Raw genomic sequence first — 72,089 nt, 5'->3', positions numbered from 1 at the left:
AGAAGTCTTGGTCTTGTTACATTTACATAGAAACACAAGAAATATGTTTTTCGGGTTAACTTTGTCGCACACACCAGTTAGTCTTCATAAGCATCCGAAAGTATGTTTGATTTAAAAGTGTTTTGTGACAAATCACATTGGTGTATTTTTAGAGATAAGCCAAGTTCGGTGCAATTGCGCTAGAAACACCCACGAACTTGTGCTATATTGCCATTATTAGCTACCATTGTTCGTGTCCGCATAAGATACCAATTGGAGAGGTCATGTAAATTGCATTGGATTGCACTCGATGCAACGCCCCTTTCCAGGGACGTACCGAAGGAAGGAGGGGGTCCGGGTCCCCCGCAATTTCTAACAAGGAACCCTAGGTATCTATCAGAGTCCGATTTTTATGAAACTTTGTATATAAATAGAATACCTCGGGAAACACGAACAGCCAAAATTGTAGCTGCAGAATCCAAGACGTAGGGACATTAGGGCTCGAGAAAGATCAAATGCGGAACGTCAGTACATTAAGGACATGGTGAGAAAATGCAAGTTTTTCCTTAAAACTCGTCATTGTAACCACACGAAATGAGCATACATGAATACGAGATGGTAGATATGATCTGTTAAAAGTGATGAAAAGAATATCTGCCATCTTGAAAGAGGCTATGTTGAAACTGGCGCGATTGCTGTAAATGAGAAGAGGGTCATGCGATGCATCAATTTGAACGTAAATAGACGCAAAAACCCGTTGGTGAAGTCTGTTCTGGGATTACATTATTTCTGTGCTTCTGGTAGAGTGGTTTATGTACAAAATGAGTAAAGGTATCTCATGACACTCGAACAGATGGAGGTTATGGAGCGCTATGAGTGAACTGATAGGCGTTCTGATTTCTGTTCGAATTAATGGAAGTATAGTAAACAGTTAATAATTAATGCTAACCATGGCATTATTATGAAGAACCCGTTGTATCAGCAAATCTACACCAATTATATGTTGACTCTGACACAAATCATGTAGTGCTAAAATTATATTTCGCTCTGTTTTTCTAGTTGCACTGATCCCACTCATAGCGCACCATAACCTGCATCTGCTCGAGTGTCATGAGATACAATTTGCTCATCTTGTACCTAAACCACTCTGCCAGAAGCACAGAAATAATGTAATCCCACAACAAACTTCACCAACTGTTTTTTTGTGTATATTTATGTTCAAATTGATGCATCGCATGACCCTATTCTCATTTATACCAATCGCACCAGTTTCAAAATAGCCTCTTTCAAGATGGCGGATATTCTTTCCATCACTTTTAACAGATCATATCTACCATCTCGTATTCATGTATGCTCATTTCGTGTGGTTACAATGACGAGTTTTAAAGAAAAACTTGCATTTTCCCACCATGTCCTTAATGTACTGACGTTCCACATTTGATCTTTCTCGAGCCCTAGTGTTCCAACGTCTTGGACTCTGCAGCTACAATTTTGGCTGTGTGTTTCCCGAGTACTCTATTTATATACAAAGTTTCTTAAAAATCGGGCTCTGATAGATACCTAGGGTTCCTTGTAAGATTAGTGCAAAGTTCATATACGTCTCCCTCCCTCCATATATATATACACTACCGGCCAAAAGTATTGCATCACCACCGATATCAGTAGAAAACGAAATGAATGCACATAATTATGAACACAAATAGAACAATTTTATATTTGCGAAACAAAACAACAAAGGGTAACACAAAACCAAAACAGAAGAGTCAGAATGTGAAACGAAATCATTCAAATTTGGGATTTATCAAAATATCCACCAATAGCTCTCAATACAGCAGCACACAACCTAGGCATCCTCGCGAGTAATTTCCGTAATGTTTGGGCTTTAAGTCCATTCCAACACGTTTGTAAATGTACCCACAACTGTGTTTTATTAACTGGTCGACGTTTTCGAACGTTTCTGTCTAACTCATCCCACAATAACTCTATCAGATTTAAGTCTGGGCTTTCCGGTGGCCATCGCATGTTTATCAATTCTTTTCGTCTGTCTTTCTTTCTTTCCTAAGTACTACTTACACAAATGAAATGTGTGTTTGGGATCATTGTTTTGTTGAAAAATTAATCCCTGACCGACAAGACTTTTGCCACTGGGTAGAGCATGTCTTTCCATGATGCGATGATAATCTTTTTTCATTGTTCTCTTAATTTTCACTAAATCACTAACATTTTCACCCGCGATACAACCCATACTATAACAGACCCACCACCATGCTTGACACTTGGATTAATGCATTGTTCGAGCATGCGTTCTCCAGGAAGTCGACGAACAAACTTTCTGCGTTTAGTTCCAAAAATTTCGAATTACTTTCGTCACTAAAGAGCACTTTATACCACTGGTGTACTGACCAATTCTTATGTTCTTGAGCCCATTGCAATCGTTTACGTTTGTTTTGTTTACTCAAAAGTTTTTTGTTATTGTTGGTGCAATGCATATCCTTGATGAACCATGTTTTAACAGATACAGATAAAGTCGGCGTTTCAGTGTTTTAACAGATACGACTGTTTCTCGGGTAGCATTAAGTTTTTCTCGAATTTCTGGGGCAGTTAGTGTTCGTTGACGTTTGCTTGTGACCACAATAAACTGATCTTCATTCTTTGACGTTATTCGCGGTCTTTCAGGTCATCGACGATTAACATTTGACAGAGTTTCGTTGAAACGTTGAATAGTGCGAACAACTGTAGATTGATGTATGTTCACTTTTCTAGCGATCTGTCACGTAGAAAACTTTAACGTGTACAATTCCACAATAACAGCACCTTGTTCTTTACTAAGTTCACGAACTTGAGCCATACTGTTCATATGTGTCGAACAAACAATCACTTATTTAGTATATTTTAGCTGACAACTCTTGATGACCACTGGTCCCTGAAAGGTGAACAGAAAAGAAAACTAGGCACAATTGCAGCTGGTTTCGTACTTACAATGACATTTTATGTTGTATGTAAACAAATATTCATGTTAATAATTATACCAGCTAAAAGCATATTATCTTGCTACTTGTCAAGAACTTTTCTTTTTGCTGTGAGGGTGAGGTCTCGTCACATTTTGAACTAATTTTTGATTGCGAGAAGTTATTTTACTGGTGAAAAATTTAGAAACGTTTCAGAATGACTTAACGATAAAATATGTATAACATTCCAACATATTTTCATGAAAATCGGTACACCTTGTACGTATTTACAGCATTTCCATGGGTGATGCAATACTTTTGGCCGGTAGTGTATATATATATATATATATATATATATATATATATATATATATATATATATATATATATATATATATGTGTGTGTGTGTGTGTGTGTGTGTGTATAGAGAGAGAGAGAGAGAGAGAGAGAGAATATACACCAATGTCAGAAATGTAAAACAATAAGGTACCAAAGGGAATTCTGGTGTTCCGCCCCCCGACTTGAAATCTTACTCAGATATTTTTTTATACTTAAACATTTATCCCTTCACACTTCCACTCACAAGTAAACATTCATTTTTTTTTCTCTCTCTCTCTCTCTTTCTCTTTTCTTTTCAGGCTTTCCGAAACAGTGGGCCAAGGTACGCTAGTGCATCCTGGTTGGCATACAGAAGCGTCGCAAAATATTTTGAAATTTCATTAAAATGACACAGACCATGATGCTTTCCAAGATTTTCCCATATTCCTATTTTTTCCGTGCAACACCGGTCATTTCAGGTAGTTACACATAAAGCTTTAGTTATTGTATTGATATGTTAATGGTTGGTTTTGCTGTCATTTTAGGGACTCTTTTGCTATCCAGTATTCAAGGGTTCAAGCTAAGCTGGCTATCTGCAAAATATTGTGTACTGTAGAATGCGATCTGTTTTAGTTGTTTTAATATTTAAATGACTTTTATTTTCTTAACATTACTTGCATTTAAACAATAGGGGAAGTGGGACGAAACAAGTTTGCCCTACTAGTCAGAAAATTGTTATCTCAAATACACAAAATGAATAACAAGATAGTTTAAATCTTCACTAATAAGTAATATACATTTTAAGCAGTGGTTGCTTTTCCCTTTCCACCGGGGAGTTCCAGTGCGTTGCAGTTCTTGCATCGCCGATTGTTGCGGCTCTAGTAATGCACCGGAAGCTTTTCATCTACATCTCAGCGGGAGAGTGAAACGCTTGCTGTTTTGGTTGATTGACCTCTACTCACGGACATACAACCACCTTTCTAGAACCGTGTGACATAGGGTCAGCTATTTTTGAACTGCTTTTCCAGAAAACCTGGCTACTTCTGTTTCGCACCTGTTTATTCTCTTTCAGTATTGAGAAAATTTCGTGTCCTCGCGCTCGCGGTCACGTATCTTATAGGGTGTTTCAAGAGAAGTGTCAGTGCGGTAATTTTTAGTGGTTGTGTTTTGTGATATGAGTTTTAGCACAGTTTTTTAGTGCAGTGTACAACTATTTCTTTTCACGATATTTATAGCGTTCAGCAAGATGGAAAGAAATAGAAACATAAGTGATTTTTTTAAACCAGTGTGTAAAGTATCCAAGCAAAATGCCTGGATACTGTAGATTTTTTTTTTTTTTTTTTTTGTCTTTGGAGGAGGACAGAATTGTCTAGATGTTTTAAGTTCGCTGCTTAATTTTCACGAATCATTTCTCAATATAGGAATAATAATAAGATTTTATGAACCTACACAAAATGCTAATACGTCGAATGTACCACAAAAGTAAAAAAGGAAGTTTTTGAAAAAAAGGTAGTAGCAAGAATTTGGCAACATCTACGAAATACTTTATTGTCTTAGAAAAGAGTAGAAATCAGTTCGAGGTTGCAAGGATGAAATTCTAAAGAACTGCTTCTATAGTTCAGTATCGCTTTCAGTATATACTATAGTTCCATACTTGAATACATTCAAAATATACAAAATAATATTGAACTCAATTTTCCTGATATTTTCAGGTTTTTTACTAGATATGATCGATTTCCCTGAATTATCCAGGAATTTTTCTTCCAAAATCAATTTCCCTGAGATCTGCAGGTTTTCCAGGTAGTCCATGAACCCTGAATACTCGACTGATCTCAGTCCTGCTATTTCGTTACTGTTTGGGTTAGACGTGTTTGATACATCCCTCGTCGATTGAGCGTAGGCGAATCGTTCCGTCTACAGATAGGATGAAGATAATGAGATAACTTGGTAATTAGATCAGTGGGCCAAGTGGGAATGAACGAAAAAGCGGAATGAAGAAAGTGGGAGAAAGCGGAAGAACCTCGAGAAAATCCACGCATACGGTGTTTGTCCACCACCACCGTTAGGCGTTATTCTTCTATCAACAGTGGTGTTTCGTTCTTAATGCTCACTTAGCGGGAACTGGGATCGACCCAGGGACTCCATGCACCAGATATGAACGCTTCAGGACTTTCTCACACACCCATTATTAGTGGTTAGTCTCCTACCATCCTGTGTGAAGCATCAAGCAAATAGTTTATTTACAGTGTGCAAATAATTAGACTAAGCGTCGTTTTCGTAGCATTTTTGATGGATTTCTTTTGTTTTGCGTATTTGTATAGTTTACAATTGATCTTCTTCAAACTTTTTCTTTCCTTTTTTGTACTTCGACAGTAAAAAAGTACTGAATTTTATTATTCTGCTGTCAACAGTGGTAAGGAACTACTTTATTTTGGCATCGTTGCTTATTAATTACTTCTCTGTACATGCATCGTCCTTAATCTCTTTTGCCGGTTACTGTGTAGTTTGGTGTTGCGAATAACATTTTCATTTTGTAAGAGCACAATACATAGATTTTGCCGTTTTAAGCGTTGTTTTTACCTTAAAATTTGTGCAGAAGTATTAAAGTTGCGTTCGTTTTACTCATAGTTTTATGTAAGTGATAATTATGGACAAAACCAAAGACTTATCACCATATCAAATTGCTTTAACTTTCTTGTGACAGAAAATTGTTACACACAGAAAGAAACAAGTAGAAAACTATCTATCTCTCAAAAAGCAGTCAGTCTAATAAGTCGCACTTGAAACTACAGTTCATATATGCAAAACCACTCAGGTAAATGTGGTCTAAACCAAAAATCAGCCCTCATGATAAAAGAAAACTAATATAGGTAGCTAAAACCAGTAACGTCATTATAGATTTTACCAAGGGGGGTGGAGAGATGGTTCATGGTGATTCACGCAAAATATTTGGTGCGAACAGTATTTGAACATATGTTGACTCGTATACTAATCATAAGTCCATCACATTATACCTACACTATCTTGCCACCTAAAACCATAAGCCAAATATTACTAAGTTCAGCCTTGATCTTTGGAACGAACCGGTTTCTTCCTGTAAGGATTTTTACACCAAAGTGCACACCGAAATTAATTTATTCGACGACCTGAAGACAAATTAGTGCCCACTAATAAGTGAAATAACATACAATCCAGGAAAATTACAGAAATAACATATTATGCGGTAATGTCGTCGTACAAGTTCAAAAGTACGCCTATAATAATAATAATAATAATAATAATAATAATAGTAATAAATCACTTTCACTGTATAGTTGTCACTTCAACGAAAAACAATATTAATATGCTCCTATACTTGCGACGTCACGCACAGATACTTTACGCGGCGTCAGTTTCGCGAATGATTCTTTCGGAATTAAGTTCTTGACTCGTTTTCTCTTCCATTTCCAGAAAAGCCATGCACATGGTGTTTATCCAGCATAAAGTCCATATGGCATGAGGAAAGATTGATCTTACATATACATAAATGTCAGCAGCAGTACTACTTGTTAGTCCAATAAGCTTGTGTACAGCGTCACACAATATTTACTTACGTCTTGGTGCGCGTGGACATGGATTCGAGTTCGTTGGGGATTATTGAACACTGTGGTTCTTAACATATTTTAGTCAAAATTGTAGGTCCCGTCGTTAGGAACTCAGCTGTATGTTTTCTGTGTTTCGTATCAGTGATTATTAATATGCTTAGTACCCGTAATAGTTTTTGTCTTTGTATATTGCTTTTATTCTTTCCTTCATTTAAAAAATACATATCCAAATAAATGCCACCATTTTCCTCTTATTTTGAATGTAAGCGCACAAAATCGATTATGGTGGTGCCACATTGTTTCAAACTGTTTTTGGCATTGATTTATTTTTCATTGCAAAAGCACCATCCATAAATCTTAACACAAAATATTGCACTATACATAGTCTCTCGTTGTAAATTGTGAATAGAATGAATAACTGAGACGGCAATATTTAATTATCTCGATTATATTTGGGGTGCATTAGACGACAGACAAAAAATGTACTGACATTTTTCTAGACGTAACTAAGGCATTCGACCTTGTTTCGCATCAAATACTCCTCGGAAAACTAAACAATATTGGTGTAAGCGGAGTTGTAAATAAATTGTTCCAAAGCTATTTAGAAGACAGAAATCAAGCCGTAGAAATTCATTACACGGATCAGCGGGGTACAAGTTCCAAATATATCTCTGACATCAAACCAATAAAATGCGGGGTGCCACAAGGCTCGATTTTAGGCCCTACTCTCTTTGTAATTTTCATCAATGATCTTCTAGCTTACATAAAAACAGCCAAACCAACCATGTTTGCTGACGATACAAGTCTAGCCATTACTGAATACACTGACAGTAAAATGAAAGTTAGTATCGAACAAACAATAGAAGAATTAAACTCATGGCTTGAAAATAATAAATTAAAATTAAATACTGATAAAACTACAGTAATAAACTTTCATCACTCTCGAAATACAAATGTAAATAATCCAATCATATCTATTAAAAATAAATTTATAGATAACGTTAAATCAAAGATATTTCTAGGACTCTGGGTAAGTGATACACTAACGTGGGATAGGCACGTATCTGAACTCCAAAGGAAACTTTGTAAAGTGCACTATGTCTTAAAAAGTGTGAAAACATCATTCAACCTATCAGCATTAAAAGTAATTTATCATAGTCAGTTTGAGAATCTACTTACGTATGGAAGAGTACACTGGGGAAACGCAGCAGAAAGTAAGACAATTTTTAAGATTCAGAAAAGGGTACTGAGAACAATGAAAGGTACAAAATCAAGAGTATCGCGCAAAAGAATATTCCGTGAGCTTAAAATTCTCGGTAAGCAGACTCTTAGCATATGTAGGAAGCTTCTGAGTAAGTGGAACCAGTTCTGGCCTATTTCCGAATTTCTTCATCCCAGACATTATATTTAACTTAGCATTGAGAGTTCTCAAAGCAACGAAATATTAAATTCATCACCTGCTTTTAAGAAAAACATACAAAAAGCGTAACACAAGACGAACATGATGAACCACACAAACACAACGTTGAGCGGAGCGTTAACTATTTCGAGAGAAAACTAAAAGACTATTATAGAAGAAAGAATAGACACAGAAGGGTTCTCAACCCCACCTTGAGAGCTTAAGCACCCACCAACCATCCACTGTGCTTTAGAAAGAATAACGGCTGAAGTGAGAATAAAGCTGACTGTTTCACACGTGGCAGCAAGTACTCAAACTTTCAGAAGAGTAATGAGTAACAGGTTTCTGCCTTTTTCCATTTATTTTTATATTTTCGTAGAAAACTGCCAATGCAAAACATAAATCACACAAAAAAGTCACTTTTAGTGACAAATTTAAAAGAAAAAGAAAGTAACTTTAAGTGACCAACTTGAAAAAAGTAACTTTTAGTCAAAAAAGTGACTCGCTATGAGCCCTGGAATTGGTAAGCTTGCTTGAGTCCATTAATTTTCATTCAAAGAATAATTGATGATTGATTGTAGTGCATATTTCAAACAATTATCAAGCTGAAGTACCTTGGAAGGCATGGACCATGTGGGAATGGTGCGTAAAAAGTAGATCATTTTCGGTATTCTCAGGAAATTCTTAAGTAGGAAGAAGGTAATATGCGCTGGTAGTCTTCACACGCTGAGTTACTATTTTTAATAAATATTTAAATGCTCATTAAAAGTTTCCTCATTCCCATCCCCAAGGGAGGGTGATCCCAAGTGAGATAATTCATTTTTAAGTACCGTCCGTATCCCAGGTAGCAATTCTTGAAACTGAGATTCAACTTCTTTGCTTGGGTTCCCCGACATGAAAAAAAAAAGCGCATTTAAACGGGTTAACTTCAAGACCAAGTTTTTTTTTATTATTATTATTTTTTCTATTAGTCTTCATGTCTTCGTAAACTGACTCTGGAAAACCACCTAAGCTACCGTCATCTAAGTAGAAGATATTTAGTTCAGACGATAAAGTGCGAACTACTGGATGGATGGCCAAACTAAAAAGCATTGGACCAGCCGGATCACCTTGTTGACAGCCAACTTGTGATGGAATCGTTCGTTCACCAAAAAATAAGATTGACGGTTGAGCATATCTTTGTCAAAAGAACGAATATAATTGAGGCAGTATTTGTTTCACTTACTGTAGCATAACATCCACAGAATTGAAAGCATTTTTGAAATCGATCTTGAGAATTACGTTATTAGAATTCTTATGTGCTTGTATGTGACTATCGGTAGCTTCGTTCCCTTTTTTCGTCGCAAAGCAGAGTTGGTGAGGTTGCAAATAAGAGGCGCATTTGGCATACACAAAGGAAACTGGTAACTTAGATGTTAAACGTCTAAATGTACACCCACCAGCTATGGGTCTAAGTCTTCCATCCTTCTTTCGAAGTGCATATAAATTTGCACACACACACAAAAATATATATATATATATATATATATATATATATATATATAAATAAATAAATAAATAAAATAAAATAAAAAAATTCAAGATTGATATTTCTACTCAGTATGAAATTTATTAAGTTTGTGATTTGTTCCAGCAGATATGATGTCGTATCACCTGCCAATTTAGAAATAAGATCTTTTAAATGTTGAGGTGACAAACCGTCAATCCCTGATGCAGGACCACTAGGGAAACTACAAATAGCTTTTGACACTATTCCATGATCCACTATGATTTTAGGGTCAAGGGTCGTTTGGAGGATCGGGTAAATTAAAATCCTTTTTTTTTTCTTTCTTTTTTTTCTTCTAAGATCAAGTAATGTTTCCTTGTTTATTGGAGCCAAAATATCATCAGGGTTTAACCACCTTCGGACCCCTCTGGTATCAGTCTGCAATTTTGCTTCTATTCTTTTCGCTAAATTTAGTTTTTCTTTTTTTCCGTAGACGAGATGAACATTCTGTTGACACAGTTTCGTTTAAATTGTGTTTAATAATCTATGTAATGGATTTCGTGCTGCGTTCCATAGGGATTTTTAGACAAATTTTTCCACGAGAGGAAATCATTTTTATTTACACATGCTTCTATTACAAATGCTAATTTCTTTGCGACTGCATTTCGAGCCTCTTGAAATTCTCTTCATTAGCCATATGATTGACTTTAAGTTCTTTAGCAAAATCTTGCGTAGTAACTTGAGATTCTGAAATCACATGTTTGCTCGCCTTGTTTATATTCAAACCCTTCCTGGTTGGAAACTTTTAGACACTGAGGGCAAGAAATTTCATCATTATCAATTGAGATGGAGATATCTGTTAATGAATTTAATTGACCAATATTGTATTCCACTTATAAGAATTTTTGAAATATTTCCATTGCACTAGATTTCATCGTTAGAAGATTTCGGAGTTGTAATATTCAATAGGCTTATTTCTTTCATTTCTTTATAATAGGATAACCACAAAAACAATTTTGAAACGGATTTCACTACTTTCATCTGGGAGACATCATGTACATTCACATACAACTCAAAAACGTCAATCAAAGGCACTTCCTCACTTTCAGACAAAAAACAAACAGAGAATGTTTCTGGATCTCACATCATCACAGCAATGCAATAGAGTTCAGGATTCGAACGCCGCTGTCATTACTTTTCTTATGCAGATTTTCATTTCCTATAATCGGTTTAAAAATATACTCTCGTTCTACCTTCGCATTGAAATCCCCTAATAGAATTTTCATATGGATGTACATGTACATGTCTTATATCGTCATCCTTATTTTCTGTATATTCCCACTACCAACCCATAAGAGTAATAAAAGAAAGCTTATCATTAACAAACTCAATTGGTTTAATTGCTGATATTATTCATTTGTGAACGAAAAACCTTGTTCCTAATTGGTGACTTTTATTTCCTTCCCCGTAAAAGAACGTGAAATTTTCTGGACTTCACTGTTCCCTTTTCTTCTCATCTAGCTTCTCTGTAACTTCTACTAGGTCCATCCTATATTCTCTAACTCGCTCGTTACGGATCTTAACGCGCCTGACGTTTAAAGAAAGTCTCATGTCCATTTTACTTTGCTGAGGTTGTACGAAGTTATCAGTTCTGGTTCGGGTCTTCTATGAATGTTCCTGAAGTACTGTTTTCTTACAAGATGAGGTTGTAAGCCTCACGCCAAACTCCCAGGCTAGAGGACTACCCTTTGTCGTCTGGCCGTGACTGCTTATTCAATATATTCGCAGGTAACCTCTGTATCTAGAAGTCTTCTCCACGATCCGCAACCTGAGGACCCGCCATGCCGTGTTGACAAGGACTCACGTTACACGGAAATAACTTTCATAACATATCAAGCATGACTTCCTTCGACCATCACATTACCCAGGGAACGAAAGAAGCGGCCTTGGACTTTTATGTTCCTCTAGGTACCATCTCGGCATTTCTCTGGTATGAATCAGGAAATAACGGAAAAGCTCACTGAGGATGGCTGGCCTGAAAAGACTTTTACACTTTTCCGACCGAGTGTCCCCACTGAGAACTGAACCAAAGACCGCTCTTTTACTGAAGACTTCTTAATATTTCTACTTCAAAATAAATAGGCCACATACCAAAACAATTTCCACTTTTGCTTATTTTCAGTATTCTGTTAATATTATTGATATTTAATGTTGTGTCAATGAACATTTTCAAAGAAGGGCGGGGGGGGGGGGGACCAACAAACACAGATCAAAACGAACCACTGCAGCTTTTAACGAAGTCCTTGTCTAAGGGCTGATTTAAAAATTTTGGCAATGTCGGTGGTGATGAATTCGTTCCCGTTTTATTTCCTTACATCGGTAATAGAACAGAATATTGATAAAGATGTAAATTGTAGATTAAAGGTTACTCTGCGTCATACTATCTCTAGATACATTATTATTACCTTTTGCAAAACAGGACGAGCGAATTAATGACCATCACACTCTGTAGTATGTAATGGTCATTAAAGGTTGATGGTCTCCAGGGTAGATGGTAACAAAATATACCGATTCAACTTTAATTAATGCAATGTATTACATTCTTGGTATATAAGATTAATAAATAGTACAAACAAAAAGTACTCGATACACACACACACACACACTCAATTGATTTTGTTTATATATAAAATTAACCCGTTACCAGGTTAGATGAACTACTCAATTGATTGTGTGATAGTTAACATGTATTACATGCATTAAACTACTTGGGGGACACGATTATTAAAAATTAGGTATCACAATTAAAAGAAAGTCATGAAAATTGTATGCTCAGCAAAATTATTAAAAAAAGTGTAATATACAACAAAAATTAACAGCTGATCATGAGAATTTTAAATGCATGTAAATATCTTACATCATTTGTGCACATAGACACACACAAAACAGTGCAGATACATCATATGTAATACTAAGTCTTTTTAGATCGTTTTTGTACGTTGTTACTTGCATCCTTCAACCTTTTGGTTCCTGGACTACCTCCAGTTTTTCCCTTGTACTCTCCTGGACGCACAACATTACTTGCAATGACTGTATCACAATTTTTCCACGATGATTCAGATGACTTCTCCTTAGCTTTTCTCATCGGAGACACTCGGCGATCAGCCGCTGCTATTTTCTTCCTTCCTTTTGATACTTGAGTATTTTCAATCTCTTCGTCTGAGTCGCCAACTTTCCGTACAGGTGACTTTTGCTTCCTAGGTCTTCCGGCCTTTCGCGGTGCAGCGCTGGGAGCTGCTAACGATGTACTGAATATTAATTTCCCCTCATGAGACCCTCCACAAGCTTTCAGTCCTTCCTTCAACATCTGACGGCACTGATCGTAATTGGGAGTTTGATCGTATTTCAAACCTGCTACGTATTTCAAGTACTTCTCCAAGGCAGCTGTGAAAAATAAATTATTTCACAATGTTAGCAGAAATATTTTTAGAAAACTTCAAAATTGAAGCCCTATCATTGAAGTTTAAAATAAATAAATAAATATGTCTACAACACTAAGCCTTATCTTTCCCATTTCTAAAATCATGTGCTGCTCTTTTTCCTGAAATATTTGCTTATGAAATATGAACAAAATTATATAATAGACATTTCCGGAAAATTTCGTCCGAAGAAGTTCATCCTATCAGTAAAACACCTTTTCTTGGTTTTTCATACCAAAGTGGATTATACCATACTCTAGAGTTAATAATTAAATATTTATTTACAAAATGTCAAGAAAATTATTAGAGCCATTCTCGAGATACTCACAAGCAAAACACACACACCAGTAAACAGTGTTGCCAACAACCTCTCAAGAAAAAAAGGCTAGATGGCCTTCAGAAATAAGCATTCTTGTGCAAAAAATAGCTAGATTTTGGACTGCTAACCTATAACCCAGATTGAAGATTTCAATCCCTCCCCCCTCCTTTGTGTGTTTAGGCCTCTAAGTGAATTATAGTAAAATTGAAATGCTGAATTATATTTACTGAAGACTTACAAGTAACCTTACAATAAAATTAATCAACAATTTATCTGATTTGTGAAAGTCAACAGCCATAATTATCAATCGAAATAAGTCGTCATCGATTTCGTCGCAGCTAGAGGGATAGATAGTATCTCTTAGGCAGGGCTGGATTAACCCATCTGAAGGCCACGGGTTAGAAAACGTATGTGGCCCCTGCTGACTTCACCTAATACATTTCTGTGAAATTACAGTAAGAGAGGAGAGTTAAAGGAATATGTTTCATATTGTTGGTCACATTTTATTGTATGATGATGATTGTATCTTCATGATTCTTTTTAGATAACCAGTTGAGATTTTAGTCAGAGTGGAAGCCTGGGGATATAGCCCCCCCCCCCCCTTAACCCGGCCCTGCTCTCAGCCTTTATGTCGCACTTGCAAAACCTACATCGGGCTTTTGTTGGATCTGAAGGAATGTCCAGGATCCAATTCCTTGAATTTATTTTTCACGAGCCATTGTTTTCGAAACCTCTGTTGATACTGAGGCGGCATTTTTTTCTATTTACACACAAAAAATTCTCAATAGATACATTAGAAATAAATGTTTATAACGCACAATTATTACTTATGATTCACAAGTTTTTACGTAAAATCAGAAAATCACAAAAACATATTCTCACTTGCAACTCACTCGAAAGAAACTGGAAGATAGGTACACATACACACTGACCGTAAGCAGAGAACAAAGAATCATGTGATTTCATTACTAATTCTCAAGAAACAAAATTCACATTTAATTTTACTTTAAAAATGGTAAAACAACATAGTGGGATAGTGTGAGTTCTTGGTCATGAACTAAAATTTATAATTAGATCTCCTATTTGTTTCCTTTAATAAACTAAAACAATCTACGTGGCTTGAAAAACCGAAGTTATTACATTTGTGTTAGAAAATTTTCATTATTGTAATGAAATGCAAAATTACAATAATTAAAAAGTAGCACATGGAGCCGTTATGGGAGAGTAAAATTCTTTCTAAGTTTACAAGTATTGTTGAATAGCTGTAAGTCTGTGGAGCGGGGAGAGAAAAGAAGAATTAAAAAAGGGAATTTGTTGCATAATAAAACATCTTCGGTCTTAAAAAAATGAATCTATCTGTCATTATATGCATTCGTATTAATTGATTTCTTAAGTGTACACTTTATTTTCAAAGTAAAAAGTATTTAGATAATTTATTAATGGCTAATAAAAAGGCCAAAAATGGCAAAAGAGTTTCATAAATAAGCTATATTTAAGGCTATAAGCATTTCGTGAATGTGTATGGCTAAGTGCCTCTCCAAATATGCTAGATTTAGCCAAAAATAGGCCAAATTGGCATCTCTACCATAAACTACCTTCTCTGAGATTTTGACAAAAATCAATAATGTAATATTTCAAAGCTGATAATGAAATATAACCATGACTGAGGGGGTTCTCAGAAATTCACAGGCTCTCAGAAAAAAGACGAAGCGCTTTTGCGACGTAACGATGTTTCTTGGTACACTGAGCTTAATATAAAAAGATAAAACAAAATGCTATTGCGTTTAAGCCTAATAGCTCCTACTACTAATAAGGTTCATGAGCTCCAGTTATCCCGAGTAATAAACCTTTCTGGTTAGACACATGGTACCTACAAATAAATTAAAACCGGCAAATATTTGACTACACAGCTACAATGATCATGAGGTACCTATGTAATTTTAAGCTGGCACTGTATAAGCAACGTAAACCAATGCAAATACGACCAGTTTTTAATCAGCTAAGGCTGTCCCGAATCTTCAGAATACTGAACGCCAATTAAACAGTTATCAGCTATTTTACCATAAAAGCGAATACAACGTCTATACAATTCACTTCCAGACCGACTGATGCATGTATGATCCACTACTATGCAAAAGTGTCGCCATTCCTATATGCAATGGTTGCATTGACACAGGGTGCTAAGAAGCAGTGACTCACTACAGATGTCACATTACAATTTTTTTTAAAAAAAATAAATAAACAGCGACTGACATTGAAAAACTTGAGCATTATACTCGCTTTTTTGAGTGACAATATTAACGAGGTGCAAAATCGTACATAAAAACCACCACTGGATCAAACATTGATCTGTAAAACCATTACAAAACTAAATTCTATATTTGATAACAATGGAACAAGCCTTGATGCGCACAACTAAAGTAGACTCCGAATTGTGATTATGATTGCAAATGTGCAACGTCTTAAGGCAGAACGTGCTCAAGAAAAAAATATGAGGAGCAAAAAAATTATAAAATAACAACAGATAGAACAACAGAAAGCATTAGATAAAAATAAATAAATAATAAATTTAAAAGAAAACTTGTAAGTACTAATAAACATAAACAAACAACAAAAGAAATAAAGTGTTCAGAGAATGTTAATAAAGTCCGAGTATTGAACGCAAGCCAAAAAGTCATTCTCCAAGGCATGACTAAGATTATTTGGCGGTCTGAGCATTCAAAATATTCTACAAGACTGTATCAATTACACAATGGGACGATACCTTCTTGACAATATGAACAGCCAATGTTGCGCAATAAGACTGTTAATATGAAGCGCATTAGAAGCATCTTATCTCCGACTACTAACAACACAGTACGATGTATGTAATTGCCCGACATTGGCTTTACACAGTATAATTTATTGTCGTTCGCCTAGTTCCGACCTGCTTGCCAGCGAGAGCACATACGTTTAAGAAAGAAGCTACAAAAGTCGGAACAAGGTAGAAATACTTGAGTGCAACATTTGTCAAGACAGTATGTTGCTGTGTCAAAATATTAGTTTCTCTGAATGCTAAAAGTCCGACCATCGAATAGAGCAAAGATATTTTGTTGCCGTAGCCGCTAGTATCTCAATAAAATATCTTGAACGAGAGCGTGTAAACATGTACACAACATAGCGAAAGCTGAAGCGTATAGTCGGGAGAAAGCTTACTTGCTCTTAATACAACTGTGAACAGTGAACAGAGGCAATGCAGGCTGAATTCTGAACAGTTCTCGTTAATAACGAAGAAACAGCTACCGTATACCTAACATTAAAATCGGGATATAGCACTAATTAAATTTTTTTAACTAAAATGTGTAATGGATAGTGCCCAAGAAAACCGATATACATGATAATTGTCAAAGTTCATTTGCCTGAAACTGACCCTGTACAACAGAAACTGAATCACTCTTTGGAAATGTGTAAGTATGACACACGCTTGAAGCAAAGTCTTATATGTAACAACGGGTATTAACTAACATGACGGGCTGGAAAAAAAGTACAAATATGAAAGATTCACTACTTACGCACTACTGTCTCGTTTCAAAATAAATTATTTTTCATTGCATAATGATAAAGAAAAACTACTGACGTAATCATGCTTATTTTAGTAACCTTCACTTTACTTGGGTAATAAACGTTGCACATCTATGAATTAGCTACATTTAATATTATTACAACTCCAATATCATACAATGAAAGACATTTACCTGGGACATCATTCTTATAATGCTTCTTTAACGAAGCAGACACATCTTTCATGAAATCCTCTTTCTCCTTCTGCACACTTGTTTCACTCTTGAGGCACTTTTCCCAAGGTAATTCCGAAGTAGCCCAATGTAACAGATTATAGCCTAAAATCTCCATATCACCTTTACGTGTACACACTGGAAAAGAGAACACAAGAAAACAATTTACAACTTACTACTACACATACTATATTAATGTACTATACTACATTAACATACATAGCACAACGATTTAAAATCAGGATTTTTGTTTGTTTGTTTATTTGTTTGTTACTGCTACGGAAACATTTTTTTCCATACGCGTGTACTTCAGGTCCTCGGTGTTTTAGTGAAGGACGGGAGTCAATTAAAGACGACGAGCATTCGGGTTAGCAAGGACTGTGAGAACACAAAATTGGTTCATAAAGTGAGGGAAACCATTACTTAAGACCGAAATGCTGTGCTCTGAATGCTTTCCGAGGAATTAACAGTACACAAAGAAAAATGTGAACGCAAATAGTGTTTCATGATTTAATGAAAAGGAAGATCTGTGTTCGTTTCGTGCTTCATTCGTTAACAAATGAGCAGAAACAGGACAGAGTTGATCACTACAGTAAGCAGATTTCTATAGCCAAAGGGATCCTAACTTACTGTTTAAAATCATAACAGAATTTGTTTTGGGTCTTTCAATATGAGCAATCGTGAAAGCTCTAACAGCACTGCGTGAGGTCCGAAAGTCAGAGTGATGAGAGCTAGCGTCTGCTTCATGGCAATGCTCCAGTTTACAAAGCTTTGATTGTGAAGTACTTTTTGGCCTGAAAGGGAATCTGTGTGCTGGCCCGCTTGTCCTTTACTGGATCTGGCTCCGTGAGATTATTTTTTATTTTCTAAACTGAAAGTTGCACTGATAGGTTCGTAATTTGATAATGGACGAACAATTATGATAAGAATTTTAAGTATCATTACTCAAACCAAATTCCAGCAATTCTTCCACGCACAGGTACACAGGGTACAACGATGTGTGGATGCAAGAGAGTTCTATTTTGAATAACCAAGTTACACTATGTGATCCAAAGTATCCGGACACCCCAGAAACATATGTTTTTCATACTAGGTGCATTGTGCTGCCACCTACTGCCAAGTACTCATTATCAGCGACCTTAGTAACCATTAGACATCGTGAAAAAGCTGAATGGAGCGGAACGCGGAACTCACGGATTTCGAACGTGGTCAGGTAATTGGGTGTCACTTGTGTCAGAAGTCTGTACGCGAGATTTCCACACTCTTAAACACATCTAGGTCCACTGTGTCTGATGTGATAATGAAGTGGAAACGTGAAGGGACACGTACAGCAGAAAAGCGTACAGGCCGACGTCGTCTGTTGACTGACAGACACCGCCGACAGTTGAAGAGGGTCGTAAAGTGTAATAGGCAGACATCTATCCAGACCATCATCGTTCCAAACTGCATCAGGATCCACTCCAAGTACTATGACAGTTAGGCGTGAGGTGAGAAAACTTGGATTTCATGGTCAAGCGACTGCTCATAAGTCACACATCACGCAGGTAAATGCCAAACGACGCCTCGCTTGGTGTAAAGAGCGTAAACATTGGACGACTGAACAGTGGGAAAACGTTGTGTGGAGTGACGAATCACGGTACACAATGTGGAGATCCGATGGCTGGGTGTGGCGAATGCCCGGTGAACGTCATCTGTCAGCGTGTGTAGTGCCAACAGTAAAATTCGAAGGTGGTGGTGTTATGGTGTGGTCGTGTTTTTCTTGGAGGGGGGCTTGCACCCCTTGTTGTTTTGCGTGGCACTCTTACAGCGCAGGCCTACATTGATGTTTTAAGCACCTTCTTGCTTCCCACTGTTGAAGAGCAATTCGGGGATGGCGATTGCATCTTTCAATACGATCGAAGAGCTGTTCATACTGCACGGCCTGTGGCGGAGTGGTTACACGACCATAATATCCCTGTAATGGACTGGCCTGCACAGAGTTCTGACTTGCATCCTATACAACACCTTTGGGATGTTTTGGAACGCCGACTTCGTGCCAGGCCTCACCGACCTACATCGATACCTCTCCTCAGTTCAGCACTCCGTGGAGAATGGGCTGCCACTCCCCAAGAAACCTTCCAGCACCTGACTGAAAGTGTGCCTTCGAGAGTGGGAGCTGTTATCAAGGCTAAGGGTGGGCCAACACCATACTGAATTCCAGCAGTACCGATGGAGGGCGCCACGAATTTGTAAGTCACTTTCAGCCAGGTGTCTAGATACTTTTGATCACATAGTGTATGTAAGCTTCGTATAAATAGTTGTTTAGTTTTTACAGATCAATCCTGATTTCAAAATGCCGTACTGTGTACATGATTATACCCGAATAAGTTCAAGTAATTTGAACTATAAATTCTACATGATTATTGGTCCAGCACTTGGGATTTAAACTAAAATACGAATTCAGCTGCCGTGGACAAAATGTTAATAAACTCCACGTGACTCTTGATATTATTAATTATTTCACTATAACTTCAAAACTAATGACAAGTATTCTTACTTCTTGTTTAAAAAAAAAAGTAGCAATCTTGTTCTTTAGTGTTACTTAAAAGTAAATAAACTGACATGACATCAATAGAATTCGATATCGAATCCAAAAATGAGACTATTATACAGGTGAACACAATTCTTATCGATCATGGTTTTTCTGTTGTTTACCAAAATTTAATTTAGCTTAAGGATAAACCTTCGTTGACATATGACTTCTTTATAAACTAAACTACTTGGCGTAACGGCCCAATTTGTGGGCCTCAGCCGCTCCACGCCATCTGTTAGCGATTAGTGGAGCTATGTCCAGTCTAGCGACGAACGCGTGGTCAACACGTTGCGTCTACCTATCGCTAACCAGCGTATCGGGAGCTTTCTAGACCTAGTAGCCGTCACGTCTTTTATTCACGTGACTTCCTCACGACGCTCGGTGGACGCCGAAAATTGGGGAAGCCGGGAATCGAACCCGGGACCACGCGGACGGTGTCCCCTATGACTTCTTTATACGTTTCTATTATGTACCCAGTGTGGCGTGCCTTGGTAGCCACAGGAGGTGGAAATCATTTTGGATGAAGTTTAAAGAAGAAATTGTTGTATTTACGCAAAATTCTTGGAAATCCTGCCGACACCCATGAATGGGGTGAACTTTAAAAACAAACAAAAAAAGAAAGAAATAGTTCTTTATTTAATGAGATGGATCTTTAAATGTTTTTTTAATCATTGTGTGATTTGTTCTCTTTTTTAAAAAAAGAAAAGAATGAATATGTGGTTATTTAAAAGGAATAGATTTGAATGCAATTTGTAATTTTGTTCTGAGCGATAAGCGAAAAGAAAGAACAGCTGTGAAGGTATTACGTCAGCACTCAATAGAGTATCCTTGCGCTTCTACCTTGTGGCTGAAGGTCGTTGCGTGAAGCTTCAGTTGCAAGCCAGAATTAACGCGGATAGTATGGGTGTCAAACTGAGCCTGTTACCGTAACTCGAATGTTAAGGTTCGTGAATACTTGTTGGACTTGGATTTCCGTAACTAAATTTTTGAGAGAGAAAGTAAAAGCTATCTTCGAGTTATTATTATCATCTATAAGAGTGGTTTAAAAGGACAGAGCTTTTCTTTGCTGAGGATGTATTGTTTGCCTTCGTTTTTGGCTGTTTGTCCATTCGAAGTACCCATTTGTTGAGTGTTATAATTGAAGCCAGAGAAAGGGAACTTTTGGGAGCAGTATACGGTAAGTGTAATTAAGTCAAGCCTGCAGAAAAATCCTTTGTCTTGGTCTAATTTATGTATGTGTGGTCGACTAATTAAAGTCTCAATTTTGGCTGTTGATTGAAGGCCGATTTGTTCAGCTTTTCTTCCTTTTCGGTTGGATTCTGGAAAATTTAACGTCCCTCATTTGTGCATTGATGTTGAATTGCAAGATTTCGATAATGCGGCTTGTAGATGATAACAATTAACGAAAACATAGTTGAATTTGACTCAGATTAATTGAATTGAATGAATACGACTTTGAAGCCTTTTTTTGACGTTTTAATTGCTTAACGCGATTAAATTTAAAGATTATTCCTATTTGATTTATTATGAAATTTACCCTTGATTCGCTATTCTAAAGATAAGTAAACTTGTGTAACCACTGAAGGCTGACTTTTGGGTGCTTTTAGTACCCAATAAATTTGTGGAGAAAAGAAACTTCATATTAATTGGTTATAGTATTTCGAATAGGGTGAGAATTAATAATCGAAATTTTTGAAAGTGTAAAATTTTAACTTGTTGAGCTTTTCTGTTAAAAGGAAATTCGAGTTACTTATAAAATTAGAATTTTGCTCGTTAATGAAATTCTTAATTGTTGTTATTGTTGAAATTCTATTTAAAATTTGTTGTAAATAAAATTATAGGATTGTTTATGTGAGTTTAGTATTTGAAATTTCAACCATATATTCTGTTCTTCTTCTTCACCTGATAATTTTGAGTTAAAGAGGTTCTGTTAACGTCATCGTTCGGTGTGAAAGAAAAAAGGTAAGAAAAATAATTGGTGTTTCCTTAGGTATGTTTGACCCCTTTAGAAGCAGCCCGCTGTGTTGGATCTACAATGCTTCCGTTTAATTTGTGCCATTATAGATTGGTTAACAGTCGTTACATTGCGGATTCCAAATAAGTGTGGTAGCGTTGCATCACCAGACTGATGAACATGGTAATATTTTTTTCTATAAATGATAGCAGAAAAATCAAAAATACTTACTACCCATATGCGCATCAGTACTCGTATACTCAATTGTACCATTGTGTGCTTTTTTAGGATTATATTTGTATTCTCCTGTGTGAAACAAACTTGCTAATCCAAAGTCCACAAGGTAAACCTGGTTCTCCGTTCCTTTCTTAAAACCAAGTAACAGATTTGCACCTTTAATATCACAATGTACATATCCTCTGCTATGAATGTATTCTAATATATCTACCTGAAAAAGAAAACATTGTTTGTTTGAAACAAATTTTGTAGTCATTGACCCAAATGATATTCTCATTTTACATTTTTTTAAATCAATAATTATCACACGAGTCAACTAATCAATTCCGTTTGTTGCAGAGAATGCAATCCTGTCCAGCACTGAACACGATATTCCAATTTAGACAATTATTCTAAAGTTCCAAAAAAGATATATACGTTGTGTATACATAATTCTGCAGGTGACAGTACAAGATATTATATAATGCTCCACGTCTAAAAATATCGTCCTTTCTTTGAGTTCACTATTTTTATTTGTATTCAACATGTATTGATACATAGGCTTACAAAAAAAAAAAAAAAAAAAGTTTAAGAAGAAACAATATATACAAACTCATAATATAATGATTATTATCCATCATTTTAAATTTTCTCTATTGCAATATATAAGTGCTTGTCAGAAGTTCCCGAACGGCTAAATATCTTGGTTAGAATACGTTTTTCTGAAAATTTGAAAGATACAAAAGTTGCAGGACATCAACAGATCTATCAAAAACTCGTGCCCGTCAAAATGTGTGCGGCCGCGTGTGGGCCTGGGCCCCACCTGTGATTTTTCAAATTAGAGCCCCCATTTTTATTCCAAAGTCAGTATCTACGGAACAAACTAAATCAGCAAATGTGCTGCTCAAAGCTGTAGGATGTGAATATTAGGCCCTACAGGGCCGGCAAAACTATTAGCGTGAGTACTGTGAAAAGTTCCGGAACGGCTAAATATCTTGGTTAGAATGCGTTTTTCTGAAAATTTTAAAGATACAAAAGTGTCAAAACATCAATAGAACTATCGGAAGCCCCTGCCTTTCAAAATGTGTGCGGCCCTGTGTGGGCCCCACGGGTCCCATCTGTGATTTTTCAAATGAGAGCCCCCATTTTTTATTCCAAATTCGATATCTACGGAACGAACTAAATCAGAATATGTACTGCTCAGAGCTGTAGAATGTGAGTACCAGGCCCTACATTGCCGGAAAGACTATTAGGGTGAGTAGTGTGAAAAGTTTCGGAAGGGCTAAATATCTCGGTTACTATGCGTCTTTCTGAAAACTTCTAAGTTACAAAAGTTGCATGAAAATCAACAGGATTGTTGGACTGGTAGTAAAATGAAAATGCTTAGACCCTATTGGCACCAGCTAACCGAAGTGTTATTTTGCAAGTAGGTGCCCCTGTACCAACAAGGAGGAAGTGTGTTATAGGTCATAAATATGTATGCAAAATTGATGTATTAAAACAAAATTATTGTAATTGTGGTGTATGATTGGTAAAGTGAATAGAGTGCAGACAGGCACAGATTAGGAATAAAGGTTTAGAAGAATTCGAGTGTGTATTTACGTAATTATTGGTGTCTTCACCTCTGAATAATTATATGATTGTTCTAAGGCTTAACCACCTAAATATTAAAGTAATATGAATCTATATATTTGATATACTGAATCGTGTTCTCCCAGAAGAAACTAACAGTAAAACCTAGTGAAATGATCCGTTAGGCTAGAATAAACAAACACGTTTATTTACTACAATCATTCCTTGGGATAAGAACATTGGGTAACTTATCCAGAAAAAGCTTATTCAAGTTGTTTTTCGACCATGGCATATATTAACAATTATAATACATCTTAATACTCGAGTATTTCTTTTATAAATCAGAGAAAATTTATTTTCAAATTTTCTCTAATATTCCTCATTTATGTCTTTCGCCATACTTAAATCATATACTGCACATAGTTGTTACTGTCAAACCATCCGCATGCGGCGTCAAAGCAAGCACCATACTATTGATATGATCCACATTCCTTTGACAAATGAAAGAGATTTCATAAATAAATCCTTTTAGATAAATGGTAATCTTCCTCTTGGATTTCTGAAAAAGAGAGCACTCTTGCTATTTATACGTTGACTAGTCCCTCTCTCTTCTGTGTATGCTAGGCAGCAATGACACGTCAATATTTAAAATACAAGTCTTAAGCTGTTATTTTTTACTTTTATTATTTACTTATACGTAGTTTATTCCCAAGCCTACCTCATATAATTGGTTAATGATTTTAAAAGCTCAACATGTAGCAGGTTTGGGATATAAAATTCCTCCCACAAATTATCCTGCGTATGAACTTTCTGATCCCAAAAATAATCCCAAGCCAAGCACCCACAGTTATGCAGCCTCAGACAAAAGAAAACCTGTCTGATGGTTGGAGTTTAGCGCTCTTTTTCAGAACTGGGGTTACACGCAACGCGGATCTACAGATTAAGGCGGAATCCGATTCACAGTAATTTCAAGGCTCTCCCATCAGGAATCGAAACTTTTTTTTTTCATCTATGTAACTGATTTTAGTTATTTGTTCCATTGAAAATCGCCCTGCAGGTTGTATCCAGAAACATGTTAGATATATATTACGTCGTCCAATAAGTATTAAGCCTTTTACACGAAATGGCGTTAGTATCCTAAATTTCAGGGTATATGAACCGCACAAGTTCAGGCCCAACGTTATTTGACAGCTGAAGTTGTTAGATAAGCAAAAAGTGGTGGAATTCTTATATCAGACGTCAGATACTGAAACGTGCAGATGAGAGAATCATGAGCGCTATATTTTACAATGTTATTTCGATAAAAGTGCAAATGCTGCGCAGGGACGTAAAGAAATCTGAGCTGCTTATGGGCAACGTGTTATCAAAACCAAAGCAAAGGATGATTTAGTCGCTTTCATTTTCGAAATTTTGACGTACGAGATGCTTCTCGCAATGAGGACAAATCACAGAACAGTGAACAGTGACATATCGCCAATGACTTAACACCCATTACCAAATGATGCTGAACCATCTGCAGAAAGCTGGCTAGGCTACAAAAAGAAGTTCGACATTTTGGTGCCACGTGATCTGACTCAAAAACATTTATCCGACTAAATTTCTGTCTGCGAATCTCTACTAAAAAGTAACAAGCTCGAGCCATTTCTTAAGTGGTTGATCATGAATGATGAGAAGTGGATAAACTATAACACTGCGCGAAACAAATCGTGGAAGCTCTACAGTGTGTGGCAAAGCCCACACTGACGCCCAGGAAGGTTATGTAGTGCATTTGGTGGGATTGGAAAGTATCGCGCATTATGAGATGTTGCTGCTGAACAGAATGATTGGCTCGAACTTGCACTATCGACAATTAGCGTGAGTGTATCTAGCAATTTAAAATACACGGCAAAGCTGGTCAACAGAAAGCGTGTGGTATACCACCTTGATAACGTCAGATTGCATACATTTTTAACAACCCGTCAGAAGTTGGAGAACTTCGCTGAGAGATTTTAATGTATATACCGTATAGACTGGACCTTGCTCCTAGAACCGGCGAATTGATGTGCAACAAAATAATATATTGGCATTAAGGAAAATGCTAATTGCAATTTAAGAAAGGTACAAGAAACCTGAAAGATAGGATACAAGTTCTTTTTTTTCAGAGGAAAGGATGTTGTTGGGTGAAAAATGTTGATAAATGCTAAACATGCCTAATTTAGGAAAGAAAGAAAAAGTGATTTTTATTAATGATAAATGTTGACAATCACATCGTGTATAATTTTGAAATCACGATACAGTTTTACATATCTTTCTATTGCTAACGTGTGCAAGTCTGTTATAGGTTTCTTAAGAAGCTAAAAAGGATGCTGGCATGAAATATAATTACGTTAAGAGCTGTCTACGTTGGTATGTTAGGAAGTAAGAATTTGTTTAGAACTGAACATTTCAGTCCTTTCCTACAAGTATGGGGAACTCATGAAAACATTTTACAATGTAATTTGCTAAAAATATGGAGCAATACAGCAAGATTACAAATCCTTTTAAAAATCGAACGTTTCTTTTTATAAATATTCCTCTCGTCAGAAAACAGTTTGAGGATTTGAAATCAGATCTTAACGAGGACCTTGTTGGATATTGGAGTATGGCACAAAGTACTTGCAACGATTATACTAGACCGTTACTAGTTAAGACAAGATTAGAGGAAGATTATGAATGTTAAATAACAAGATTTATATTATAATGCAAGTAAAGATTGAAAGTGAGTTTATGGAACAAGATTGATTTAAGGAATTCAGATTAAAGTATAGGCATAGATAGAGAATAAAGAGGTAAAATAAGATATTGTGTGTGTTCGAGGTTCGAGATTAGCTACAGACCTATCACTTTTTCGGCACAATTAAAAAGGTAAAACGTCTCCGTAGCTCTGATATATATATATATATATATATATATATATATATATATATATATATATGCAATACCCTTAATTTATGAAGGTTTTCATATCGTTGCTGCGAGCAGAATGAAATATTATGGCGGGGAAGGGGAGAGTGATGCTAAAAAGATGCAATGATTTTCCAAACAATCACACACACTTCCAAATATTATCAAGCAAATGAAGCACGACGACTCAACAAAATTATTTATTGTGCTTACTATCCTATGTTTATTGTTTGGATCTTTGCGAGTTTAACAGTGCTCCTATTAAGCGTTTAATCGTCAAAACGTTACACCTCCTTTAGGGAAAACGTTTTGCGAAACATTTGTAAATGGATATTTAAAAAAATTGATCGGAAAATCGTTTCGGATCCCAAGCCCTAGATTTTAACGTGGGATCCGAGTCACATCAGATCTCCAGCACAAAGGTGAGAATGCTATACGTTGAGATACGAGCAAGCTCTGCTAGGTTAATTTGTTACATAACGATTTAGGTCTATGTTCTTTGATATAAACGGGAATTTGATGAAGTGACGGACGATTTTCTGTGACAAAATCGAGGCATAGTATCAAAAAGTTGTAGTCTATTCTAGAATATATATTTAAAACCCTGAAACATTTTTGCAATTTTACTAACTTTTGAAACTTTCATTTTAATTTAACTAATAGGATAGTTACAAATATATATTAGCATAAACCTTAATAGTACTTACGAGTTGAAGGCCAACGCGGAAAATGGTCGGCCGGGGAAAAACCTTGTTATTAGCTATGAAGATGTTCCATAGATCTTGGCCGAACCTTTCCATTACAAGGAAACGATATTTTTGACCATTCACTTCATGCGAACCTGAACCAATGAATTTCGGCATGCCCAACGATTTCAACTTGTTTTTCTGCTTCCATTCATTAACTGCAAGCAAAATATGTATGATACTAAGAAAAAAAAATGCACACACATGCAGATTATAGCGCTACTATTTACATTCGAACTCACAATGTAACACATAAGAAGTAGCACTAATTTCACAAACAGATAATAATTCAACCTTACTTTAATAGAAGAATTCCTGTTATTTAGAATCCAATATAGAAGTAAAAACAGACTTTATACAGGTTGCAAGAAAAGACGTAAGTAAAAACATCGAACAAAAGAATATCACAACTTTGTTTTACGTTTAGTAGTTACGCTTTATAAATTAATGAAGACAAAGTTCCAAATTGAAACCATACGCAAAAAAGAGCATGCTGTTCACTCGGCTTCTTGGAAATTCCTTACCAGGGTGTCTACTAAAATTCCAAAATGAAATTTCGTGACTTTTTCGTGACCTTTTCTTTACCGAACCATAAAATTTCCTAACATTATCAACAGCAAATTTGGGTGCAAATTAGGCCCAATTTTCATGCCTGCGATAGAAGAATGCTGTGCTTGCGATTTAATAGCGTCTAAAGCCCATCATAAAGACATTTTTGGTGGTGAATTTTGACGCTTCATAGAACAAAATTTTCCAATTTGTGCTTATATTTGTACAGATAAAAATATTCGTGACCCAAAAACTAAATTTCATGACTTTTTCTTGACTTTCATGACCGTTTTCTGATTTCGTGACTTTTTCATGACTTTCGTGACCGATAGACACCCTGCTTACAATAGTTTAAACTAAAACTTACCGTTTTCAATTATCACGACGAAGTGTGTCATATACTGTAAATACATGCCAAAAGGAAGAAAAAAATAATACACCTATTGCTAGATCATCGTGAAGAGTCTTAACCAAAAGCTACAAATAAAGCTCCTCACTGAGGAAGAACCTAAATATGTTACGCAGATTGAAGTAAACGATAAAAAGAGATGCCTCCATTCGGAACAGGCTGGTATGGCCCATGAGTAATATAGTTAGCACCACACCCACGCTCAGATTTTCTCAGGTAAGGTTAGGTGAACTCCAGAGCAGGTTTGAAACGAGCGTAGAACAAGAAATAAATCACCCTCCATCGGGGATCACCAAGCCGTTTGACTGCCAGGTAGATGGTTACAGACTACATCTAACACTAAGAGTATTGGTTTGAAAAATATCGTGCAATATCATACGCATGACATCTTCGGTGTAAATATACACGCATCTCAAAAGGAAGTTCCGCTTTCAAAAACCTAATGAATATATGCATATACTTCGAGCATGAAGATGTTCATAATTATATGTGGACATTTCCGCACGGCTGCACAAGAAACCAAATTGATCACGTTTTAGTACGCAACAAGAGAAATACTGCCCCGGTTGTACAGAGGAGCACAGCAGACCTTCGACAAACAATAAAGCTGTAAACAGAGGGATACCTGCCGTTAGAAAACGAATCCAAAATTTAGAAGAAATATCAGATTAAATTCATAATAGATTTGTGATTCTAGAGGACGCAAGCTATGACGAAAATTAAGGGAATTATGAAACTATCACAGAAATGCGCAAGCATTCATGACACTTAAAAATAGTGGAGAGAAATACAGGTTATGTCACAGACAAGAAGCTTAAACTAAGAATGTCAACACTTGAATGAACAACTACAAGGATTTAGAAAACTAGATAATAATTTTTCTGAATCCGTGCACTGTAAACAAAGAAATGTATGCGAATACTACACAAAGTTACCTTTACTTGTAAGACTAAGAGAAAAGAACGAATGTTAAGATTGTGGAAAGGAAAGAAGAAAAAAGAACATGAGAGATTAATGCTAAGGAATAAATGGATTCAGAAAACAGGGTTAGCCCACATTGAGTGGGGTTTAGAACAGGAACGGGAACATCCTAGCTAATCCTGGAAACGTTAGACAGATGGAGCTCTTTTGATGTCATCGAACAAAACGGTGCATGTTTGATTTCATAAATTATTTTCTAATAACAATAAATGTATATTCAAGTTTCACTTCCTAAAGCTCAGCATTTTCTAGACAACTTAATATATATATAAATGTTAAATTGCATTTAATTTTTTTAAATTTAAATATACATAAAATACAGTCATCAAAGGTCAGCTAATATCTTGTCTCTCGGCATAATTCAAATTTTGATTTGACATAATTTAAAAGTTTAATCAAGTTATGTTTATCAACATCCGTCAACAATAGTAATCAATATTCGTGTTTCGACATGGCATGTCGAAATAGAGACCTTTCTATTGGATAATTTTTGCTTGCACCCTAGGCTGTAAATAAAAAGGAATTTTGCAAAATGCATGCCATAATGAGGAACGGGAAGCTTGAATGACTTTTGGCAGTTTGCCAGATCTTCGGAACTATTACGCGCAGAACCTTGAAATTTTGAATAAATCATCTCCTTGCACCCTAGACTATAGATAAGACAGGATTTTTCGAAATGCGTCAATTGATGGGAAGCTCGAATGCTTTTTCGTCGTATACCACTCTCCACATTTGTTAGCGTAGAAACTTGAAATTTGTAATAAACACTGCCCTTGGACTCTAGACAAAGGATGAGGCAGGGTTTTGGGAAATGTGAGTCCTCCGAGGCAAAAGGAGATTGAATGCTTTTTCGTCGTTCACCAGATCTCCAAACTGGTGCAGAAATCTGAAATTCTGCATAAATATCCACCTTGAGCACCAGACAGAAGCTAAGGCAAGTTTTCCAAAATGTAAATCTTCCGAGAAAAAGGGACTGGAATGTTTTTATCTCGCTCACTAAATTTTTGAACCTGTTAGGTGTAGGAATTTAAAATTTTGCACAAGTGTTTTCCACGGATCCGTGGTTACTGACTACACGGAGTTTTGAGAAAATTGATGTTTAATTTTTTTTTTTCCTCTATCGGATCTGCGGAATAGGGTAGTAGGAATTGTTTCCAAGTTGATTGGACGACTACGCTGATAACTGAATGTTCCAATTTTTAAAGTTAGTTACAGACATTACTCAACTCCACTTCAATAACATAATCTATATGAGTAAATCCACTGATTCGCTCATCAATAGATCTCCGAAACCATTTGGCTTAGGAAACAACCTATTTCTTGAGATGAAGAAAGAGGCGACATTCACTAATGTAAGGTCAAGACAGCACAGAGATGGTCAAGAAGTTCCCACAGGAACTGATTAGTTGCGTAGACAGTATGGACAGCTACGTGTGTGCGCGCACTATCATCAGAATTCCTAATTTTATCACTCCAAGTTGCAGATTCTGAATGGTACGTTGCAGTTTAGCGAAATGTTTAACAACCGACTTCCTATGTAATAGTTCTCCCTACTTCTATGAAATCCACAATGAGAACAAATTTGTGGCCCTAGAACACAGTTACCATAATATTAGGGCCTGATTGTGTTTGCTTGAATTTTTCTGGCTTGGGGAATCTGAGTGACACTTTCTGCATCCATTGCTGCTTCGACTCACCAGTGACGTTACAAATCCAGGTTTCTTCACCAGCCACTATGCCAAAACTATGCTAAATCTCCACTCTTTTTCACTGCTCCACAAAAATCCATGTGCATTTTCTGAACGTCAGTTCACATTTTTGGAATCCACTTGCACAGAGTTTCTGATAACCTAGGGTGTCACAGTGCAGTGTACTGTTCTCACAGTCATTTCTGGAAACTTCAAGGCTTGCGTAATGATGGTAAAGAAAAGATTGGGTCATACTTTCATTCACACGCTCTTAAAGGTTGTCCGTTTTAACTTGAACCCTATCGTTCTTTTCGTCGTTATTTTCACTTGAACAGACTTCCCGAAAAGCAAAGCAAATTAAAGTATTTTGCTTTCACTAATTACTGCTGATAGATGGCACATAATTCCAACGAATTTCTGCTGCATTCTCCCCATCTGCGCAAAGAAACCGTATCACTCTGGTTGATCTTCTCATTTAGCAGTATTTTATATTATGGCACCCACTGTTACTCGCTGTCACACATACGTACACAACTCTACACTGATGGTTATACGCGTGCTACGTGTACTAGTCCTTCTTCATAAACAATAACCTTTTTTTTTTTTTCTTTCTTTGATACGCGCCTCGTACAAGCAGCGTTGAAATGATGGCATCAAAGTATAGTCAAATGCATCTTATTGGTCACTACAATCGACACCTCTTAGTTTTCTGAATAGGTACTAAATCCAGCTTCACGTACAGCAACCGTATTTTCGCACCTTTGGAATTGAGATGCAAAACAGATTGCACACTTCACATCGTTTTCCATCTACTATCACTCTACAGTTCTTACTGTGTCGAAGAACAGCGATCATAATAGCATTGCAAATAACCGAAAGTCACTTTTTCTTCTGTACATTTTCTCTACACGTCAAGCTGTATAGGCATGTTTAGGGGGCAATATTTCAATCAATACGTACACATATACGGGTTCAATAGAAAAACTTCACACTAAAAGTCACTTTGCAACAAGCTCTGCTGCGGTGTTTTGATTCAAGTAAAAAAAAGTGAATTTTTAGTAATAACAACTATACACGAAGATATATTTTTAAAGGAGAAAGTGGTGGTCAATGGTAGAGCGCTCATTTGGCGCATATTGTCCGTGGTTTGATTTAACTCCCAAGTGAGCTTGGTGATGAACAAATCTCAATCTGTGTGAGTTTTCTCGGAATTCTCTCGTTTCCTTTCTCTTTCGTCATTCCGTCATTATCATCCGTCTCATCATCACGGTCTCCTTTAACCTCAATGCATAATTGTGGGACACATCTGAAAGTCGAACTTAATAAGTCAATATTAGAATCCATTCGGTTTCCGTACACATTTTTTTCCAAAACATTAACATGCCTGAAAGTCTAGGAATCTTAAAACCACGTAAAAACTGGAGTGGTATACTGCACGTGTATTTCCTCCAACCCCCCCCCCCCAATAATAAAAAAAATAAATATGAAAAAAGGGTCAGTAATTCCCAAAAGTCGCAGAACAACATAGGTTCCAAAGCTTATTTAAGGTACTTATGTCGTGAACAATGTAAAGATGAAACGATCTTGAACTTACAGAAAATAATAACGGAACATTTTAATTAGGAAAGAAACGAAACTGACATTACCATAGGCTAAAAATCACGCTTAGATCCTTTGTAAATAGATGTTACAAAGAAATTCAAGATCACTCAGTTACATTATTCAGTACCAAAAGTCGAATCCAAGCCAGTAAACGAAGTGAGTATGATAATGTTTGTGCTATTCTATTTCGTCTTAAGTTATTTCACGTTTGGTTATCACACATTCACAAAAAACACTCAACGCACAATTTGCTCATTTTGAGAACAAGATGATTTCAGCATTATTCTTCATCACAACAACACTGCATAAATCACAAGTAATTCTAACAATATTTAATGATAACAGCTGTGACTTCATCTGATTACATAAATTTATCAACATGCATGACAAATTTAAACATGCTACTCAATGCTCATGCGAATACAGATACGAACACATTTACACATTTAGCATCCAAAAATATGTAAAGCTATTAATAACTCACCTTGACATTATCATTATTATTATTTCGAAACAATTAAAATGACGTGAATTACGTGTTGTAGGTTCTAGTGTGAAATAGCACAGGCATCCGTGGCGCAAAACGGAAAATCTCTCCGATTTTCTAAGAGATCAAATTGTGATTGCGGAGTTAGATGGGAAAACGTATCCAAGTCTCCCAGTGTATGAAGTATATCGAAAGCAACATTATACTCACGGCAATACAGAACATTTGTTAAGATATCATCTAAGAAGAGGAAAATGAGCATAAACCAAGTCTGGGTGAGACTGTTCGCCGAACATTGAAGATGATTTTACGAAAACCCATACAGGTACTGGTGAACGCCTGGCAGCAAAACCTATTTAGTATCTACAATCTGTTCCTATAATCACGGTCTGACGAGAACTGCGTAACCTCACCATCCACAGTCAACTTGGGATTTCAAAATATCATATCAACACCACCAACGTGGTAGCGAGAAAAAAGAAAGTGATGTCAAGAACAGAACATTGGACCGCCGACGTGACGGGGACAAAAAGCCTCCCTGCTGACGTCCCTATTAAACGATAATCCATCAATCATTCAAGGGACCACCGATGACTAGAAGAGAGTAATATGGGCTGATAAGTCACCTTTCATCTTGTTTCCAACAACAGGCTGAATTTATATATGATGGACGCCCAGAAAGAACTATAGAAGCTATTACAAGGTCTGCTCGGATAGTTATGTCATACATTTTATTGTGAAGCGATTGAACGTTACAGCGTACTCTATCCGCCTGAATAATGGTGGTGTAAGTCAAATACCGAGTAAGTATTTGCTCAGTCCTCACCGAGTGAGTACTACCATGCTACCGAGTACTACCTCAGAGCTCTCGGAGGTGAAGGACGGGTAATTTCGTAAATCTCTGTTTCGTCTCTTGTACAAGTCGCGATGCAGCGCTTACTAGAAAAAAGATACGCAATTAAGTTTTATGTGAAACTCGGTGAGTTTACAGCGGAAACTTTTCCAGTGGTTAAACAGGCCTTCGGGGATGAGTGTTTATCATAAAGGCATGTCTATAGACGACACAATATGTTTATGGAATACCGCGAAGAAGTCGACAACGAAGCTTGCGCTGGACGCTCATCAATCTCCTCAAACGACAAAAATGTGACTCGTGTGAAAGAACTTGCAAATAGACTGTCGAACGACTGTTCGCTTAACAGCTGACGTTAAATATTCCTAAAACTATCCTGGCAAAGGATCTGCATATGAGAAAAAGTTTGCCCAAAGTTTGTCCCAAGAATTCTGACCGACGACCAAAAATCTCGCCGAGTGGAAATTCGTCAAGACGTTTCGGAAATGCATGTGAATGATCCTTACTTTTACACAATATTATCACGGGTGATGAAACATGGATATTAAAATACGACCCCGAAACGAAGAGGCAAAGTGCCAAGTGGCACACCTCGTAGTCTCTTCGGCCCAAGACGACTCAAATGAACAAATCAAAGACCAAAACTATGCCCACTGTGTTTCTTGACATCAGGGAAATTGTCTACCGCGAGTTTGTACCTCCCAGGTCAACCGTTAACTAAAGTTTACGCAGAGAAGTCCTTAAGAGACTAAGAGCAAGGATTCAGTGCGTCAGACCAGGCATTACCAGCGATTGGAAACTTCATCATGACAATGCGTTAGCTCACAATTCTTTCGTTATGAGCAGCTACCTGGCCAAATCTAACGTGGCAACACTGCCTCAGCCACCTTACAGTCCTGACTTCGCTCCCACTGACTTCTCTTTGTCTCTCCGTTTGAAATCCACCCTGAAAGAACAACTAACGATGTGAAAGCAGCCTGTGAAATGGCCTTAAACGTATTTCCTGAACAGGCCTTCTGAATGTCTTCGCAGACTGGAAATCCCGCTGGCAAATATGTATCGACGCATGACGACAATACTTTGAAGAATTTTAATGTACAGGTTTTATTATTATTTTTATGTAAATATTTTTTCATACTTGACTTGGTGACATTACTTTCGGGACATATCTTGTATGTGCTAGTATGAGTCACAATTTACAGTATTCGTACGTTCTATTATTACTTTGAAAGGATAAATTGCTCATACTGATTATATGCACATTCTAGATGACCACGTACATCATATGGTGCAGATACTGTTTCCTAACAATGATGTAGTCTTCCAAGATGATAATTCACTAATACACACAGACAAGACCTGTTGAAAGTATATCAGGATGAACTTCAACACACAGCCTAACCGCTAATTTCCACCACCTCTTGATTATTTGGACATTATTGAAGACCTATGATCAGTTTTTGAGCAGCAATTATCTCTGAAATAATGAGTGCTGCACTGCAGAAGAACGTTCCACGAAATCTCTGGAAGTGATTCACAAGTTGTCAAGGTGTTTTTATTATTTTTGATAACTATATTATTTTATCCACGAGAACAAGTATTATTAGTAGGGAATAAGACAACAGTTACTTTGAAATTCTTGAACTGGTGCGCTGCTTGCCATGCAGGGAAAAGACATTTGATCCGCATTACGTTATTATTGTGGCTCTTTCACTTTGCTTTGAGGTTCACGTATTCCATCTTCTGTTCGTACCCAGGTATACCCTTACAGGTGCAGTGTGTTCGCAATGCACGCATAAAACATTCTCCCGTTTAATTTTCCGTGTTATACGTATCAGCATTTAGACCTTTCTCTTAAATCAAGAACAAACAAAAAAGCTTTAGTTTAACCTCCCACGATTAAGTCCTTTAGGCTAAGGGAGCTGAATGATTAAGGCAAGTAAATGATGATATAGAATGAAACTGTGAAAGGACACGGGAGTAACCCTAGAAAACCCATGGACACGATGTTGTCCACCACAAACTTACTTGGCCGGGGATAGAACCAAGGACCCCACGACCACAGGTAAGTGCTCTACCACCGAGTCACCATTCTCCCCTTAAAATCAAAAACAGTTGGTGGCAGGCCAAACAGGCAGAAGTATTGGGAGACATACTGTAAATATTATTAACTGTTATGTCACGCTGATGGAATCAATTTTAACAGGTAAGTGGTGTGTTGCATACACATCGTGTAAGGCTATAATTTCACAAAATGACCACTATCTAGCTCTCAGTGACAGGCGCCAATCTACATTATAATCATGTTTGGACGAAGTTCAATGTATCAACGAAGTTTGGACGAAGTTCAAACGATAGATGTGATGGTTTGCTAGTGTGGTTCAGTGCATCACGATGCCCACACCGACTTCCTCATTACTGAGAATGGTACTCTGACAATTCAGAAATATAGATGTGAGTCTTAGGGCAGTATGTGTGTCAGTTTCGAAGTGCTGTTCGTCCCGAATTCGATATCATGGACGATTACTCCTGTCTTCTTTGAGATGTTCTTGTCACCATTTCCTTATAATGATGATATTGCTTTGATGGAATAGCCAGCCACTAAATCCGGCCAAACTTGTGTGGGAGTCTCAGACACACGGACGCAAAAACGTCATTCCTTTTCTAGAGACCTATGAAAGTTCCTGAAAAATTAGGTTTGCTGTCCACAGGTCTTATCAATAATATTATCAGCATGTATCCCTCGTGTGGGATCTGTATATCAGCTCGGGGTCCATCACACCTCTTACTAATTACAATTTGCGATATAGATGTTCGCCCGCACAAACTCGCGTTCTGTAATAACAGTACGATATTTTCGTTGGTAGTTGTTTTCTTATGTAATTTACTGGACCACGATTCTTTCGTTTTGGATTTTGGTGTGCTAAAATAATACTAATTGAATTTATTTTCTCCTTGCAAAGGTTTTCTATTTAAGCAAGGATTTTTATGGAGGGACAGTATCTATCACCATGTTTTAGTTGGTAGCGTAGCTGAAGAAAATACATTAACAAATGGACCAGTGATGCCTTGGAACAATTTGTTTTGGTATTTTCAGGATGCAACTTGAGAACAGTTTTTCCCCCCTCTATATAATAAATATGCATCCTAGACCTTCAATAAGTAAATGTACATTTGGTTTGTTCGTAAGTTAAAACGCTAAGCTTACTGAAGTGTTCGATAACTCTGAGTTGATTTTGAGTTTAACGTCCCGTTCAGCAGCGAGGCTATATGAGACGTGGACCTACTGATTAACGTGGAATCCGAACCACATGAGCTCCCGCCGCGAATCGAAGCCGGGTCTCCCACGCCAAAGACGCGTACGCTAACCGCTTAGCCACGGAAGAGCTCTTCGATAACTCTAAGTCCACAGAGAAGTAACCTAAGGAAATTTCGTCCAGTGGGACAAATCACAAGTAATGTACGTTATATAGACAAAGAATTAAATGCTCGTATATGTTTATGTGAGTTTATTGCACCAGTATCACTACAATAAGGAAAAAATTCACGAAAGTTTAAAAAGAAAAAAGTTCAAAGTACAAAAGGCAATAAATAAATCAGGTAAATATTTAGAACTTACTCATGTCTGACTTCGCTGCTTTCATGTAGAAATGCATTTCAACAAATAAGGGACCATTTTCATGTGGTTCCTGAAAAAAGATAAGTTTAATTCTATAATAAATTATAACTATGTTGTAAGCAAGAAAATACTTTACAAGTTAAGAACTTTTAGGCACATTGACTAGAATTTTACGTCCTTTTCAGCATCGAGGATACACGAAATGAAACTTTTCAAGTCCAAATGGCGTGTAGATTTACACTATCATCCAAAAGTTTGGAAGTATCACATTTTTACATGTCTAAAAAATATTGAAAAAAATATATTTATTTATATGATTTCACGTCGTCATACTAAGTGAAATCAAAAACAAAGTAGCATAGTAGCATAATGATTTTTTTCAGGGAGGGGGTGGGGAGGTTTGGAGAGCTCGCAATCTGATGAAAATGGACGGGACATTATAAAAAGAAAGATATTTAAAAATTCTTCGAGACTATGCTATACCACCTGGGCAAAATATTATGAATCCTAGTTTTATATGGCAAAAAGACAACAAGCCAAAACATTGATCTAAGCATGTCGAGAATTTCTTGAACAAGAACAGGACGAAGATCTAATAAAAATAACGAAATGGCCATCATATTCACCTGACTTGTCTCCAACAGTTAGTGAAAGATGAACTAGAAGAGTGGAAAGTCGGTCTCTAACTAGTGTCACATAGTTGGGAAACTGCTTACAGCCTGAATGGAAATAACTGAATAGCGCATACTTTAACAACTTAATCAATAAGATGTCAAGAATTTGAGAGAAAGTCACTTCGACGAGGCTAGAGCTTAATTTCCGTTAAAAAAACATATTTTTTACTTTACTTGTTTTTTTTTTCGATATTGTTTTGTCATATTGAAAAATGTTTTCTTCCTAATCATGATTTTGATGTAGACTTTTTTTCTGTTTTCATTTCTCAATGGCAACAAACTTTTGAACGGTAGTGTAGGTACAAGCAAGTACAAATGGTAACTTTGTTACAAACTACAACAAAGGACTAAAATATATACAAATTTAATTACGTCACAGATTCGATTTTTCTTCACTTACGCCATTTAAGTAATTAATAAATACGAACTAAGCGATTTACAGTTCTTAAATACATTTCATAAGACGTCTTGTAAGTCGCTAGGCCTAAAGACTATCTCATTGTCCTGACCAAGTGGAACCATTGTAAGAGCCAATCCCAGGCTTTCCAATGCTAATAAAAAAATATATATATATATATATATATATAGGAAATCACGACGAAAAAATATAGGTTTCGTGAAGCTGTGAAAAAGGAATATTTCAATTATTTACTGAAATATTTTGAAGGAACATTTGTGCATTTGGAACATTTTGAACGAACAAGGAACAAAGAAACTCATATAACAATATTTCTATCTACTGGAAGGAATATTTCAATTTTCCAATAGATAGAAATAAATAAGTAAATAAATAAATAAATAAATAAATAAAAAACAAAAATCACATGGAAATTACATCAATTATTATATGAACACACATTCTACTCTAAATATAGCTAAATGGGTAATTATCTCGTTGCAAAGTTTTATACGAGTTTCTTAGTGTTTTCGTACGTAGCTTACTACTACTAAGCAACGACCATAAGGAAAGTATAAAAAGGATCTAAATTGAGAAAAACAGTGTTTTTAAGTCTCGCCTCCAAGATGTGAATAGTTTCATCACTTGCAAGATCCTATCATTTCTATGTTAATTCATTTTTTTTTCAAATAATATATATGAATAGCAAATATCAATACAAAATTCATTAAAAATTCACAAAACACATGATACATAGAGTTGGATTGTTAAGTATCTAAATACACAATTGCACAGAGAACTTAGTGCATCTAAGGAAGTACACACAACAGTAAATGTATCAGTGTAACTTTCATCTTTTTCAGTGCCTGAATATGCTTATTTGTCATCTTCCGTTTCTCTTTGTTCTGCTCGTCTTGAATTTTCTGTAGTTCATTCATCTTCAAGGATGCGGTATGGATCACTGCCTGGGCAACACTAACACCAACCATGTCTTTTTTTGATAGCGCAGAAGATAAGCTTGTCAGAGCATCTTTCATCAGTCTAGTAGCTACTTCCATTTCCTTCTGTACTGTTTCGTCCATTTCACTCAATTTCTTCAGAGACGATTCACTCTTTGAAACTTCCTTTGACACAGCTTCTTGCTTCGCATTTCTTAACGCACTTACTTCTCTGGAAATTTTTGCCACTGAGGCCTCTTTGGATCTACACTCTTTTAAGTAACCTTTATACTTTCTCCACGCATTCTGCATAGTATCTATTAATGCTGTTATATTATCTCCTTATGTTATTTTCACAAGTGGAAGTAGCAATGCCGCAAAAATATAGGTTTCATTAAAATATAGGTTTATAGGAAGAGACGCAAATATATAGGAAAAATTGGAAATATAGGAGCATTGGAAAGCCTGCAATCCAAAAAAAGCTTAGGCGACCACAACGAGAAATTTGACTGCCCCAGCTGAATTGAACAATCGTTAGACCGGACTGTACCCAGGACTACTTGTTCACCTACATCAGAATTTTATTATTATTATTATTATTATGACAAACTTACTATATATATTTGCTTTATGATATTGGTTATATCCCCACAGATTACGGTTAAAAATCTGTCAAGAATGGAAGTGTAAATTTTCCCAGCCCGGCCATCCTTAGCTTTAAAAATAAGTTTAACGATCATTTTTGTTTAAAAATGTTCGATTTTGGCGTAATATAGCATACATTTTCTTTGAGGCTTCCCAATCACCCTCTCTGCTGAAGTTACAACCAGTAAAGAATAAAATAGTGGATCTACCCTTCTAGCCCCCACCCTGATTTCTTCTCGAGTTTCAAAATAAATTTTCGAAATTTCATTGTTTTGATACCATATATATATATACACTTTCTTTGACTCTCCGTAGCTTCCGCTGCCTGAAATGAAAATTAGTCAAGAATAATCCGTGAATATAGGATGGACTATTTCTCCACAATTTAAAGAATATGTTCCACAATATCTTCTGGTATAACTATTTGATTTTGGTGTAATTTTCATTCAGGCTTGACAATCATTCACTTTGCAAGGAGCTGAAATCAGTAAAGAATAAAATAGTGATATTACACACCTTCGGTTCTGATACAATATTATGTATATTTTGATTAACTTTTCCGTAATCCCCTATCCTTAGGACTAAAATCAGTCAAGAATGACTGGTGAATTTACTCCCTAATGTGGGATGGATTACACCTTCCCCACATCTAATTTTAAAATATGATCCAAAGTATTTTTCGTATAATATTAGGTTTTCACGTAATATAGAGTACACTTTTTTTAAGGCTTCACAATCATTTCCACTACTTGGATTTAAAAGCAATTGAGTACGAGAGAGAGAACCTCCTCTCCTCTAGGTTTAAAAAATATGTTCTACGATAACTTTCGTAAACATTACTCGATTTTAGCACAATATGATGTATGTGTTTATTAAAGTTTTCACATGATTCGCACTCTTACAGTTGAAGTCAATCAAATGTCAGGACTCACTTAACCCCCACCCCTCACCCATCCATCCAGAAGATCTAAATAAAAATTCTAAGCAACTTTTGAACTTTCATGTTACCTTTCTATGATAATTTAGTCGAATATATATTTTTTTCTGAGAATTTTCAATCGTCTTTTGCAGTTTAAATAGGCCAATAATAAGGGAGCACAGCTTCCCCAATTTTATATAACAATTTTTTTCTGAATATTTATTAAAAACACACATATTTTTTATAGAAATATCTCTCTGTGTGTTTTCTGACATTAGAGACTTACCCCTATAGTTTGGGGTTGAAATAGTGAGGAGGAGGATCATTAGCTTCAAGAATGCACAGCGTCAGCATCAACTTATAGACCCTTATAAGGTCTATCCATTGGAAACATCAATGACCGTCTGCTATGTTTAGGGGAGAAGTGGGACATTGGCTTTGCGTTGTTTAGTAAACCGAATTAGGTTAGCAACACTAAACTACTCCAGATTAGAGATGGCCAGAACCGGTTCCTGGTGGAACCGGTTTTCGGGTCTGAACGGATCCGGTTCTTGAAGATCCGGTTCCGGAACCGGTTTTTCGGATCCAGGCCTGGAACCGGTTCTTCGGATCCAGATCTAGAACCGGTTCTTCGGATCCAGGTCTAGAACCGGTTCTTCGGATCCAGGTCTGGAACCGGTTCTGAAAATAGAACCGGTTCCTCGCGGAACCGGTTCCGCTGGAACCGAAACTTTGTTACCATCCCTACCTAAACGCGAGCTGCTGGCAAGCTGTGAACAGAATGCTAGATGAAATGGTGGAAGCGACAGGAAGGCGCCAGGCGGCGGGAGCTTGTCTCATTTGGCTAAATAAAGTGGGTAACTGGCAAACTCATTGGCTAAACAGGCAAACTGACCAACTCATTTCGCTAAACACCCACTGGTGGACCAAATTTTTTTTCTGGGGGCACAAGCGGGTCTGGGCGGGAAAGGCACAAGTGCATGGTCCTCTTTGCATTATTTTTGAAGGTGAACATTGTACTTCCTTTACGGATCTTTGGGGGCTTTCAGATCCAGGTCTGGAACCGGTTCCTAAGATCCGGTTCTGGAACCGGATTTTCAGATCCAGATCTGGAACCGGTTCCTAAGATCCGGTTCTGGAACCGGGTTTTCAGATCCAGATCTGGAACCGGTTCTTAAGATCCGGTTCTGGAACCGGGTTTTCGGATCCAGGTCTGGAACCGGTTCTGGAACCGGGTTTTCGGATCCAGGTCCGGAACCGGTCCCAGAACCGGTTCTGAAAACCGGATCTCCGAGAACCGGTTCCGCCGGAACCGGAACTTTGTGGCCATCCCTACTCCAGATAATTATTGTGTAATGCGTAATATAAGCTTTCAGTACAATGTGAACATATACATGTATGCTTTATATACAAGTTGAAAGTTACGTTGTAGCAGGTCACCGTTCACGTAGCACGTCACACGTCACCGTTCTGCTGCTTGCATGTTGTTTCAAGTTATGATACATGCAAGCAAAAATGTTTATGACGGATGACTTGGTCAAAATGAAGTAGTAAGGTAGTATTTCATTTAATATTTTTCTGGTGTTGTTTCTTTCTATATTTCGTGTTTATTTAGTGCGTGCGATTCAGTAGTGCCATGTGACGTTTCAAAGGTACTTATATAGGTAACTATTCATAGAACTTGATTTTTTGCGCAATTCAAATAATCGCGGCAAGTTTACAACAAAAGTTGTCATGAACAGCAAATGATGTCCAAGCCAAATGAAACAAAGTTCTTGCGACTATCGCGCTATTTGTGTAATTTTTGCGATATTTGCAGATATGGAAAGCATGACAGTAACACATTTGCGATTAATTAGTTTAACCACTGCCACTACAATCACACTAACAATTTATATAATACTATATGTTTAGAAATGCAGTCTATGGTGCAAATCTTTCCGGCTATCCTACTGTTCAGGGTTGATATGTTTAAGACAAGTGTTTAAAACATGTTTAAAACGAGGGCTGTTCTTTTATTCAGTTTGTTTTAAACGTTTTTTTTTTTTTAAATGGTGGTTGGATATGTTTAAAACAACTAAAATATCACATTGAAGAAGCCAATTTAAATTTCTAACAAACAACCTATCTTTCGCAGGATTTGTGCATGGAGTAAATTACAAGCAGAGTTATATTATTATTATAACAGCAATTATTGAACGAAATTCTGCACATCAATATGCGTATAACTAAACCAACAGAAATTCAAGTGAAGTGTTTGAACATTCCTTAATTTCCAAGAATAACTGAGGTTAAACACACTATACACTATTCTAAGATCCAAATTCACACATTCAAAACTTGAGCATTTTTGGTCACTACCATTTCCATAATAATGAACAGTTCTCACATCATAAGCTAGAAGAAATACTCTGACAAATACAATGCAACTCATAGAAAAGAGCAGTGACTAGCTTACAAGGAGCAAATGACAAATGACTTATTTTAACTAAACAGTTTTCAAGATACATCTCTATCTGCAACATGGATAGCTAGCTAATAATGATTAATGTCTACGGCATAACAACACAATTAACCTTTAGACGCTGCCAGCGATTTTAACAAAATGGTAGACTGTCACGTTCAGGGCTCTGGTGACCCCCCTCCCCCCTAATTATTACAGTCCCGATTTATACACCGTTGGAAAGCTTCGAGACCATAGATTCCAACGAGGTACCATTCGTGAAATTCCCACTGTATTCGTAGAAAAAGAACTGACATAAAAAAACATTAAAAATATGAAAATATTGACTCTGCGGGGCCCTGGCAACCCTTGCAGTCACCCTACGCTAACAAAATTATACTAATGTGTAGGCCACATACTTATGACAATAATGTTAGAAATGGTAGCCATTGCGTAATGCATTCGCTTTCTTATAAAAGAAATATTTTTAAAAAAAGAAAAAGAAAAGAAAAGAAAAGAAAAAAAGAAAAAAGCACAGAAATCATTCGTTGAATTAGACATTCTCTCCCCTCCTCCACCATAGTACCACGTCCATATACAAATCATTTTTGCTGCACACGTCATGTATACAAACAAGAATTATGCTTCTAGACCACTTCAGTGAAATATATCTTGTCTTATATGGAACCGTCCTGAAAATAAATGTAAATTAGCCAAATTTGACCCCCTCTTCCTTTATAAACAACAAGTACACATACAGAATACTATCATGTAGGGGGGGTACTTCATTGCTTTACATGCCAATTTTTATGGATGTACCTCAAAGGGGGATGAATGACCCCCAAAATTTGATGAAAAATTGAAAATACAAACTTCATCCTACCTCTCTCGGCCGTACATAAATACTCCCTACACACATAAAATGCATACTGGCGGAAAGCTTCATCCCTCAGGGACACTTTGGTACCAAATCATCTTTCTAGCTTAATTAGGGGCCGAGCTATTGATGTTTGTTGTAAAAATAAATATAATTTACGTAAAAAAAAAAAAAAAAAAAAAAAAAAAAAAAAAAAAAAAAAACAAACTGAAACTCCAAAAATTGGCTAACTTTGCCCCCCTCCCTGCTCCCCCATATAAGCAAGAAGTACAAATACACGATATTAACGTGTAGTGGCCTACTTCATTGCTTCATGTACCAATTTTTACGAATCTATCCCCAAGAAAGGGAATGGCCCACAAAAAACTGTCGAAAAACAAAAACACGATATTTACCCTCCTCCCACCACCATGTGGTATCCTCATGTTCATAAAATGCACACCGGCGGAAAGCTGCATCCTTCAGGAATAAATTGGTACCAGAAAAATCTTCCTGTCTTAATTAGGGACTGAGTCATTGAGGTTTGAAGCCCTGACACAGCAGTTGCGTCAGTGGGTGTTTAAAGATTAAGAATGGAGACGACTAGTAGAACGTAACACAAAGAAACTAAACTACATATTCCGTGAACTGAGATCGGGAAAATCCTGATTTCTTTCTGCGGAACTGAACATTTGGACGGACCGAGATTAGGGAAGTTCCCGAAATTCGATTTAGCGGTTGAATAGGCCTATAGATGACAAGCAATACCTGTGAGCGTGTGAAAATGTAATATATATGCTATTTAGATTGTTGTTTTAAACAAAATAAAATTTTAAACGTTTTTTTTTTTTTGAAAAAAACTACTTTGTTTTAAACATAAAAAACGTTCTTTTTTTAACGTGTTTTTTCAACCTTTTAAGTAGTGCTGCAAAGTAGTAGTAAATCGACAACATATCGACGTGGACCTACAGCTTAGCGTAGAATTCGGAACACGAGCTCTCGCCAGGAATCGAAAAGAAAATCGTCACACTGTAGCACTGAAATGAGGAGGACTTTATACGCACCAAATAAACATTTAAAATAGCAGGAATAGCTAACATTTGGAATCGCAGTACGTATTTTCCTTTCCACCTAAATACACGCCGCATGGGTCAGTTTCATTACAGATCAATAAGTGTACAGTTTCAAATATTTAAAATACATGCAGCAGTGAAACATGAACACTGAAAACTCAATTTCTGTTCCCTATATTCATAATTTATCTGCGAAGTAAGCTGAGTAACTCCCACAGATAATATAACGTAGTAATATAATCAATGAACTAACTGGTATTTTGCTTGCTACAAATATAAGTCTAACTCAGTTAGTTCCTGAATTTTTTTCTTATGGGGGCTTGAAATTTATTTCTGCAGGCAGACCAGCATAATTATTGTTACCCCATTAATGACTCCACCTAGCTCACACAGTTTACTTTCACCAAAGACTATGTAAACTACCAAGTAAAAAGACAACTAAAACTTCACGAAATAAAATAACATAAGCAATTAAAGAGCAACATAGTTACAAACCACAAAACAACACTTTGTTTGGTAATTCAACACACACGTGTCTCTTCCTACACTTCTTATAAAAGACCTGAGCCAAACACTTTGCTTACAATATATAATTTATTGCACTTTTATACGTTTCGATTTTCAGATAGTGTATGTAAGTAATAACAATATTTGAATGTACACAGAATGTGCTAGCTTATTCAAGTTTTAAATTATACTTACTATTTTAATTACATACTCCGCAGTATCTTTATTAACTGGCTGTGAAATATCATCTGATGCTGTAAGAAAAACAAAGAAGAAAAGTTTAAAATTTGATAAATTACGTCAACTCAAACAAAATAAATTATACAATTTCACTTTAGTTTCATCTGTATTTCAAGCTTTTCTAATTCTAAAGCAGAAAGTCTGAACTTTAGAGATAAATTCTCTTGAAACCACAAAGAAAAAGTGTACACCCAGCAACAGCGCGTATCAAATTTGGACCCACATTTGATGTCGAAGAATAGGAACAAAATTATGTTTAATGAGGTGAATTTATTCAGATTTGGCTCGAGAAGTGTGGTAAGAACTTGGTCACCAGCATACAAAGAGTAGAAATATGTCCAGAAAAGATCCAGAGATTCATCGTTAAGGAAGAGTCAAGCAAGAAGTGGTTGTAGTGACTTCAAGAATAATTGTGCGCAATAAAGGAATTCTGCTACACAGTACATACATACACTTCTTCCTGGTAAAATAGGCATTGCTTTCCGTCAGCTTGACCCCCTATTGAGGACCAAGATTCGCCCTGGCCATAACATGCTTTGGCGACAGTCAGCTGACAGGATTTCAATACTGTGTCACTGGGATAGCGTTAGTGAAGCGAACACGCACCAAATTAGAGAAACCCTGGCCCTTTTCAGGCCCACATATTCTAATTAGTGGTTAGAACTATGACCCTATTTAGGACCAAATTTCCACATTAACCATGCTCAGACCACCAAAGAGAACACTCACAAAGAAGCCGCGAGATGTAAATGATAAAAGGAGAGATGCTCACAACAAGGAGAAGAGAACAGAAGACGAACTACTGTCAGAGTCGCCGAAAAGGGAATCCTACAGAGAAAACATAATCAGACGAAGAGACACATCCAACCAGGAGAGGAGATGATGAAGAGAAAGGCAGATCCACGAGAGCCAAGTAGGGAGACCTCACACAGGGAGGCATCTAGAGAATGCAGCCCGCGAGCAAAAGGAACATCCCCCCCCCCCTTCCCAAGAAGCACAAAATAGACTACGACGCTCACCTCAACTTACCACCTGTGACTATTTGGAAAGAAAGCACTGACAATATCATAAAGACTATTGATCCAAAGGAATTTGTTATATTCAACATGGGAGGACGGAAGCATCGTGTTTACTTTAACGCTGAAGCAACGAGAGAGATCTTTCTGAAGATCTTCACCGATTCTGACTTTGGCCCTCAAGCAGTCATTCTAGAACGGCTCTAGAAGACTATTAATTTGTGTCCTTTTTATCTATTTATTTATTTATTCACTAAGTTGCATACAGCACAAGGCGATTTGGCTGAAACTGAACATAAAAAAAAAAGTAACAAATACAACAATACAGTAAAGAAGGTTCAATTTTCAATTTACAATATTCTCTTCAACTGAGTTCTGAAGTTTCGTTCAGAAGTGAAAATGTTGATATCTGTTGAAACTGTATTGTAATCATGAGCTAGTATGTAAAACAAGGGGCGCTGAACAACTGATAGTCTCATAAGTTAGTAAATTTAGAGAACGAATTCGCCTCGGAGGAACAAGTATGTTGATCTGCGGTAAAAGAATTCAGAATTAATTTTACCATTGATAACTTTATATAGATAAAGTAAGTCAGCAGCGAGTCGTCGTTTGACAGAGGTACTTAAGTTCATTAAAGACATTAGTTCCTGTCTCGAGTGATCACGTAACTTGGGAATTCTAAATTTAACTATGGCAAGAAAGAAATTTAAAACCGAGTCAATGTGAGATAAATTAGTAGTTACTGCAGTATTCCACACAGGTGAACAATATTCAATGATCGAGGAGATGAAAGCCTTATAAAACATCGTAAGGGCAGGGAGACTTTGTATTTCAGGAAATCTAAAAATAGACCAAGTAGTTTCATGGCTCTGGATGAGGTAGATATGATGTGATTCGCAAAGGAGAGTTTTTCATCAAAGACAATGCATAGATCTTTTTCAGAAGAAACTCGTTTGATGGGTACATTTTTGACATCATATGTCTGACGAAGTACATTCTTTCTCAAGGAGATAGAGAGACTAGAACATTTGTTGGGGTTTAAAGATAGATTCCAGTTTGAGCACCAGTTGTTTAACATTTCTATGTCAGTTTGCAGTGAAGAAGCATCATCTACAGTGTTAATAACTCTAAAGAGTTTACAATCATCAGCAAAAAGCAAAATATTTGATGAAGAGGATGAGAAGATACAGGTACGTCGTCAATGTAGAGTAAAAATAAGAGTGGACCCAGCATACTCCCTTGAGTCCGGATAAAACGGGACTACACGGAGACAGGGATCCAAGTAGAGTAACACGTTGTTCTCTCCCTGAAAGATAAGAATCTAGGAAAGAGAGAATCCTACCATGAATATTATATCTATTAGAGAGTTTGTAAAAAAGCAACTCTGTGTTTATGGTATCAAAGGCCTTAGATATGTCAAAGTAAACTACATCAAGCTGACTGTTAGTTGTGATTGCTTTTACCTACCTAGTAGAGTCAGGTCCACAGGACCTGGAATAAAACATCGGAGTTAAAGGCATGTCAAGTAGAATTCCGTTCTCTTTACAGACAAGTTGTGCTCCAATTTGCAGTCCCACAATTAATGCATACTGATCCAGAAAGAACACGGAAATCGTAAATGTCACGCCCATGTGCGTATGCTAGCTGTTAAATTACGGTGTAATCAGGGATCTCTAATGACTACCACATCAACCTGCATGTCATCTGGAATGATAGCTGAACATCCCAGCAGTGTAGAGATTAGATCCTCAAGATCTCATATTGTATGCTGGCCACAGCATTTGGGCTTTGCTCATTTTTATAGCAGATAATACTGTCCGAATTCTTGAAATGAATGAAAATGAAATGAAATTTTTTAGTTTTACGTCCCACGGTTATGCCGGCTAGGCTAAAGGAGACGGTGATGAGAAATGAATGAAATGGTGGAATGCTCAGTTACCAGTCATGCTGCGGAAGGCATGACTATCTTCTTTCAAGGAACTCTATCCAACAGAACACCTTTGAAAGATGCACTATGGCATGGCCAAGACCTTCCACAACTCCGAAACTCCTGAAAATGGTCCTCTTACAAAACTGCGAAGACCCTCAAAATCTACTAACGAGCTCGTTCCGTTTACGTCAAACAAGTGTGCAGTGAGGTTAGCAGTTCAAGGAGATCAAAAACCTTACTATGAACATTTACAAACAAAAAACACTGCTTGTGTACATCAAGGTATGGAGTGGCAGAGGAAACAAACATGAGTAGCGCAGTAACCTGGAAAACGTTGAGTAAACTAGATTTTCTTCAAGATCACTGCAGACACTTAGAAATGCGCAGTGTACGTTTCCCAATATAGTACTGCCAGTTAATTCCATAATATGGCCTCCGCACTATGAGTGGATGACAACAACAAAACAAAACAAAACAAAAAAAAAAAAAAAAAAAAAAAAGACAAGCTATCACCATTAAGAAATTACATGATCTGATCTTGCAAAACGAAAAATTACATGCCATTTACACACATACATACCGCAATATATTTCTCCAAATCCTCCAATCCCAATAGAAGGCCCCAATTTCCATTGCTTTTTTCCTATATCTGTGAGGACCTCACCTAGAGGAATGGGATCAGGTAGCTTATAGCCGTTTTTCTTTCTACCACCACGACCTTTATTTGCCATTATTTTTCTTGCATATATACCAGGAACAGAAGTGGTTGTTTTATTTCTGAGCAAAAAGAAACTGTACACCTGAAAAAATCTGTATTAACAAAATATTACTGTAGTGTTGTATTTCTATAAACAAAACATGAATATTTGAAAAAAATTATTATTCTCAACAATGTCAAATGATCTGAGAGCTTTGCAAAAGTTCTCGCGCATATATATGCGCAGACGTGCAACTTAAATACAACACAATTTCCTCTTTGAAAACAAAGGAAAGGGAATGGTGTTGACGAGTAACAACTTCATTTCATTGTTTCCACGAGAAATCTAAGTGTAATAAAATGTGAAAATGAAAACAGCTAAACTAAAGTCCCGTTTAAACAAACTCGATGGGAGCGATGGTGCTTCGGGTGAACCAAAATTTGGTTAAATCGGAATAAAGATTTTCTGATATATAGATCTATTGTACACAATCTATTTAGGTATATAGATCTATTTGTATACAAATCTCAACTGGCAGGTGTTTCTTGACCTTTATAATACAGTATGTGTGCTGAAAGTAAAAAGGTAGACCGTGATGAAGGAGTGGGTAAGTACAAGCAAAGCATCGTAACAATGAATTTACTCTTTAACAGGGTTGGCAAAAACCACGATTTTTATGAAAAAAAAAACGTTTTTTTGGTTTAAACCAGTTTTTTTCTTTTTTCTTTCTTTCTTGCTTTTTTTTTTTTTTAAATAATTTACTCTATGTATTTATATCACATATGGACAGAAATAAGCTTGTTTTGCCTTGGTGCTATTATGCAACAACCGGGTTATGCTGGAAGGGATCACATAAGCTTAAAGCGGATTCCAAACCGCTTTACGGCTTACATCCGAAAAAAATTGAACTCGAAACCGGGACTAATTGGCCACAAATCCGATACGTCTGTCGACTCACTCACGAAGGACTCCTGATAAAAATACATTTTACTGATCTTTACATACTTGTTAATATAAATGTCAAGAGTCATTTCAGAAGGACAAAAAGATAAACAGTTGCACAAGCGAAACCATTATACAGAATTACATACGGACAACTTCAAAATACTGCAGAGTACAGAAGAACTAATTTAGTTCAAGTTAGTTCATTACGACTTGTATTAGTCCAAGTCAAAGAAATACAATTGGACTAAATTTGCATATCAGTAAGAAAAGTGAATAAAGATACGAATTATTTGAGTCCACTTTGGCTCTGACCATTTATACATAAACAGATACCAAAGATACTTCTGATTTCAATAAATGTCTCTCGTGGGATTTGTATGACCCCCCCCCCACCACCACCACCAAAAAAAGTACGGTATTTCGATTTATTTTATCAATAGTAAACATTATTAAAACGAAACAATATTTATAATTTTTCTTTTGATTGCAATTGCATAACAATAATAACAAACTACAAAAATCACAAAAGAAACATTCATGTAAAAAAAAAAAAAAAAAAAAAAAAGTTGCTTTTGTAGTATAATCTGAGTAATGAATGGGGAATTTAAATCTGAATATAATACGAATAATACACGGGAGTGAAACGTGCTAACCCACAAAATGTGTGTTCATCAAGATTTTACGAATACTTACACTTTTACGAACATTTTTTCGTTTTTTGGTTTAAACCAGCCAACCCTGCTCTTTAATAAGCAATTGTTAGACCAAAATACACTGCACTCATTCTTAGTGTTTTTAGTCACCCACGAATATTTTTTTAAGCAATTTGGCTAACCGGGAAATTCGGTTAAACGGAACTGTGATGTATTTGCTTATGCTACTACATACGTGAACTGTCATATACACAAATACTAAAATAATGCACATACTTTTCAGTTTACAATAAATGAAACGTGATACTTTTAAGATAAAGCAATTAAACAAATAAACTTAAAACAAAAAAGTATGAGTTCAAACTAAGCTTCGTTTTTAATTAGAGATAGACTGGAAGAGGCACAACGTTAATTAATTAGGGATGGCCAAAATTTTCCAGAATCAGAGATTTCATTTTCCGAATTTCGGAAAAATTCCGGAATTGGCCATCCCTATAATTAATATTTAATACTTACAGTGAATTGCCTGGAGTATTAATTTCGAAGACAATATTGTCAAACATCCGTCGACAGAGATAACACTAAATGTTTACTATTAAAGCACCCACTAATTGCAAATCATACGATGGAATGATACTATACAAAAAACGATGGTTAGTTTCAATCCAAAACAAACAACATCCCTGTGTAGTTAAGGGGTATCATGGGGTTTGTAAACACTTTCAAAACATGAGTTTAAAAATACTGAAAAACATTACAGATAAATAACTGTTTACCGAAACCTGAAGTCGGAATACCTAACGGTTACAGAAAAATTATGAAATAAAAGCGATATCATAGAGGCATGGGATATGTGTACTAGATGGATTAATTTCGAAAAATTATTTACTGATACCTAACAACTTCAGGAACAATTTCACTTCAAAACAACGGTTAAATTCCGAAGTTGTTCGTTTGACTGCTTGAAAATGTGTAAGGAGAGCAAAAATTGTGTTTATTATTTTTTTTATAAGCGGTTATAAACGTGGAACTATTTGGCAAGCTGAGAGAACTACTTCGCGCAAGGTTACCACATGGTTAGATCGAGCGTTTGTATTCTGAACATGGCTGCAGGTATACTAATGATGTTGCATTGGAAAATCTCTGCGTATTAGCTTATTTTACGGATCTATACATGAATTCATAATTTATGTAGTTATTTAATCAGGAAATGCACTCCTAGTACATTATGAATTATTTCCTGTGATAGGAGTTGCGTTCCTGATGCAGATTCACTGAAGCAGAAGTGAACCTTTATGGGTATAAATATAGCGTCTGGACATATGGCATAAAAGATTAACTTTGCAATGCCCGCTCCAGTTGGTATCCTTACACACTATTAATTTTAACGAAATGTGTCCATTTCCTGACCCTTCTCTAATAAACCATTTGAACTCGGTACTGCTTATCGATGCGCAGCCACAGCGTGCATTGAAGTTATGTGTTATTATTGTTTCCTGTTTATTATAAACCTAACATCCAGAAAGTGAAATAAGCGCATAATGGGGAGCGGAAAGGCCCCATCCGGCGAGGTAACCGAACGAAACAGAAAATCACTAAAGTGATGAGTTTTAAATTTCCGTACCTTTTATTATGGTTTTGGTTGAAAAGCAGGCGAACGACCAACTCCGGAATAAACGCCCAAAACAAATGTATACCCTTATAGGGTTTGGGCGTACCATGGATAACTACAACTCCCAATTTATACATACTTCCGAAACATACAACTCCGAATTTATACATACTTCCAAAACATGTCTTACCAAAGTTTTGAAAAACGTTGCAGAAATGTATCAAACAAAAGCCAGAACTCGATGTATCTAACGGCTATCAAGATATTATCAATTAAAGAGAGGCACAATAGAGTAATGAGGTTCTTATACTGGATAGGAAAATTTCCAGTGTTACAAATATGTGTTTACCGAAAACTTTCAGTCGACTCAAATAATGGCTTGACAGACATCGTGAAATAGAAGTGTATTAAAGTTATTAAAGTTAGAATTTCAGAAACAATTATTGATGCCACAACTAAATATGATGATACCTCTACGGGTTAAGTGAGTACTCCAGCACAATTTTGAAAGACTAGTTCGGCGTTATATTTTCTTTGGACAATTGAAAGATTATCTCAAGCCATGCAAATTCCCTGTCAATATCTAATATCGCAACCGAGATATAGGGAGTTATATTATTTGATGACGTCATAGAAATAGAGATCTTACGGATTTGGACTTTTGTATCTTTGTTATAAGGAGGACAAATATCAGGAAATTAATATTTGTACCTTAAGAGACAGTCTAATGGGCGCTCTGCAGTTCAGTATGATGTTACCTCTACGGGTTATGTGAGAACGCCAGGATAGTTCCTACAAAAAGATTACTTCAGTTTCGAATTTCTTTCGGACACATTAAACAGAACACTAAGTTGTGTTGAAACTGTTCCTGAAGTTGTTCTTAGGCCTGTCTAGTACACAATAGGTATCCCGAAATCCAGGTTTCGGTAAACACATATCTGTAATGTTCTTCAGAATATTATAACTCATATTTTGGGAATATTTAAAAATGAAAGTATCATGAGCCCCATTGGTGTACCCACCTACCTTTGCGCACAATACGTTTTGAGCTGTTGATGAGCCTCGGTAAGTAATTTTTCGAAATTCATCGTTATTCTAGTCGAAACCCAAAAGTTCCTACCTGACCCATATCTTTCCATACAGAGTATTGAATTTTATCTGTAAATTTTGCAAAATGTGGAGCGCCTAAACTCGACCAGCACCGAAAAATCACTAACCAACCTGTGATAGGATAACTAACAAAAGCAAGAACTGTATCTAACAAAGTCAGGGCAGGGCTAAGCTGGGGGCAAGCACGGAAGGGATTGGGGGTATGCTCGTGAACGAATATAGGGTAAATAACACGAACCGGCACTATTTCCGCAAACGCTTTTGCCGATTATGAACCCGTTTTGAATTTCCCACTTTTTTCGGCAGCAGTCGAGCAGAAAGTTCTATCAAATTTTGGCAGATGTTAGGTTAGGATCTTATGTTTAAGAAAAATGTTTCACATCGTATTTTAATTATAAATTTTCTATTTGTGTGAACCGTCTGCTCCAGTGAACACCTTTTTCCACATAGGTTGGCCTACAATCATTAAGTTATCATCTCCAGGGTGGATTGATTTAAATCAAATTCCGAAATAAATTCATTTAAAGTGAAAATAAGTAAAATCCCATTTCTGTTATGTTATTTCAATTATGGAAGATAATAATCATAATGCAATGAGACTCAAATGTATGTACAGCACAGTATGAAAATGAGTGTCATGCAGAGGATGATTAGGGAAAATTGAACGGGTAACGAGAGAATCCTGCTTCCTTTTCTTCGTAACAGGGTTTTCAAATAGTTAATTATTCCAAGGGAAAAATCACCATCAACAATCCAGACGAAAATCCTTTGTGTGCGCGTCTGTTTGTATCCAGATAATAGGAGAGTATTTAGAGGAGTCCGATCCCCTCGCCAAAACTTGAAAATTCTAAGATATTATAACTTAAGCGAATTTTACTTATTTTATATATATTTCGTGCCGCAAGCTAGTTCGATTTTTAAAAAATATGCCCATGCCAAACATCAGTAACTTTTGTGGGAAAAAAAATATGCCATCTTGGTGAACATTACTGTACTTTTTCCTTAATGCTAAGAAACATTGTTTGGGATTGAAACAGGTTAACGATTGGGGATTAATTCATACTTCAACACCAACACTTTAACTTAAATGGCATAATTAACATTTAATACCAATTCCTAATGTCTTTTTCTTTAATTTGTGACTTGTATTATACAAGGAGAAAGGTTTGATTTAAATAATAAAAAAAATCGATTTAAAAAAATAAGCAACAAAAATGATTTTTTTAAAAAAATCATGAATTTTTCCCACCCTGACAATCTAAATGTTTATATTAGTTGGCTACTGCAATATGACACTTTTATATTACACGAACTTGTATTTCCGTTTCACTTTCCTGAAGAATCACACAATACCCAATTCTACCTGCAAATTTTCTATTTAGGAAAACCATTCGCGGAAGTAAAACCTACGAACCAATCTGTGCTAAGTGGACACTAAAAGCATGAAGTGGATCTAACCGGGTCATTAACTTTTAAAACATTAATAATAGGAATATCGGATCTTTATTTCTAATTACTGTTTATTTCTTGCTATTGTACAGTATCATTCTATATTCCTCACATATATCTTACAAATCTATGCAACCCCTATATAGGAGAGTATTGTTCATTACCTTCAAAGTACGAAGGATGTGCCTTATATAAATAGACCGACCGGAATTTTAAATTACAAAACTGAGACGCGTAAGAATCGGTATGGCCGACGGGTGTAAACCCCCTGATTCCCAGATCGCATTTCGACCGCTAGCACTGCTTTCATGTTACAAAATGCACAAGTAACGCATTCAAAAGTTCCAGGCACGATCTAGAGAGATGCAGAAATGCAGGCTTTTTTGAATCGATGGTTTTTTGCACATAAAAAGCCGGCTTTTTGGAAAAAAAAAAATACGAGAATTTTGGAAATTTTGGCTTTTTCATTTTCATGATTTTCTATTTAAAAAGCTTTCTTATAGTATACTCTAAAGTTAAATAAAATTTCATGACCTAAATGCTATATTTCGCTCTGGAATTCACCATCATGATGGATGGAATACATGTTTTATGAATTACAGTAAACATAAAGTACGCAGTATTTGAGAGCAACTGTAGAAGATATTTAACTTTATTTTAACTTCTGAGTTATCGACATTTTTTTCTTTTCTACATCATTTCTTTTTAGTCATCCGTGTTTCATTTCCTAGAGATTAGCAGGCCTACTCTAGCTTCTAGCACATAAGTTAAACTTTTGTTTTTCAATATATCCGTCAGAGCGTACGTTTGTCAGTATATCTGTCAAAGCGTACTTCCACATTCACGTTATACTGTAGCTGTGCAATGATTTAGCAATAATCTTGCGGATACAAACTTAAATACCATTTTATACAAATAATCAGTAGCGGATTCAGAAAAGTATTTTGGGACGTGTTTCTCTGCTTAATGTTTGGTTTTTCTAAAATTTCCTAATTTTTATTTGGGAGTTTATGAGTACAAGCATAACTAATATTTCGTTTTGTTTGTATATACAGCAATAACCTTCTGAATACAACCTTGAAGACCACTTTATACTGATAATCAGTGTCGGATTTAGAAAAGTATTTTGGGAGGGGGTTTTCTTATTAATGTTTAGTTTTTCTAAAAATACCTAATTTTATTTGAGAAGAGCTTGAAGTTCATGAGTAAAGGCACAACAAATATTTCGTTTGTTTTAGAAATTCTGTAATTTCGGAGTACAAGCTTCACCCGTAAAACACCCCCACCCTAACCCCCTACGCAAATCCGTCACCGCAGGCTCGTTTCCTATCTTTATCACGCTTTAGACAAACACAACGTACTAGAGCCATGAAACGAGTTCTTGGAGATTCTAAATGCAATCCTTCACTTTTTTTCTTAATTTAATACTGACGTTTCGTCTGATTCTGTTGATTTTCCCGTAAATTTTGTTTCAGGTCATCATCTGCGGAAGTTAAAACAGAGACGCTTTAAATGGGTATAGTAGAGTAAGGCAGGGTCAAGGTATATAAAATAACAGGTGGCCCCAGTTCGCGATTAGCGTTCTGATTGGCTCCCTATCCGTGACGTCATGTGGAGGTATCTTTGAAGATTTTTTCGCTTGTCTGCTTGTTACACCTCGCGCTTTATTCGTAAAACTGGATTCAATACATAATTTCCAAATACAAATAATGAGTTATTTCTACTCACAGATGAGACAATATAATGTAATAAGTATATAAATACCGTCAATAATGATTAATTATCTATACAAATAAAAATGACTATAATGTTTACTCGCTAATTCATTCTAGATCTTTGGACCGATTTTGATAATTTTTAGTACCGTACATGAGTTGATCTGGCCTAACTAAGATTTTTATCACATTACTTTGATTAAAGGGCGAATCCTAAGAGGTAGAAGGTGTTCAACATTTGTACCTAAAATACAGTATCTCACGAACCTATCAAGTTAGAAAGATGAAATTCGGTATATAAAGTCCTCATTAAGCTTAAAGACAAACATGTCCCATTGTTTTTGGAAATTTCCGTTTTAAGGGGAAGAAGGGGCGTTTTCTATTCATTGTAATAATGTTTGATTGCTAACTTCTCCTCGACCGACTTTAACGATTTTTGGTACTTTAATGCAGCCAGCCCTAACTTAGGATCTTATCATTTTTTGGCTCGGGATGAGAGGAGGTAGGAAGGAGATGACAAATAATCAAAAACAGCCGAAATTGATGTCCAGTCCATAATTTTCAGGGTCACTGAAATGAATAGTAACCAACCCGATACCGTTTAAAACCAAATTCATCCACTTTGGGCGTGGGGAAGGGATGGCATTATGGATTTTTGTCGTTGCACTTTCATTGAAACGTGAATTCTAAGGGTGAAAGGAGTTCAAATGTTTTCCATAAACCAATCCTCTCAATAAGAACACTTCAGGTAGTAAATACATAAAGCAAACATTATTCAAAATTTCAGAGATTCCGGGTAATAACAAATTAGGTTAGGTTGTGTTAGGATAGGTTAGGTACCGGTACAAATCTAATCTACCCTAACCTAATATAACCGAATCTAACCTAACCTAACTTAATTAGGTGAGGTTAGAAACCTAACCCAACCCGTTGTATTTAGTGTGTATTAACCAAATTGTCAGAAGTCGTGACTGCAAAATATTCGTTTATTACTCAATATAACACATTTTACATTATGTATTACAGGTTATAAATTGCACAGATATCTATAGAGTGGTATACATACATAAAAGAACTACCTTCACATGGGAAAATTTGCAGTTATTTGTTCTACACTTTGCCATTCGATTTATCGGAATTCAGTTTCTGTGGGTTAGCCCCGTCTGTCGGCCAGCCCTTCAATTATAAGAATATGGTAAGAGTGCACTTTGATCAGAACAAATGATTTTGCCACGACGTGGCATTCAAGAAGGGATAAAATCAATGTGATTTGTACGGTTCGGTTATACAAGATTAGATTAGGTACAGTTAGTTTAGGTTCGGTTCGTAATAGGTTCCTATGAATGTTCTGCTCAAAGTGTACTTTGAGCACTTTGCCAGAATAATGTTTCAGGTACTTAACAAAACTTACGAATATCATTTAAACTATAGAATGTACAAGAGTATACATTTATATTCTCGTTGGTACCCCCTCCCATTTCGCTTTACGTACATAAACTCCTCAGGGCCTCAGAAACAAATGTCATAAAAGTAAAATTAATTATTGCTGTTGACCGATTCCATTTCAAATCGTCCAGACAAACCACAATTGGTCCTCATCATAGTCTCAGATTTCATTTATTTTTTTATATGGGATCTACATGCAATATTATTAGACCCATATTTTTTATTTTTGCTGAAAAAAATTTTTCCTTCGATATACAGCCTTCCAAAATGGCTGCCCTCCTCTCGGATTGCTCGAAAAACTGAAAAACATGTCAAACTAAAAATTTTTATTGTAGAGAAACGAGTGTACTTAGTAACATAATCGCAGTGGCAGGAAGAGTATAAAGTTGTATGTTTCGGTGGAGGACCAAAATTAGTTTATTGGTCCAATAGGAATCGCGCAATTCACTCGCAATGTTGCCAACTTTGGTGAAATTTTTGCTAACTTCAAACATTTATTTTTCTGTCCTCACGAGCAATATCAACCATCTGCTTCTAGTATCGAAATCTACTCCATAAGGTCTCTTGAAAATGTAAAGAACTTATGTTTCTGATTATTACATTCCACGTTATAGCATGATGAAAAGCTGAAAATTTCATTAAGACTCCATGTTTGGACGCCATTTTCTCAAAAACCCTACCTTTTAAAAATCTGATTTTTTTACAACTATTGGGGAAGTACTTAAGTTTTAATATCCGTTAACCGTTCATGCGGCTGCAGCCCCTAACATTCGCAATTAATTATTGAAATTTCGATTTTTGGACTTGAAATGTAAATATTTCCTATGGGTATTTAGGTCCTATACACAAGGCGATTTGAAAGGGAGTGTGGAAATTTTGAGGGATGAATCCTGACATCAAATCCAGTAGAAAAGTTCCTATAATCATAAGTCTAATTCCGCTTCGTTTTCGAGTTACAGGGTTTCCAACTCGGGACCCAAAATCGGCTCGCAACAGTGGAAAATAAAATCTAAATTTAGCGTTAAATCAGAACTGTGTGTTAAAGTTATGATGAAGTTCCGAAAGTTGATTTGTATCAAATATGATGATTTTTACGTTAGTTCCAATTCGGTTGGCAGTGTTGCCAACTTGGTAGCACTTTTATTTGTTTCCAAATGACATTACATGTTTTTCATTTGATATTTGGTATTCATTAATGATTGTGAACATCACATGAAACACAATTTTCCCACATCATCACAGTTTTCGAAAATTTACATGTATTTCATTAAAAGCTTTTATCTCGTGAGTTATTGATAGCTCGCAACATTAAGTGAATTTCACTTGATGTTTGCCATCATTAATAAAACCAGAATCTCGAATATAAACTACGTATGTGTAAGTTGTCATAATAATAATAATAATAATAATAATAATAATAATAATAATAATAATAATAAAAAGAAGAAAATTTATTTTTTATTATTGCAAAACCTCTCTCAACTCCACGCATCAAGTTCGAACTTGTTCAAGAAGTTCTGCTGCAACCACGAAACAGTTCATTACGTGATTCGTGTCGTGAACATCGTCCTAGTGATCTCTAGAACCATGAAAATTGTTTTAACTTGTAACATGACATTACAGTGCACTAGTTACAGTGTTTGTGTGAATAACAAGAAGTCCTATTACAGTAAGGACCGTATTAAATGTGTTGATTATTCTAAAAGGCATAAGAAGATTGTATACAGAAAGAATTCTTGACAAAAATTTTATCTTGCGGTAAAATATATGTATTTCGTACAGCGCGTCTGCCAAAACGTAGTATTAAGAGAGGATGATTATTTGTGAAAACGGTGCTTTGAATATTTACCGTGAATAACGTGCATATATGTGAGATATTGGTGACCACGGAAGAAGGTGTAAATATGAAATTATGCACCAGCAAGATAAAGAATCTGTTTCTCCCAATGTAGATTTGGAAACCATTAACCAGACAGTTAACATGCTAAACATGAATGTGTAGCCATTAAAACGGCAGTTATCGGTGAAACCTAGACTACGGTGAAGCATTCACCTCTCAAAATTTTTCACACTGCTTTTCACATCACTTTGTGTACAGGACACAAATACTCATCCTCCCCTAATAATAGTACGTTTGGGCAGACACGCTGTATGCAATCCATATATTTTACAGCAAGATAAATTTTTTCTCTAGAATTCTTTCTGTGTACAATCTTCTTACGGCTTTTAGCATAATCAACATATTTAATACGGTCCTTACTGTAATAGGACTTCCCCATTGTTATTCACACAAACACTTTTAACTAGTGCACTACAATGTCATGTTACCAGTGAAAACAACTTTCAAGGTTCTAGAGAACACTGTTCACGACGCCGAATCACGCAAACTATCAATAACGCACGAGATAATACCTTTTAATGAAATACATGTAAGTTTTTGAAAACTATGATGATGTGGGAAAATTGTGCTACATGTGATGTTCACAATCATTAATGAATACCAAATATAAAATAGAAACCACGTAGTGTCGTTTGGAAACAAATAAAAGTTCTACCAAGTTGGCAACACTGTCAACCGAATTAGAACTAATGTAAATATCATCATATTGACACAAATCAACTTTCGGAACTTCATCATAACTTTAACACATAGTTTCTGATTTAATGTGAAATATATATTTAATTTTCAATTGTCCCGAGCCGATTTTGGGTCCCGAGTTGGAAACCCTGTAACTCAAAAACGAAGCGGAATTCGACTTATGTTTACAGGAACTTTTCTACTGGATTTGATGTTAGGATTCATCCCTCAAAATGTCCATACTCCCTTTCAAATCGCCTTGTGTATAGGACCTAAATACCCATAGGAAATATTTACATTTCAAGTCCAAAAATCGGAATTTCAATAATTAATTGCGAATGTTAGGGGCTGCAACCGCATGAACGGTTAACGGATATTAAATACTCAGGTACTTCTCCAACAGTTGTAAAAAAATCAGATTTTTAAAAGGTGGGGTTTTTGAAAAAATGGCATTCAAACATGGAGTCTTAATGACATTTTCAGCTTTTCATCATGCTATAACGTGGGATGTAATAATCAGAAACGTAAGTCCTTTACATTTTCAAGAGACCTTATGGAGTAGATTTCGATGCTAGAAGCAGATGGTTGGTATTGCTCGTGAGGACAGAAAAATAAATGTTTGAAGTTAGCAAAAATTTCACCAAAGTTGGTAACATTGCGAGTGAATTGCGCGATTCCTATTGGACCAATAAACTAATTTTGGTCCTCCACCGAAACAAACAACTTTATACTCTTCCTGCTATTGCAATTATGTTACTAAGTACACTTGTTTCTCTACAATAAAATTTTTAGTTTAACATGTTTTTCAGTTTTTCGAGCAATCCGAGAGGAGGGCTGCCATTTTGGAAGGCTGTATATCGAAGAAAAATTTTTTTCAGCAAAAAGGAAAAATATGGGTCTAATACTTTTGTATGTAGTTTCTTATTATAAAAAATAAACTAAATCTGAGACAGTCGTGTGGACCACCCTGGACGAATTGAAATGGAATCACTCTGTTACACACTTGTTTTTCAACTTGACTAGTGTCTAGTTTATTTTTCCCAATGCCAGTTTGGTATCAATAATGAAGGAACAGCGTCAGATCTTAAACACAAATTTTGGAGGAAACTTAGAAGCTCGTTTTTTCGAACTTTTTGATAATCATCTGATGAAAAGTGAGCAGAACATATTCCTGCGTTATCCACATTAAAAGTGTTCTTTCGCTTACAGCGGGAAATCAATCTTCTTACGTTCATCATTCTTAGGGAATCGATGGAACATTATTTTATTTGTATTGCTTCCTGTGTTATTAGAATGAGCTACTGCACAAGTAAGATAACTTTTGCCCATCCCGAGAGTCCCCCGAGGCAGGGTAATGAACGTGTTAATTTAACGTTGGGGAAATTTTGATCCATTTTCATAAAATTAGCACAGTATAATTTCTTTTTTCTAAGTGAGCATACCAACTGAAGCGGGCATTGTAAAGCTATCCCAAAATAACTATATATACAATTAATTAACGAAACAGTGTATAATTATCTGTGATATATTTTGAATAACAATTAACCTTCGAGTAGTCGCGCCGCGGTCAAAAGCACCGCAGGGAAATTATTTTTCATCGTGTGTCCATTCTGTTTGTCCGACAGACTTCGTCTAGCTAATCTTCCCCCTCACCTTCCCGAACATTCCTGCTCAATCACTCCGTTATCCGTTGTTTAGTTTAACTACTAGTGATTGTTTAGTGATTCTGCGGTGCTTTCCACCGCGCGCGACTAACCGTGTAATGTTTTTTCTCAGTGTTTCGCTCTGCACGTGAAATTTGATTTTGGAGATGTTTTAAGCTTTATAAACACAAATATTATTTTAATGGACGGAAGAGAGGTCGACAGAGTTAACAAACCGATACCAAGTGTGAAAAAAGAGAAAATTAGAAATGAACAGCTTAAAACAACGGAGGAAAATGTTAGGAATGGACTATTTGGATAAATGCCGAGATGATCTCGTGGAAGCTTTGTCTAAAGAAGATCGTAATATATATATATATATATGTATATATATATATATATATATATATATATATATATATATATATATATATATATATATATATATATATATATATGAGTGAATACGAAAGATGAAGTGAGGAGTCTGCGAGCGAATCTTAAGATCTTAAACCCAGAAATGACCAGCGATTCCCCGAATGTAGTCAGAGCAGGAGAGGACCAAATAAGCGACGACGAAGTGTAGAACAGTGTAAATTTGAAGATAACCTAAAATAATTCAATGTAGTTCTGTATAGATGAAGTTTAAAAATAACAGGACCGTAAAATAATTCAATGTAAATTTGATTTGATTTCAATTTAGCGCCCTTTTCGGCATCAAGGCTATGTAAGACGTGGACCTACTGCTTAACGTGGGGTCCGAACCACATGAGCTCCCACCGGGAATCAAACCCGGAAGTCCCACGAAAATGGCGTGTATGCTAACCGCTTAGCCACGAGTGAGCTCTAATTGAATCTAAAATGCGATGTGAAGCTTTGTTTTAGTGTTATGTTTATATAGTGTATTTTTTACTAATCTACTATTGCATTTCTGATTTTATACGAACCCGAGTTGACAAAAACAAAAGATCGTCCTCAGATTTAGAATTTTCAATAAAACCAGTGCGTAGCTATCTATCTAAAGAAATATGTAACGAAAAAAGGGTTAAATTCCAAAGTTGGGCGTCCCTTTCCAGCGAAATTTTTAAAATTTACAGGAAATATATGGATAATTTGATCGTTTGTGTGCTTGATAATATATAAGAGTCTCGAAAAATCTGTTTATTTGTTATATATAAGCGGTTATAAACATGAGACTATATGGCGAGCGGAGGGAACTACTTGGCGCAAGGTAACCGAACAGTTGTATTGTGGGAAAGAAACGAGCATTTATGTTACCAATTTGGCGAATGTACAAGGGCAATGAACTAGCAGTTTAACCGAACAGTTGTATTGTGGGAAAGAAACGAGCATTTATGTTACCAATATGGCGAATGTACAAGGGCAATGAACTAGCAGTTTTAACATTTGTGAAGAGCACGGATTAATGAACCTAATAACAAATTGCAGAAAGTGTGGAAAGGAGATAACAGTGAAAAAACTTGACGAAAGCGGACGCCCAACTTCGGAATATATGCCCGAAAAAAACATTTTATTCCAAATATGAAATAAAAAAAACAGTACATGTCTAATTGTAGGTTCCTCTAATAGTTATTACTGTAAAACTTATTATAATAATAAAAATGTTATTCCCTCTTAATCAGAAAATATACAAAATTACGTTTCTAATACAAGAAAAATGTTTAAAACGATATTTGGAACACATTATGTTCGTGCGGTCCTTTTGACCGCGCGCGACTATTCGCGTTACTTTTTCAGCGCGACTTCTCGAGGGTTAAGGAACACTGCTCATTTATGCCTTAAAACAGGCCAATTTAGAAGTCCCGTTTCAGAAAGAGAAAACGTAACAGGCCTATGTTTAGCAGAAGAGGTCCAGCTCTTTTCTCTTCTCCAAAAAATGATAGAATTTTGCTTATTTCTACTAATATTACGTTAGTTTAGGTTAGCTTACTTTGCTTATTTCTACTAATATTACGTTAGTTTAGGTTAGCTTACTTTATGTTACGTCTAGTACTTGCATCAGTCATTTCTCCTGTAAATTTTGTGATTTTTATGTGCTTCTGGACCCCTTGTACCAAACATACCCCACATAACGTTCAAAAAAGGGAATGTACCGACCAAAACGGGACGTCTGGTCACCTCATATACAATCAATCTCTTTCAACAAACTGCCCGTAAATTTACTAAAACCTTGAAACCCAGAATAGGATTCTATTGCTAATTTATGCCTAGCAAATGATGCACAGTAATACAGCAATTTGGAATGTACGGTATTTTATTCTAACTTACATTTTAGCACATGCCACTATACCTAAATAACTGAATTTAAATTTAAAGCACCATCGTTGATCAACACTCACCACAGTTTTACATCCGCAACTTCTTTTTCATCATTGGAATGCGCGGGAAATATTTCAAACGGTGATATGAGCCACAGAGGGTCATTCCGTTTCAGCCCACAAAATTCTGAATACAGTAACGTAACGCAACGCAGAGAGTCATTATAACTTTTATGCCAATTATTGCTAGCAAATCAGTAAATATTCATTCTACTAAACGAAAAATCTTATAATTTTCGATAATGAGCATACAAATTATGAATGATATTTCCATGTTTTGCGTTGCATTCACTTCGTAAAGTAAGCGAAGACCATAAGAACATGGAATTGGCATCATTACTTCGGATTTGCGTTGACACAACGTTTGTTTCGGACACAACGCAAATCCGAAGTAATGATGCCAATCCCATGTTCTTATGGTCTTCGCTCACTTTACGAAGTGAATGCAACGCAAAACATGGTAATATCATTCATAATTCGTATGCCCATTATCGAAAATTATAAGATTTTTCGTTTAGTAGAATGAATATTTACTAACGCCACTGGTCGGCATTGTAAACTCTGTTCCAATCCTCTTACACAGTTTCCACCCAAAGGCATGGTTCCTTTACCCAAAAAAACAGAAATCAGCACTCAAATAACGCCACCGGATGACCCTCCCAAAAAAAAAATCCATCAATCAATGCTTCTACGACGTTGCCTTTTGTATTTCCAAATTGTCAAAAAAGGGATTCTGATGGTTAGTTTTTATTTTCCTTCTTTCTTATTTTGCCAATTTCTTAAAATCTTTTTCACAACACACTTTTCTTTTACTTTCACGTAACTCAGATAATGTAAACATTTTGCTGCGATACAGGGAGTAATGTAGCACAACAAGCATAAACATCTCCCTTGAACACTGACTAAATATTATAGCAATAGAATAATAACCGCTATATAAATAGTATTATTGACTGTAGGAAAACCAAAGAAATGTACTATAATAGACGCACTCTCCAATTTTGATAAACATTGAAGTCTACTGTGTAACACTGATAGAATACTATTACCAACATAATAATAAATGCGTCTGAAATAGCGATGTTCACGAGATGAGAGAGAAATAACTTTTCCTTGTCTCATCTCATAAATTTTATAAGTCACATCTTGTCTCGGTTTCGAAGAATTTTTTTTTCTAGTTTCGATTATCGAAAAAGATTTTCTCGTCTCGTTTCATTTTGTGAATTCACATACATATTTATTACCGGATTTTTTAGATTTCCAAACTGTTATACGTAGATGTCCGAAGTCTTACAGAACAAGTTTGTCTGTCTGTCGTCATGTATCACAGCCAAAACAATAGGAGATATCGAGGTGCGGATTTTGCAATCGATTCCCTGTTCCAAATACTGTACATGTTCTGTCTTCTCCATTAACGCTCTATTCAAACCAGAAGTAGTTAAAATTAATAATTTCGGGTTTCAATATTTATCGCCTTATGGCGTCAAGAGTAAATACATTATCACAACCTTCAACACTATCGAAATCAGAAGTGGTTCAAATCTACACTACTTCTGGTTTCAATACTGATTTTCATAGAGCAAGAATTGTAAAAGATTTTGAGAAGCACCTTTTTTGCAATCGATTCAGCGTCCCAAGAATAGGCTCTATATCCTCCCTTAACCTCTATTCAAACTGAAAGTGGTTCAAATTAACGATTTTCGGTTTCAACATTTATCCCATAGAATGAAAACTGTATGGAATAGCAATATATATATAAATGGCCGGATTCAGAAGGGTGCACCGATGCACGTGCATTCCCCTTCGTCGTAAATATACACTATCTAAAACGAGAAGCTAACAGTGAAAATAGCAACACTTTCGAAACTTTCTGTCTTCATGTTACCGTTTGGAGCTTGAAAGAGAGCAGAGTTTTGCAAAAGCAATAGTTTAAGTTGATTTCTGAAGGTTGAAGGAAAAGAAAATGAAATATTAAAGTTTAACGTCTCACGAATAAACCCGTTAAGCTAAGGGAGAACGATGATTAAACTAAGTGAATTATTATGGAAGGATTGGTGAGTAGGTATAGACCTAAATGTAACCATCGTGTGTGGTATTAGAACAATGGATTGCAGACAAACACCCTTTGTATATGTAACAGATGCTTCTTATGGAGCTGTCTCGTAATTTCATCATTCTGTCAATTAAAGAAATAAGAAACTGTCAGTTGAAAGTGACATATGGATGTTGGACAATACTTTAACTGTTGGAAGCTAGAAAAGAGTGTTTTAAACGTGTCAAATAACTTTTAGAAAAATTGGAAACATAAAAGAAAAGGTTAGAATTTGAAATTGGCAAGCTTTTTGTAACACTGTTATAATTTGAACCTTGTGTCATTAAAAGAAAGGAGAAAGTGTGAGTTTAATGTGACATATAGATGTTTGAAAATAGTCTAACAGCAGGAAGTGAGACAGACATGTCAAATAATTTAGTTTTTATGTATTTAGAAACATGGGAAAATATCGATAAATAACAATTGTTAAAAGCACAGCTATATGTTAGGTATAGGTTAGAATGTCGGGGGAGTGAGAGAGCCCTTTGATGCCTACTAAAGAAAGAAACATAGACACAGCTGTGCTGTAATTTTGGGTGGTCCAGGTTTTTGAAGGTGGAGGGCGAAGTGTAGTGTCCTGGGGAGTAAATTACGTTGTTTAATTGAGGCTGTGACTTGCACCCTACGGAGAGATACCGCTCATTATTTTGAGGACAAAAATTTTAAGAAAGAGATAGTTAAATGTGACATGTTACTTTTAAAAGTTAATGTATTGCTCCCCATACTGAGAGACCGCACGTAGGATTGCATGGGAACTGTAGTCTCCTTTTGAGCAAACGGTTGGTTTTTAATTGTTACGCATTTTGTTAAGACCTTAACACGTAAAGGGAGATGTAGAAAATTACTACAATAAAAAGCGAAACATTTTTTGTGGAGATGAGAAAATGTGATGTTGCTTGCGACTCACTTGTATGTGTAACTCTTTTTAGAAAAGAAAGAATGGAAATAGTTGAAAAAAAATCTTTTGAGTTGTTAGGATGTAGAAAGTTATTTGAGAAATGTATGTGACATTTATTGTTGACGGTGGAAACAGTCTATATGTCTAACTCTTTTTTTAAAAAAAAGATTTTTCTGAGTTGTTAGACAGAAAAATGTTTTCTACCCCAATAGAATGGAAAAAGAAAGAAAGAAAAAGCCCTTTTTCTGTAAAAGATTCTTGTTAACTTTAAAGAATAGCTTTTGTACTTGTTTTTGTGAAAAACGGAAGTGTGTGTGGGAACTCTCGAACCACCCAGGTTAACCAGTATATATAAGGAAGTTTGAAATGAGAGCAAATTATATAGTGTGCTTTTTAGCGTTGTGGAAACTTGGCTTGTGTATTTTTTCTGTGAGTGTGTTGTTTGGAGAATAATTTTGGAATTACGGGAAGGGAAAAGGTATGTTAAAATTAGCATTTATATAAATAAATATGATAAAAAATATTGAACTTTGATTTTAAATGTATTTACATGAATTAAAATGACTTGTGTTTGCTTTTATTTATTGGACAAATGTCAGATATAACCGTTGTTATGATTGAAAAAGACATTGAGATTTTGTTACGGGAAACTTAAGATTGAAATACGCAAACCAGAAATGTTGTGTATTTCTTCAATAGTTTTTATAAGGGTTTACCTACAATTTAAAACGCTAAGAAGCCCAAAGTGGAAAGACAGGTTACCTAGCATAAGAGAGCGAGAGAGGGAGGAAAAAAAGAAAAAAGTTTGCTTGAGTACAGGCTGCAATAGAAGCGGGGCGGGAGGTGTGTTTGTAGTTTCAAGGAAAGAGCGATAGAGACGCGTGGGGATTTTGTGTTTGTAGTTTGACGGAAAGAGCACGTGCGAGAGAGAGAGAGAAAGAATGTGTGCAAGAATGCATAAATACGTTGGGTGCGTGAGAGGAGAGGAGAGGCGCGGGGCAGTTTGTGTTTGTAGTTTGACGGAAAGAGCAAGAGCGAAAGACACCCGAGGAAAAAGAGAGGGAGAGAGAGAGAAAAAGAATACGGGAAGCACACATACATGTGTTGGTGTGCGTGAGAGCTGAAGCGCTGGTATAGAAGGTTAACGTGAATAATGCTTCAGGCGATTTTTTTATTCTTAGCTGAATGGAATGGAATTTACGGTCTTTAAAAGGAACGGAGAAAGCTTGATTTTGAACACAGAAACTGCAAAAGTTGTCGTAACCCAAGAGAAAACGAATACCAAATGATTGAAATAAATCAACGAAAACGAATAATTTGCTTGTTGAAAACAGTGACGTATGCGCGGTTTATTGAGATTATAAGTGCATATGTAAATGCTTTTGAGTGACTATTTTTTTTCTTTAAAGATATGTGTGCCATTTGAAATAATAGAAATGGATTTATCAGATATGTGTATGTAAAGCTAAATTATAGTGTATGGGAAAGCACTTGCAAAGTATAGAAATGTTAAAATGTTGATACTTACCTAACATAAAATGTCTTCTTTGATGTTTGAAGCACATACGGGAACTGTATACGAACAACTAATATATGGCGGGAAAAAAGACGGGAAGCGACAAAATATTTTTGTCGGTAAACGTATGAGGTATTGCCGTTTGTACAAATAAGATTAACCCGATACGGTTTGCTGTTATCGGCACAAAAGCATGTTTACTACTGTCATGTGTTGCTATATAGGTGGCGTTGATGCAAAAAGACTAAGATTTTTACGTATATTAACTTTAAATGAACATAAATCGTAAACGATTGATTGTACGATAAAATGGACTACAGAAATCGATTTATCAGGTCAAAATCTATATAGAAAGACACCCTACATGATAAACTTGAACAATTTTTATTTCTTTTGAATTCTTACAAGGGAAGGGGTGGAGTGGTATTACGTTTTACGGCCAACTATTGATCGTAGAAAGTAAAGAAAGGTATTTTCTTGAATGTTAGAACCTAAGGAACAATACAATTTCAGTTAGAACAATGTAACTTTAAAATAAATTTAAATGGGTGTAACTCCTAAACGATTAACGGTAGGTAAAAATGGACTACAGAAATCGATTTATCAGGTCAAAATCTATATAGAAAGACACCCTACATGATAAACTTGAACACTTTTTATTTTTTTCAAATTTATATACCGGGTGTTCAAAAAGGACAGTTTTTTATTTTTCGCTTTTTACGGCAAACTATTGGTCACACAAACAAAAGAAAAGTATTTTCTTAATCGTTAGGACCTAAGGAACACTACTATACAGATTAGAACATTGTAACTTTAAAATAATTTTAAATGAGTGCAACTCCTAAACGATTAATGGCAGAACAAAATGGACAACAGAAATCGATTTGTCAGGTCAAAATCTATATAGAAAAACACCCCACATGATAAACTTGAACACTTTTTATTTTTTTCAAATTTATATACCGGGTGTTCAAAAAGTACAGTTTTTTATTTTTTCGCTTTTTACGGCAAACTATTGGTCATACAAACAAAAGAAAAGTTTTTTCTTAATCGTTAGGACCTAAGGAACACTACTATACAGATTAGAACAATGTAACTTTAAAATAATTTTAAATGCTCATATCTCGTAAACTATTCATCGCAGGTGAAAATGGATTACAGAAATCGATTTATCAGGTCGAAATCTATATAGAAAGACACCCTACATGATAAACTTGAATACTTTTTATTTTTTCAAATTTATATACCGGGTGTTCAAAAAGTACATTTTACATTTTTGGCTTTTTAGGGCAAACTATTGGTCGTAGAAAGTAAAGAAAAGTATTTTCTTAATCGTTAGGACCTAACGAACACTACTATACAGATTAGAACAATGTAAATTGAAAATAAAAATTTAATGAATTTGCATAAACAATATGGCGTCGATTTTTTCAAACCTTGGAAATATGCTTATTAAAAGATATATTTTTATATAAATAGATAAAATGAATAATATTACTAAAATAAATACCATTTTTGCGCGTTTTTAACGCAACCGGTACGCGCCGCGCGTTATTTGCGCCCGGAAAAAGGTTTTCGCGACGCGGGACGCGTAAAATATTGCCGCCCGGAAACTGCGCGGGGTATTGCCGGTTATAAAAACAAACAACACTCGGTAACTTGCTATGGTACATGTACACACACGCACAGTCTTATACACACTAATCTGAATGTTATGTGTACACATGGCGTTGTTTCAAGAAACAAACATGGTGGATGAATTTTAATGTGTTTTCTTTGCATTAATAATATGTATAACTGAAAATATTTACAATTAATGTAGTAAATGTTATTTTTAAAACAGTAATAATTGGAAATTTAAACAAGTTAACACGAACTTAACCGAAGTTTTCCGAACATTGCCGAACATAAACCTAAGAATTTATTTACAATTTGTGTACATGTTTATACATGTATTACACAAATGGTTCCGAACTTAACCGAACATATACATAAAAAATGTATTATCATTTACCGTCAAAAATAATTATAATATTAACATGGAGTATAACACTATTACTTGTATAGGCTACAACACAGTTTGTAATCTCGTACCCAAACGCATTTCGTTTTGTAGTCTCGTACCCAAACGCATTTCGTCTTGTAATCTTGTACCCCAAGGCATTTCGTTTTGTAATCTTGTACCCAAAGGCATTTGGTTTTTTAATCTCGTACGCAGGTGCTTTAACATATTTTAAATTAGTATTAGTAATATTACACAATATAATGTAATTTGTACCTTATGTTACTGGGTTTAAAAAT

General features: G+C 35.9%; 1 protein-coding gene across 4 annotated transcripts; it reads right to left on the bottom strand.

Moving 5' to 3' along the window:
- Window positions 1–12,286: 12,286 nt before the first annotated feature.
- Window positions 12,287–65,452, bottom strand: LOC145664370 (serine/threonine-protein kinase VRK1-like). 4 transcript variants are annotated; one of them, XM_081731015.1, is made up of 8 exons: window positions 65,304–65,452; window positions 49,675–49,904; window positions 46,104–46,162; window positions 37,457–37,526; window positions 27,230–27,426; window positions 22,044–22,260; window positions 17,248–17,424; window positions 12,287–13,159 (listed from the first exon to the last, which is right to left on the bottom strand). In XM_081731015.1, exons 2-8 carry the CDS (start codon window positions 49,823–49,825, stop codon window positions 12,687–12,689), a joined length of 1,344 nt encoding a protein of 447 aa, XP_081587141.1. In that variant the 5' UTR covers window positions 49,826–49,904; window positions 65,304–65,452; the 3' UTR covers window positions 12,287–12,686. The 4 variants fall into 4 exon arrangements, with proteins under 4 accessions (XP_081587141.1, XP_081587140.1, XP_081587142.1 ...); XM_081731014.1 differs by having other exon boundaries at window positions 65,233–65,343; XM_081731016.1 differs by having other exon boundaries at window positions 65,255–65,331.
- Window positions 65,453–72,089: the final 6,637 nt, after the last annotated feature.

Source organism: Thermobia domestica, chromosome 11 (assembly GCF_964235325.1).
Source record: "Thermobia domestica chromosome 11, izTheDome1.hap1.1, whole genome shotgun sequence".
Taxonomy (NCBI): domain Eukaryota; kingdom Metazoa; phylum Arthropoda; class Insecta; order Zygentoma; family Lepismatidae; genus Thermobia; species Thermobia domestica.
This window is presented reverse-complemented; position numbering and strand designations above follow the sequence as displayed.

Coding starts and splice junctions, on each gene's coding strand:
- LOC145664370 (XM_081731013.1), bottom strand. CDS start 64,970: ATGACTGATGCAAGTACTAGACGTAACATAAA. Junction 46,163..49,674: donor ATTTGGAGAAATATATTGCG/GTATGTATGTGT, acceptor TTTTTCTTACAG/CATCAGATGATATTTCACAG. Junction 22,261..27,229: donor TCCGCGTTGGCCTTCAACTC/GTAAGTACTATT, acceptor TTTCTTTTTCAG/GTAGATATATTAGAATACAT.